The following is a 72089-nucleotide window of genomic DNA, read 5'->3' as shown; positions in this document are numbered from 1 at the left end:
TTTTAAGTGTAGAAAATGGCACAGGTGATAATGCCACTAATCTGTATAAGACTTAATCAGTGACCAGGCGATTTACACTGCAACAAAAAGTTCTTTACCTGCTTTTATACTGAATAGTGTGCTTCCAAGGGATATATTTCTGCAATGGTTCCTGTTAAGGCAGGTTACAAATGAACTAACTGTTTTTAAACTGTTCTTGCATAGGGAATGTAAACACTACAGAAAATGATGCTACATTCTAAATTGATTCACCCCCAGATTTACAGTAATTATCCTCCTCTTAAAGAAAATAAGGTGGTTGTGTATAGTGCCATTATTTTCCTATGGTGCTAATGCCTTCCCTCAACAACCCAATTTATGTCAATGGGGCCCATTTTAAGGGCTTCAGATTACACTTTATACATTGCAGTTTCCAAATGTTCTGTGGGGGTTTGGCGCAGCTTACTAATATGCACACTCTGCCCACAGAATACTGCAAAGGTCTCATGGCCTACATGAAGTTTGGAGTCCAATAAATGATCCAATATATCTTTTGCCTAGAAAATGTATAGGGCCGGTATTGCAAATTTACCGGCAATGTAGCTGCCGGTAAATTTGTAATACGATCAATCCTCGGCCTGCCCCCAATCCCCTGCAACTTACCTTTTTCTTTGCCTCTTCTAGCGTCCGCGGGTCTCAGTCGTGTGGCCCCGCCCCTTTTGACATCACACCCCGCCCCTTTTGACGTCACACCCGCCCCCAGCAGCTGGTAAAAAAAATTATAAAAGGTGGCAACCCTAAATATGTATTAGAGCTTACTCTATTAAAATCAACAGACATCATGTCTCTCTACATGCAGGATTTGTGCAAAAGGCAGTTATTTTGTTAGATTTTGTTTGTACTGGAATCAGTTATTTGAGTGAGCTCTAATACATCTGCTAGGAAAGGAAGCAATGATTATCTGACACCCAACTCCTGCATGAATGAGGAGAAACAGATGCTGAGAGAGGAATAGTGAAGATGAACTTGATTATTTCAGAAACAATGTAGAATTTTTAATTGATTGTATTGTGAAAGTTTCTTACTTCGATATGAGGAAGCTATTACATTTTCATTTTTGCGATAGTTCCCCTTTAAAAACCCGGCAGACAGTTTAATAGATGGGCTTATGCTCATAATGTATGTTCCACTGGCAAGAGTTATAGCAGCCCTATGCAATGAAGGAAAGTAATGTAGTAGTTGTAGTAGCGTTTGTATCTGCATCAGAAGGACTCTGGGTATAAAGTTTGTATTGCATTATCTTTGCCCCTTTTTTCCATGTACAGGTATGGGACCTGTTATCCAGAATGCTCGGGACCTGGGGTGTTCCGGATAACGGATCTTTCCATAATTTAGATCTTCATACTTTAACTCTACTAGAAAATCATGTAAACATTAAATAAACCCAATACGCTGGTTCTGCTTCCAATAGGGATTAATTGTATCTTAGTTTGGATCAAGTACAAGCTACTGTTTTATTATTATAGAGAAAAAGGGAATCCTTTTTAAAAATGTGGATTATTTGATTATAATGGAGTCTATGGGAGATGTTCATTCCGTAATTCGGAACTTTCTGGATGACGGGTTTCCAGATAACGGATCCCATACCTGTATTCTAAATATTTAAATGTAGGTGTTAACCTTATGGTATCATAGTTCAGAATTTATGCTTCAAAATGCAGTACATAAAGAATGAACCTCTGCTCCTGCAAAGCTCTGTGCTTTATGTTTCTGGTATTTTTCTCTAAGATAAAAGGCATGCACCAAATCTATAATTTTCTTGGATGTGGCTCAGCACCAGATCCAACAAAAAATATTTGAACAAATACCAAACCTAACCTGAACCGTAATAAGCAAAAACTCATTCTGTAAATGAAAAAATATATTCAGTTGTCCAGAGCTTTACAGTCATTTGACAAAGGGTTTTGGTTCAGTTCACCTCATTCGTATGAATCCAGCAAAAAGCACATACTTTGTGTTAGGCACGTTATACAGCTGGGAAAGCTCTAATACCTCAATACTGTGGGGCTTGTTACTCCAAAGTGCATCCTTTTATACTTGTTATTGGTAAAATATACCGGATACTGCATGTGTTTTATATTTTCCTTTCAGAGCTCCTATGAAATAATATAATGTACGGATCACAAAGCATTTACAGACTTGCGTGTGTGAGACATTTGCATTGCTTCCCAATGATTTCATTTTGTTTGGTTATCTAAGGATGTTTCCCCTCATGCAAAAAAATAATCATGAATAGCCAAGTTTGGTTAGTGCCTACGGTTTGCAGTTACCAGCAGCTGATTATGGGCAGTTAAAATGGTCAATAGATAAAAAGGCACACTATCACCAATATATTCCGCCAGTTACAATTTTCTTTCAAATACATTTTACACATTCTGGAAATCTATAATATTTATTAAGGGTTGAATTGAAAATTCTAATTTTTTTTTATGGTCAAATTTGACTAGGGAGTTATCCAAACTCGATTTGAGTTTTTTAAAAAAAAATTCAAACGTAACTTGAGATTTATCATACTCTGGCCCTTTAAGAATTCAATTTGACTATTCACCACCTCAAACCTGCTGAATTACTGTTTAAGTCAATGGGAGAGGTCCAGGGATCAATTTGGAGATGTTTGCAGCCTTTCTGACATTCGAGTTTTTTTCTGAGAGAAAAATTGAATTGAGTTTGATTGAATTTGATTTGATTTTTCGGGACGTTTCAATTCGTCAGAGTTGGAAAAATTCTATTTTATTAAAACATTTTAATTAGTCAAATTTCGAATTTATGGGAGTTTTAAAATAAACTTTGCATGAATTTGACATTCGACCCTTGATAAATGTGCCTCTAAAGGGCAGATTTATCAAGGGTTGAATTGAAAATTATAATTCTAATTTTTTTTTTTTATGGTCAAAACTGTCAAATTCGACTAGGGAGTTATTCAAACTTGATTTGAGGTTTTCAAAAAATTGTAATTATATTTTTGAGGTTTATCTTACACTGGCCCTTTTAAGAACTCAAATTTGTCTATTCGCCACCTAAAACCTGCCGAATTGCTGTTTAAGTCAATGGGAGAAGTCCAGGGATCAACTTGGAGTTGTTTGCAGCCTTCCTGACACTAGAGTTTTTCAGAGAAAACAACTCTAGAGTTTTAGAGTTTTCAAGTCGATCCTATTCAACCGAGTTTAAATAATTAAATTTTTATAATAAATTTCGATTGGTCGAATTTCGAGTTTATGGGAGTTTTAAAAAAACTGGCATGAATTTGAAATTCGACCCTTGATAAATATGCCTCTCAGGTGGTTATTTATCAAGCTCTGAATTTCCGAACCTCGAATAATTCATAGTTTTCGGAGCAAAAAAAAAATAAATAAAACTATGAATTTTATTAAAATCCGCAGGTCTAAAAAATCGGAATCTGAAACCCCGGCATCTAAAAGCTCTCGAGGTCCTGTATAAGTCAATAGGGAAGGTCCCAGTGTCTGCGTGTGGGGTTTCAGCGCAGAAAACTCCAAAAACAAAACAACATAGTTTTTGCATAAATAAGGTCCATTCGGGAATTTGGAGTTGCTTGAAGTTTGATATTCGAAATACTGAGATAAATTCGGACCTTGATAAATAACCCCCCTCAATGTCAACTGGTTCATCCATTCTCTCAGACTTGGTCTTCTGCTCAGCTGACTAAATATATGAAAGCCTATTGATAGATGTTAACTGTATATTATTATTTTAATATGTTTATAAAATAGAGTACAGAGGGGCATGTACGTAAGATATTAGATGATTTGGTGATGGTGTCTCTTAAGGCATAGTGACAGAGAAGCAAGTTATCCTGAGGCTGCACCCTGTAGTTTTGTGCTGAGTGAGACGCTCTGCAATAGACTTGACAATTTAAAGTTAATGTGCCCAAGTATGAATACATGAATGTTATCATTTGAGGGCATGCATTGAGTAATAAATAAAACTGAGTGCTGCATTCCCAAAATGAACAGGACTAGTTTGTTCAAATTTGCCCTTTGGCTTCTTGCAGCCATATTTGTGTGCCCACAGTGCATCCCCTTGACAACTTTGTTGTTGCTGTTGATAACTCTATGAAAAAGATTTTTGTTGCCATTCCTTTTTGCTTGAATATCCCTACCACATTGTTCATACACAGAATAAAGTGCACTTACAATACATTAGAATAGCATACCCATGATCAGTGCCAGGGCTTCTTAGCTGAAGCGGATAATAAGTCTAATGGCAAATAGTTTGGGTACAAGGGCCTAATCCACTGTGGATATAAATCTTTTAGTTACTGCTTCATGGCTGTGCTGCTGACAGTACTCATCACTTCAATGCACTGACTTTTATTGTAAGTGTGAACGTGTCTCCTTCCATTGTTTGAAGGTTGTTGTGGGTAGCACTGCAATTCTTCTCTAGCATAGTCTCATTTTATTTGTATACAAAACTAAGACATTGCTAAAATCTGCTTCCTATACTTTTTGGTGTTTACATTAACAAATTTAGGCAACTTGTAATTGCTAGTGAGCCTCTGTACTTCCAAAATTAGCATTTTTGTTTGGAATAACTGTTAACCACACAACACCCTACTCTGCACATGTTTAGATTGTTAAACAACGTAGTAGCGATGTTTGCATTATTATTTTTTTCAAATTATTTATTCCTTTGTTCCATCAGTAGTGTATGGTTTGTACAATGTACAAGGATTCCTTTTCAAAATAAAACAAAATCAACTATTGTCTGGTTTGCATTGTGGGTTCTTCCATTTTCCCCATAGGCTCTGTGATAACTAAAAACAGTTACTACATGTAATACCTGCATAATACATATTTCACTTCTCAATATTCAATTTAAATTGAGCAAAGTGGGGGAACACAGAGTAGCTAGAGGGTTATGGGTAATGGCGGTTACATATATATATATATATATATTACACAAAAGCTATGAATATCTTGTAATTTATATCCTTATAAACTTTGAGTTCTGATGTCATCAGTTATAAACGGTGAGTTCTGATTTAATTTCTGTCACATGACTCACTGAGATTTGTGTATTATAACAAATAAAGTACCCCCAGTTGCAAAATATGAGGATATTAGAAGTAACCTTGGAGTTCCATGACCTGTCATGAAACTCCTCAGTAACTCATAATATCCTTTATTTTACAATAGGGGGTACTTTATTCACTATATATTACTAACCCAGGACTCTGTCAGAAAGGAAGTCCCAGAAATAAGAGGCAATAAACTGATATCATTGGTCAGCACTGTGCTTTTCAGCATTTTTTGTGAATGCCTGCATTAATATTATTTGGATTAGATATTACAGGCTGCTCCAATGTTAACCTGCTTGTTGAAATTACAATTGGTGCTGTGGATATCCACAAATATTAGGTTGAAATTTTTTTTTGTCTGCACACAAAGAATTGCATTGAAATACTTATTATTCTATTGCTGTGCATGAGTGGCTCGGGGCTTGTACCAAGTCATTTTATGTGTGCAGTCTAAATGACTGGTATTGTACATTAAATGCGGCTATGAATGAGAACTTTAAGTGATACTCAGACTTTGAAACTAATTGTAGCATTAAATAGCTGCCATAAACAGACATGGTGTAACTCACCACAGATCTGATCATTCTTTATGCAGTGCTTTTTGCTGTGCAGTTGCCAGTGGCAGCTGAGAAATGACTGCCTCTTGAAGTCTTTAGCAGTTGGTTGACATGCAAATATCCCTCTCTAAAATGATTTGAGTGCATTAACAGTATAAATATGCATGATGAGAGTGTGGCACCGTAAATAAATGGAAATAGCTTGGTAACAGGGACAGTATAGAAAAGTTTACCTCAAGCAAGTTATCAGCGGCTGACACAGGGTGTGCTTCTCGAACAGTTAAGTGAATAGGGGTCTGATGGAATGCACTCGCTTGTAATGTACCCGGGATCTAAGCTACTATTGATTATTTTCTCTTAACTCCTTGGCATCTGTTATGGCACAAATAGATTGGAAAATATTCTAATATTACAGTTATAACCAGCCAATTCTAGGCCTATAGCACCGACATCTGTAGAGGGAAAGTATATAAGTAGTAAATAGCATGGTTTTATGCACCAAACAAATGTACTTATTGGATAGTGGTGTTGCAGTAGAGGTGGGCAACCTGTACAATGAAATAAAAGTTAATTCTTCCTCCTTACAGTGCTGCATAAATCTGTAAGAGCAAGGAGAGCTTAAGGGCAAGGTGATAAGCAATTTGCTGTAGGCCCTGCATTTTAGAAGGTCTAATCTGCCCAATCCTGAAACTTTTTGCAAACACAGCAAAACAAGTAGCCACTCTGGGACCAGGAAAAAAAACCAGCCCCATCTATCAAATATATCAATAACAGCTATACTTTAAAAGGAGAGAAGTAATGTAGCACTAAATGTTATATGAATGGGGACACAGGGAATGGTCTATATTGACATAAAATGAATGTCTGCTATGTACAAAAGTCATATGGTGAATAAGAAGCAGCCATAGGTGATCGCAGCTTCCAGTGCAGAATCAGGTGGATGTCACAACGTTTCTGTTATAGCATAAACATGTTTTGTGGAGTGGAAAAGAAACTGAAGATATTCTGTCAAAGAGTGAGCAGGAGTTGGTGCTTATATATAAAGTTGTCGGGTTCTGTGAGGGCACCAGTAATTTGTGCTGTTAGGGAACACATGGGGATGGAAAAGATATCAGCAGAGACAAGAAACAGGAGTGGAGGATTTTTCTTAAGAAAGGATCAGTGATTTCAGGAGAAAGGTTATAAAGAATAGATAAATGCTCCATATCGAAGTCAAGAGGAACAAGAAATAGGAAAATGAAAGGCTTCAAAGGTGAAACAAAGCAACGCAATGGATATGATTTCAAAGCAAAAACTACTTATATTAGGATATGCAATCACCACTAGGTGGAGCTACCAGCACTGCATTTTACCTACAGAACCCATGGGCATTCCTAGCACCAGTAAAACGGGTATTTAGCTAAAGTGCTATAGTTCTGATAGGGTTAAGAATGAACTAGAAAATAGCATTAGCTTAGTAAAGTCATAAGGTATTAAAAAAATCTATATTTGCTTGAAATGCTTGTTGTTTTGTGGCATTGCATACTGTTTCATTAGGTTACACCCATGCTTCTCAGCCTTTCTCCCTATGATCAGCTGTTTGCATTCCATCTTTTGGAAGAGGTCTGCTGTCCTATAGCAGCTCTGTGGGACTGGGAGTGGCAGTATGAATATGCATATTAATTTCATATCTGTTAAGATATATAATTACTCTGTTTTATAAATAGGGTGGATTCACCAATGACTTGTATGCAAATGGTGTAATACAGTCACTGAACTTAAAGACCTATTGTGTTTCAAAGTAAGCGAATGTTACTGTGTGAAAATAAGTCTGGAGCACATTTTAATCTTCTGTAATCTTAAAGAGAATATATACCCCCTTGTCCATCTGCAAAGTGGAAGTGATTCAGTGCTAATAAACATAAGGTTATGAATTTGTGTTGTGCAAATATGCTAGTTACTTATACCCTTCATGGTATTACGTTAGACTCATCCTTGATGGAGAAGGACTTTGTGGATAACAAACAAAGCTGTAGTAAGCAATGTAGCAGGAAAGGCCAGCAAGCTATTGTCCTGTATTAAAAGAGATAAATTCACAGGTGGAGTGGGTCATACTCCCATTTTACAAAGCACTAATAAGGTCCCACGCAGTTTTGGTCTCCAATCCTTAAAAAGGATATTATTGTATTAGAGAGAGTCCATTGAAGAGAAACTAGGTTGATTTAGGGAACTGATGGTCTCAGTTATGAGGTAGAGTTGGCCAAGTTTCTTTTAGCAGGGTGTAATCTGAGCCCAGAGCAGGGAGAGACTCAGGCAGGAAGTGATGTCACACCACGTTAATACTGCAGCTCCTATCCTAAACAGAGAGTTTCTAGAGCTTTTTACTCAGGTATGGTAAAACATTCTACAGAATAAATATAGCATTCTAGCTTGCACTATTGCAGCTAATCTATTGGCAATAAAATGCCTCCATAGCTTTCCTTCTCCTTTAAGATGCTTATAAGGGTTTTTTTACAGGGAGAACTGTGAAGCAGTGGAACTATCTCCCTGTGGTACTGACAGGTACACTAAATCATCATATCACTCAGAGACCCCTGTGCTTACCCATACTTCTGTAAATGGGAAAAGGGCTTAGGCCTTTCAATCTAATAACACAGATGCAACAAAATTAGGACTGCACCAAAAACAAGAAACACCCCCCCCCCCAAATTTTTTAGAAGCATCATGCAAAATTCTCATAAGGTGGCATTTGATATCCACCCCTTGCCCACAGAATAGCCTAATCCATGACCAAAGGTAGCTTTTTAAGGGTGATGTTATCGGGGCACATGAAAATGGGAAGGAATGGCATAATGATGGCTTGGGAGCAGGCACCCCTGGAATCACCAAAGTAGGCAACAAAAGAAGGCAGAGAAAACTTGAAAGGTAAGTTCCTCTGAACACCAATAGTCTTTTTTTAACCCCTGCCTTTTTTATGGGGGCCTGGCCACCCACGGGTAGCTGTGGGAGCAGCCGTTCAAAGCTGAAAAAGGAGAAAAGGCACAGGATGCACAGCAGATAACAGATAAGTTCTGTAGTATACAATGGAGTTCATCAGTGCTTATCTGTTATCTACAATGTGTCCTGTGCTTGAATTGCTGCCGCCATGCTTACACAGTAGCTTGTTTACATAAACTTTAGTTGTGTTTCTGAAGCAAATACACCTGCTTTACTATTGCAGGGCAACACTATATTATTTATTCATTACTTTAAGATACTTTAACGTTTTGAGGTTATTGCTCCTATAAAGAAAACCTTGTTTGCTGTCAAGCTTGAACAAGTCAAATAAAAGTTACATTAGAATAGATTTTATTAAATGAGAACCATCAGTAATGGAACTTGGAGGTGTGGTGCCCGGGTGCAGGCTACGCAGCCGTGCCCCCCACCCCCCTCCTGAAGGTGAAATTGGGGCGGATTCACAATAGAGAGAACCATAACTGGTATGAGTTATTAAAATAGATACTATTGCACTTGCCCATGGTAACCAATACTTTTGTTTTCTACCTTACTATAGACCGAACATGAAGCCACTGCTGACTGGTTGCTATTGTTAGGTCAGGCCTACTAGCTGCCTGAGGCTCAGGCTACAGCAGTGATCAGACCTGGACTGGCAATATGAAAATCCTGGCAACTAGGCCCATGGTGGCTGTTTGGGCCTCAGTGTATTTAAACGCCAAAACCTGTTTTGACTCTCAGTGCAGACCTGGGGGTAAACCAGGCTGCACCGCCTGTTCTATTTGATGTAACTGACTCCAGTAAGGAACTAGCCTAACCAGCACTCTGCCCCTAGGCTTGCAGTAGGCAGTGCAGGTGAAATCCAGTAATATCAGCAATGCTCATAGCAAGCAGCTCCACATTATCTGATTTATATACAGTGCTGACCATATACTGCCACTGTATGAAAAGTATTTCTGTTCAACTAGCAAAAGAGGGCGACCCAGGGGGTTTCACCTGCCCCAATGGAAGTTACTCTGGCAACCACATCATTATAGTTATTGTAACACGTTTTTGGACTATCCAGACAAACGGGATTAACAACCAGCTAGTGTTCTAGAACATGGGTTACACTGGACTCTATCACTTAAGGCAGGGCCTTTACAGGATGTATTGAAGGTGTGATGTAGTGCAACTACAACTCCCACAGGCTACTGTGCTTTAACCAATAAAGAAATGGGCGCCAGGAGGTTCTTGCAGTCAAACAGAACAAACGGTTTTATTTGTCAAAGACAAATGATCCACAGTTACTTACATCAGTAAAGAGGCATTTGCAGAATATATAGGCACACAGCTCAGACAGTATATCAGATACAGGTGCCTTCCCTGAGGATGTAGTGAAGGCAGTAATACCTCACACGTGGTCTGGATGTCACCCAGTGGAGTGGTCAGGGAGGAGAACCTAAAGCCTGACACCTTATTCACTGGGGTCCCTTCACTGTAGGCAAATCTTACAGCCTGTGAAGCTACTCCCTGCTGCACCTCCTTGATGGAGCACAAAGCTGCTCTTTCTTTCTTCCCTCACTGTCTTAGTCTCCTAGAGAGTCTATAACAATCATATTCCTAACACTCACTAGCCTCATTCACGGGGTCCCTGCTCTCCAACTTAAACACTAGAGGTTTAGGTCCCTCTATGGCAAACTGGCTTTACTGGGCCTTGGTGTACCCAAGCTCCCTGGAAACATCCAGCTGGGTCAGAAACCAGGAGCCAAAGAGGAGGTTCCACCCCTTCTCACTCACTATGCCAAAGTGTGACAGGATGTGGTCACAACACCTCTTGGCCAATTAACTGGGATATGTAAATTACAACTAACTACATGTACATCTGCCAAGCAACTAGGTAGATCAGGAAGTGTAGGGATTTAAAGCCATAGGGGCACATTAACCCTATGGCCCCTACATACACCAGGGGGAAAAATCCATTTAGTCACGGTACAAAACATCCCCCACACCATATATAAAAATAGTACAATAATACAGTACCATCGCATCCTCTTCTGTTACCCTCTCCTGAGACATACCATGAAACAATGGTCACTGTAAATAGAAAACAGCATACACAATACTGTATCATGGAAGTGTCAAGTGCAATAACAGTTGTAGTGTCTCTACTGGACCACTCCTTACTTCACTTACACTCCAACACTGGATTAGTAAATTACCTCCATTTACCAAACTGTATTCCAACTATCACATCCCCCCCCACCCAAGGGTCCACACTGGCCAATCCTTTGGATGGAAGAAGATGCTACTCCGCCGAGTAGATAGAGGTAGAAGAATTGTGGTGGGGTAGTCTTTTATTAGAACCCACTATTTTCAACAGTCCACAGTCTTTTAATCAACAAATAAAGTTGTTTTCTAGGCATCTCAAACTCTGGAGTTAGTCCGTAGAGAAGCTGTATAACATCTCAGAAGTAGGTCCCTGCAAATTACATCTAGCTACATGGGCATCTTCCCAGCAACTAGGGAGATCAGGAAGTGTAGGGATTTAAAGTCATAGGGGCACATTAACCCTGTGGGTCCCTACATTATCATTATAAGACTTGCAGACTATAGATGCCTTTAGGGTTGTGGGTGTCAGTTAACATTAGGGGCCGCCACTCCATCCTGTCATTATCCCCTCATGCCCCCCTGGCCAATGCTCCCTCTCATTTCTTTTCTCCACATCATTGTGTCCATTCTGTATAACCGAGAGGTTAACATGAACGCAAAATGCTGTGGTTTCCAACAAAATGCTGTGAACACTGCTGGCCACAAAATGTATATGTCAGTCAGCTGGCAATCAGCTTCCAGGGAGCATTAGCCCACCCGTACAGACTGATGCCTTTTCGCTTCCTTGTTGTGGCAAGTGAAAACACACTCAGTTAAACACGGTCAACTCAAACGCCCTATCTGTTGTATTAATAAAAATTACTTGGCCCCAAAATAACATCGCAGAGCCCCTTGCGATAAAAACAAGGCTTTTATACAGCTACACTGTAACTGCTTATTGGTTAATGAGCCTTAGGGTAGGACTTCACAACGCGAGAGGAGCCGACACGTCGCAATGCGACAAAACACATGCGCACTTTCATCCGACAGTCGGATAAATGTAGTTCTTACCTGCGATTTCTCCTTCACTTCCATTTTCTTTAGAACATCCAACACGTCGCATGCGTTTTGTTGCATTGCGACGTGTCGCCTCCTCTCGCGCCGTGAAGTCCTACCCTTTTACCCAGCGTCTGACTGGCCCACCAGGAAAATTACCAGTGGGCCCAAGTGAAAGTCGGTCCTCCTGCTTCTAAGCATTTGTAACAATTTCATGTTCATGTCCCTAATTCTTTATGGAAACAAAGGGACCAAATAGAAGCACAACAGAGTATATCGAGGGTTGCCACGTGGCCGGTACTTTACTGGCCTGGCCGGTAAAAATGATGGTTGATCCCAATGTTATTAATAGGGGGAAAAAAAGATAAATATAGAGGAAGGCCAGTATTTTTTTTCCAGAAAAGAAACAACCCTAAGTATATCATATAAAGAGAAGTACTAAGAAAATAAAAAGGTTGATTGAGAAGAAGTGGAAGAAAATTAGCTTGGAGAATGGGCCCATGGTCTAAAGTTTCCCCCTGGTATCCCACTGCAATACTGCATCTTACTGCCGGAAACCCAGCAGTCACAGCGTGTACTTCCGCTACAGTTACGCCCCGCCCCACATTTCAGTCTTTACGAAACAAGGGAATTACGTGAGGACACTAGAAAGTGGAAGCAGCTAACAACCCAGACACCTCTTCGGGCAACGTCATCAAGTGGGCGTCGTCGAAGGCCGGTCAACCTTTAAACCAATCACACTAAGCCCCGCCCAGTCGCAGAGCCTCCACTTTCTTCATTGGTTGTGCTTTTGTGTGACGTATCACTCCCCCCTTTGCCTCCCCGGCCTCGTTTGCCTGTCTGGGGTAAAAAATAACGCAGCGAGAAATCGACTCCGTGGACTGGAATGTCCCGGGGTTGGGATCGGGAGGGATGATGATGGCTGAAATGTTACCGGTGCGTCTGTCGCACCCCAGCATCATGGTCAAGCAAGAGCCCGACGATGACTCGGACACGGACGAGCCTAACTTACTGCTTAAGAAGTCGGACAGCTCCGAGGCGCAGATCATCCACAGCGGCCACTTCATGGTGTCCTCCCCGCACAGCGAGCACCCGCCCAAGAAAGGATACGATTTCGACACCGTCAACGAACAGGCCTGCCAGACGTACAGCTTCGGCAAGACCAGCTCTTGTCACTTGTCCATAGACGCGTCTCTCACCAAGCTGCTGGAATGCATGACCCTGGCATACAGGTACCCGTGTGTCTGCTGCTGCCGCCGCCGGGATCTTCTTTTCGGCATGGACTACAAATCCCAGGATCCCTGAGCCAAGCTAAGGATTCTGGGATTTGTAGCGCAGCTTGGAAAATCCCAGGAGTATTGTGACATAACACACTACAAACTTGTATGTTTTTATGCAGCTTTACAACAAAGCACACAGTAGACCAATGCTGGCCTTTCTTACTGCTAATGCGTCATCTATACACTTTCAATGACGTCATCCAGTGGGGCTCGAGTTTGTATTGATCATAGTCAGACCACAAATAATATTAGATGGGCCCTGTTACTGCAGCTATGTGCTGAGGCACTAATATTCCCATTCCCCCTTTACTCTAGCTACATTTCAGTGCTTCATGTTCTTTTACTATTGTTTTTTTACTTATATCATGTGACACAGGGCTATCCTGGCATTCCAGTGCCCAGTTAGCCCAAAAGCTTTATTAGCTTGATATCCGCCATTGAAAGCACCAGTATCACCAAAGAAATAGTTTTGTATAAATTTATATATTCTGCACTGTTATGGCAGCTGTTTTCTAGCCGTGGGTGCTGCTATTCAAGTTGAAACAGGCCTGTAGGACACCAGTTTGCCCATCTGATAATAGATAAGTAGTATTTAATTTATTTTAGTGTATGATTTAGTTATTACAGATTGTAAGGTGCTTCATAAGTTGCTGGCGCTATATTAATAGATGCGGAGAAGAAAACCCGTCATAAATGTCTTTCATAGCTCTCTACAGAACTATAGAATGACACAGCTCTCATATTAAATAGGACTTTTTTTCCAATAAACATTTATTTGAAGCTGCCGAATAAACAGAAATTTTAAATGTTTTTTCACTTTTCTTTGTGTGATATGGTTCTAGTATATGTAATATCCAGTGGTAAAACAAAGCTGTGTTTTCATTTACAAGCAGATTGGTGTTTTAGGCAAAGTTGACTTTTTGCAGCCTGAGTTTGTCTGCTCCCTGAGGTACAGTTGAGTGGACCGGCACCTGCAGATGATTAGGAGAGCATTGGTATGTAACCGTGCTCAAGTGAACCATAGACTTGGAGCCTAGAGGGCTAATGAAGTAATAGTAACTAAATGTGCAAGTCTAGCCACCCACAGCATGCAATCAGTAGGTTCCTTTTACTGGTTCCCTGTTCAGAAGCAAACATCTAGCTGGTATAAGTAACTACACATCAGATTGTTTCTGTAACACATAGTGCTTTATTCTAAAAACATTTGTTCTGTATCATAAGCAAAACATTCTGACCCTCCATTCAGCTGCAGGTGCCGCTCAGAGGTTACCTACGCCATCCTTGCACCAAATATTTGGCCAGCTTCCCCATATGAGTGCAGTGCAGTGGTTTATTGTAAGGGTAGAAGAATTCCTGAAAATGTGTACTTTGTTTTTTTTTTTTTAACATATTCAGGTGCTGTAGTCATTTTTATGTATGCAGGGTTCCTGCCTATTTTCTGTTAAGGATGTTTGACTCAGGGAAGCAGTTTAAGCCCAGATGTACAGCAGTAAACACAAGTCTGAAGGTTAAAAGGCTTTCTGTTCTGGACGTGTTTTTGGAATAAGACTTTTGTTTCATTTTCTTTGGCCTATCCATAGGTTATTCTAGTGTGCCTGTCTGTATTCAGATATGCAGTAGCTCTGTTTAAAAAAACAAAACGATTGAGACTAGTGACCAGCCACTGTACCTTCCTGAAGTTTTGGCAGTTTAGTGCATACTGGGTGTCCTTTCTGAGCCAGTGTAGTTTTCCAGGGGTACAAAGGCAGCTCAGTTGTGCACTCTAGGGTGTATTTATGAACATAAGTGCTAAACTGTACAATTGCCAATAGAAACCAATCTGCAATTTGTTTTTGAAAAGTCTACTACAAATTAGAAAGTTAGAGCAACAGTCATATTGTTTGTCTATGATTCCAGGAATGTATAAATGTTTTATTTTCCCTTAAGGATGGTTGCACACGCTGCTACTTGGGGAGATTATTTGCCCAGCGACAAATCACCTCTTCTTCAGGCGACTAATCTTCCCGAAATGCCTTCCCGTCGGCTAAAATGTGAATCACTGGCGGGATGGCACTCAGATCACTTCGGCAGTCCAAAGTTTCCTCGTGAGGCGACTTCGGAAAACGAAGCATTCCGAGTGCCACCCTGCCGGTGATTCACATTCTAACTGGCGGGAAGGCATTTCAGGGTAGACTGCTATAAGGGAAAGTTATGTTTTTTTTCTTGTCCTTTAAAATAAGGGAATGGCACGAGTTGATTTGAAGCACTGGCGTTTTGTAGCTCAGTGGCAGAGGCATTTCTCTAGATCACTACTCTATTAACTTTAAATTAAAAGTGCTGTGTTAAACTGGTTACAAATAGATTTTACTGTTTCCACTGAGAGTCTCATGGATTAACATGTTTTCTTCCCAGTAAATGTAATATGTCTTCATCTACCTACTATTAGCAGTGTTCTCCCCCTCCCCAAAAAAAGTTTACAAACATTTTCTATATTTTTATATGAATGTGACCTAAAACATCATCTGATTTTCAAAAAAGCCCTATAATAGATGGAAGAAAGCCTAGTTGGGGAATTTGAGCAGCATTCAGGTACTGAAGAGAAACTGTTACAAGTTTGTGGGAGGGAGGGGGAGTGTGGGCTTGCGCTGCAGAGACTTCAATTGTGCAGATGGGGGGGATCGAGGTGCTTGGGACCTGGAGTTTTACGGATAATGGATCTTTCCATAATTTGGCTCTTCATACCTTGTCTACTAAAAAAATCATGTAAACATTAAATAAACCCAATAGGCTGATTTTGCCTCCAATAAGGATTAATTATATCTTAGTTGGGATCAAGTACAAGCTACTGTTTTGTTATTTCGGAGAAAAAAGAAATCATTTTTAAAAATCTGAATTATTGGATTATAATGGATACTATGGGAGATGACACTTGTACTTTCCAGAAATATATTATTTTTGGGGGGGGGTCCATGTATTATTTTGTGTATTTACCTCATAAAAAAATCATTATTCAGCAGCTGACGTGACTTCCGGGACTATTTGTATGAGCTTGAGGCTTTCCAAATGAGTTGAATTTTTGTGCATAAAGTATAGATCCCTATATCATGAAAAATATAACTTTTTAATTTTTTGGTATTTAGAGCTCTAAATCTTGTTCCAGAAGTGGAACACTTAACACTTAAAAAAGGTATAATTTTCCTAGGTAAATTACCGCCCCCCTGGGAGAGAGCACAAAATGTTCAAAAAACCTACCTGCCCTCAACACTGCTCTGCCTGTCACTTAGGGCTGCCACCTCACTCTTTTAAAACCAAACACATATGAAATTCACAGCCTGCATGGCTAATTCGCAATTCATTTAGATGCATGATACATGGCTGCACAGAAATCAGTTCAGTCTGCAGCATCTAAATGAGTTGATAATTAGCCATGCAGGCTGTGGATTTCATATGTGTTTGGTTTTAAAAGGGTGAGGTGGCAACCCTACTGTCCCTGCTAGATGTGTAAGTTACATACGTTTCTAAGCAAGTCAGTGCTGGTTTTGTTGCAATTTTGTAAATAACTGACATTATGCTTAATGCCAAAGGTATTAAAAGATAAAAATATAGAAAAGCCAGTATTTATTCCCAGAAAAGGTTGCACCCCTTTGGCACTCCATTCAGTTTTAGTCTAGGCAGAAGGAGAGTGCCAGAATTGGGAGAACAATGTTGCTCCTTCCTTTTCTGCAGTATTTGTCTGCATGGCTGTGTGATTGTTTGTTGCAAGGCAGGTTTGTTTATATGCTGCGTCTGTTAACCTCTGCCATTACAATTGAGTAATCAACCAATGATCATTCAAATTATGTGACTGGTTACAGTTCACAAGCAACCAATAAATTACTAGGAGGAGGGCAGTATCAACATCCAATAGGAAACAAGTAAGGGCAAAGCCTGGGCATGATGATGTCATCATATAGGAAGTTCTTGGTGTGTCAGGTTCAAAATAGGCCACTCCCATCACTTCAGAAAACTGGTCAGAGAGACAGGAGAAGGACTGAGTTAATAGCTATAAAAATTAGCTTTTACAATGGCATTTTTACTTTTTATTATGGAAAATGGTTTTCCTAACACATTGAGAGGATTGTTAGTGGTTTCATAAGATTTGTACATTGAAGGTGAACAACCCCTTTAATGAGTCCACCATCAGAAGAGCACTGAACAGCAATGGTGTGTATGGCAGGGTAGTAAGGAGAAATGTACTGCTTTCCCCCACAAATATTGCTCACCTTCTACAGTTTGCTGAAGATCATGTGGGCAAACCAGAAGGATACTGGAAGAGTGTTTTGGGGACTGATTCACTTACTTTTCCTACAAGCAGGAATGTTACTGGATCATTTTTTATTTCAATAAATACATGACCAAATATAATATTATATTTTCATTTTTTTAACTAGGTTTTCTTCTTCTTTTATGACTTGTTCGAAAATCAGATGATGATTTAGGTCACATTCATATAAAAATATGGAAAAGTTTAAAGGGTTCACAATCTGTCAAGCACCACTGTATGTATTTATATATATAAATATGCAATCCCAAAGGTGCACACCGTTTACTATGTAGAATACATAAATAGAAATAATTGTAACGGTAAGAAAAGTGGCACTCACATGGTTTTCAGGCAAAAATAGAAAAGTATTTATTAGACTCAACGTTTCGATCCCCCACAGGGATCTTCGTCAGGAGTGAACATACAAACAACCAGATTACCCATCTACCCACAAAATATAAACCTCTGACCGTTAGTTTGGTGCCATGCCCATTGCTAGGCAACCCCTTTATATTTATATATACATATGTGCGGCATCCTACTTGCTTCTTTAAAATGTGTTCTATTTAGACAAACAAGGTTGACACTGAATGTAAAGTGGAGCTGTGCAGCTTACAAAACTTGTAATACTCTCAGCTACCTGGAACTTAGAAGAACACTGTAGCTGCACATCTCTGTGTGTGACAGCCAATTGTACTGCCAAAAAAGAGCCTCCTGTAGGCTGCCAGTTCATATAGGGTTTAAGCAATAGTCAATCACAGCCCATAATTGCCATGTAACTACAGGAGAGACTATGCAATCAGTACAATATTATCGTATGTCTCCTGCATAAAAGTATTTTTTTTTCTCCTCCTGCCTAATTGCAGTACTTTATACATAGAAACCAAAGAACTGGCTTTTTTGACCTGGTACAATGCCAGACTGTAGCGTTTCTTTCACCATCAGTGTGTATGGATGCATTGTATGTGTTAATATGGACTACTAGAAATGTTTCGTGCATTGCAAGCACATTTATCTTTACATTTTATCTTTTTTTTCAGATAAATATTTTTATATTCTAATCTATAAACCGCAAGATTCAGTGTAGCTTGGCCACTGGGTTTAAGATGTGGAGAAATCTGGTTTAATGTTTTTTTTTTTATGGACATGAATTAAGTGCGAGCAGGCAGCATGTGCCTGGCAGGGATTAAAGCTCAATAGTGTTGCTACCAGGCCCGGATTTGTGGAGAGGCCACCAAGGCCGGGCCTAGGGCAGCAGGATTTTAGGGAGCAGAATGCTGCCCAACCACACCCACATTGTTTCAGAAATAGTGGGGAGGCGCAGGAGATAGTTTTTAAAGTCTCCTGTACACCAATCCCCATTGCTCTGGTCCCGATGATGAAAATTTGATTTGATTTGAAAAAAAGGAGGGGACAGAGTAGCAACTTTAGTAGCAGTTCCTCACCAGTGACATTAGTCACATAACCATTTCTCTATCAGAGGGCATTCTGCACACAGTCCCACAATGCATTGCAATCTTTCTTTGGCAGAGACTGCACTAGATTGGCTGACCTTGAATCTGCATGCACACTGGATCTCTTCATCATGTTTCTTTTTAGTCTTATTATTTATTATACTTTTATTAGCTTTCTAGTATTCTTTATCCTTCTGCACACAAATCACTTGACCCAGTAGAGTTTTAATCTAAGTTCCCTACCACATGTGCAGTGCACACAAATGTATGGCTTCAATCAACAATCTGTTAACCTGCCAGTATATTTTGAAGTGTACAGGGTAACCATTGGGTATGTATAAGTTTACAGCTCAGGGGGTGGTTTTACTGTAAAAAATTACAATTTAGCATTAAATCTAGCAGAAGGTGCTCCATATATAATGTTTATGCTTGGGCTCAGAGTGAAAAGCTGGTTCCCTGTAGTGGTCCTGGGAGTATAAGTGAGAACCAGAGCACCAAAAGAAAACCCAGACATGGGGAGAACATAGAATGTGCATACAATATTATTCCTACAGCTGGAACCTACAATTTGAATGGAAAAGGAGTGAAGAGAACCTGTTGTGGTATTCCAAAGCTTTGTTCTAAACAGCAGAGGCCAAATAGAGTACACGTCACATTTGGAACTGTTTTACTGGACAAGAACATGACAGTGGGCAAGAAGTGCATGGTATAGGAAATACATAAATAAAGTTCTTGTTTCTGCGCTCCGCTAACATTTTTAATCAACTGTTATACTCCCGATGAGGGTGCGAAGCAATGTTCCCTTTAAGGTGTGCGCTCATGCACACAAATTTTGAGGCCAGTGCACAAAGAATTTTATGTGAAAACACAAAATTTTGTATTATTTCTGACCTGAGCACACAAGTTTGTGCACACAAAAGAATATTTTTTGCGCACATAGCCAAGAAGGAATTAGAGGGAACTTTAGGAAAATGTTATAGTCCAGGAAAAGAAAATCTCCGAAAGTATAACATAATTTCTCCTTTTCCTGTATCTTTCATATAGCAGTTGGCTATGGTGGGATGTACAAAAGTACTGACACAAATTTATGTTATGTATGTTATTCTTTGCTTTGGTGGAGTAAGCTTTGATCTTAGATGTAAAGTGCTGTAATGTGTAGAGCAGATTTCATGAATCGTCATACTCTGTCTAAATAGATTTGTAGACATCTCATGACATCCAGGATATGCCATTTGACTTCTTGATCCAAGTTTAGATTCCGGAAAAATGATGGAAGGATGATCTTTGGAATTTCGATACAACTTTGGGTAGGAAAACTTTGTGGAGGAATTTGTCTGCCGTTCTCAAGATGACTTTATCTTGAAACAAAGTGAATATCTTTCCTTGGATAGACACCACATGAAGTTCACTCACTCTACTGGCTGACTTAATGGCCAGAAGAAAATACAACTTTGAGGGGTGCTACATTCAGTGGTTCAAGTGGGCCCAAGGTTATGTACTTGAGAAACAACTCAAGTACTCTCAAGAGCTATGCTGTCAGAGCCATTTTCCCTGGACATGAGTGGACCAACCATACTTGAGTTAGAGGCTGAGTGGCTTGTCTTTGGTTATCAGGAGAGATAACTGTGACCTCTTTGGCCATTGGGGGTCACTTATACTGCTTCCACGTGGTTGTCCTTGATTTTCCTGAGGACTCGACAGATAAGAAGTATTGGTGGAAACACATAGGCTCTGTGGAAGTCATTTGGTGGAATAGGCATCTTGAGGATCTATGCATCAGATCTATGCAAAATGTCCCCATTTTCTTTGAATGGAGAGGAGGGCTGCTTAGTTTAGTTCCATTCCTCTGAGAGGAGAATAGACCTGCTTTATTTGTCCTTCACAACACTCTACCTCTGTGTACTCTGCCTTTAGGTCTAGAAAGTTTCTAGAAGGGTCAACTCTATAAAGCTCTGGATTTTGTGCATCCTGTGGTTCAAATGATAATAGTGATGTTGTCCAACTTGACCATCACTTTGTTGGTAAAACAGTGTTAAAAAGCTATAAGCCCTAGCTGGATTGTTTTTTTAGCTCATTCCAGTAGAGATATTTAAATTCTCCTTCGGCACTGGGTCCTGAGCCTTTATATATGGGCCCATTTGCTGACATCTGTAATGAGGATCAGCCAGGCTAGAGGGTATAGGGCTACAGAAGTAGTGGACTGCCTTGCAGGAAAAGTAGATTATGTGATCTGTGGAAGTCGTGGACTCATTTAGAAAGTCGAATTTGAGTGCTCCCTTACTGTCATGCTTTGCACTTCCACATTCTGAGGACCTATTTTTGACTGAAAGGACTGTTGTTGGTGGTGGTGTTTTTTTTTAAATTTTTTTATTTATTTATTTTTTTTAGGCTTCCACTGCCTGGAGAAAAATTCTGGGCTTGTAGTATCTAGCATCTTTAAATGAATTCCTGTTATCATTTAATATCTATCTATCTATCTATGACGCAAGCTTATAGTTTGTGTCATTAGCGCTTAGAAGTACATTTTTGTTGAAAAACAGAGTGATATCCATTTCAAGAACTCATTCACACACCAGATTTCCCTTTGCTTCTCTTTTGAGGGGGGGGGGGGTTCTGAATTAGGGCTCTTACACACGGCCGTTCCGACCTGCGCTCCCCTGCGTTCCGTTTGTTGGCGTTCAGCCGCAGGGGAGCGCAGGAATAGACGCAAGTAATGATTTGAAATGGGGCTGGACTCACTCAGGCGCGTGTAGGCGCCGAACGCAGGAAAAATGCAGCATGTTGCGTCTGAACCTGCGTTCGGCGCCTACACGCGCCTGAGTGAGTACAGCCCCATTTCAAATTATTACTTGCGTCTATTCCTGCGCTCCCCTGCGGCTGAACGCCAACAAACGGAACGCAGGGGAGCGCAGGTCGGAACGGCCGTGTGTAAGAGCCCTAAAGCTGTTTTTTTATTATTTATTTATTTTAAGCTTGCTAGATCTCATGGGCCTCCGTTAGTTACGTAGACATGTAATGCCAGCTGAGCTTTGGAATTAGTTGCATCATCTGCAACACCTGCTTGTTATACAGGTTAGATCCATGTTCCATCTGAGCGGAATTGAAAGTCTGTGATGTCCTATAGGCCATTATATATGTCATATGGTAGAGAAAAAACCAGACTGTGACAAAGTGCTGTCACAGTCTCGCTTATTGACCATTGTCTTTGCAAGTCATAAATATTCTGTATGGCTTTATATACATACTCTCATGTTTAATAAGGGCAACTGCTTTGTGCTAGGATGCTTTGTAACCTCCAAAACTTTGCTAACAGCCTGCCTGTAGTATCCGATTTACAGAACTATAACATTTTATAATATTGTAGGTAAAGTCTGTGGCTGCTTCATCCCCCCTGTGAAAGGGATTCAAGCATTAATATTTTGCAAAGTTCTTGTTGAAGGATTGTCATCCTATTAAAGAACAAATCAACCCCAAAATATAAATAAAAACTTAATTCTAAGCAACTTTCCAATATACATCTATTACAAAATGTTCTATGGTTTTTAAATTAATTGTTCAGTATTAAAATAAAAAATGGTAAATAAATTGTGCAAAATAAAAAATTAGTTAGCCAAAAATGTAATGTATAAAGGCTGGAGTGATTGGATGTCAGACATAAGAGAACACTACTTCCTGCTTTGCAGCTCTCTTGGTTTCCACTGATTGGTTACCAGGCCAGTAACAATCAGTGACTTGAGGGGGGGGGCTTGTGGATCATAACTGGTTTTTTTTAATCTGAGCTTAATGCTGAGGATCAATTGCAAATTCACTGAATAGTTATGACCCATGTGACCCCCCCCCCCCCTTAAAGTCACTGACTAATTCAGAGTTAGAGAGCTGAAAAGCAGTAAGTAGTGTTCTGTTATGTTAGAAATCCAGTCACTCCAGCCTTTATACATTACATGTTTTGGCTAACTAACCTTCTTTATTTTGCACAACCTATTTACCCAATTTTTATTTTTACACTGAACTGATGGCTCAGACTGTTGATACAATGTAAGACAAGGTTAACAGACCTGTCTTTTGCTGGGGAACTAAAACTTTTGCAACATTGCTTAAAAAGTAACAAACAAGAGTTGAGCAAATGCTGCTTTTAATAGCAACCGTTTTTACAAATAACTCTAAAAGCACGGACCTTTATTAATAAATGTGTATTGGAAAGTTGCTAAGATTTGTATTTTCTTTTATTAGGCAGTTTTTTTTTTTTTTTATTGTGGACTGGGTTAACAAGCCCTTTGAAGGATTCATTGCTCCTTTGTCTTACTCCAAAGGGTTAAAAGAGGGAAGAGTTCTTGGCACAGGTGCTTTGTGTTCATCACATGACATGGAGTGCGCTGTGCTTGGATTTACCATACAGTACATTCAGGTCCACTGAGTCACTTGTGAAACTGTTTTGTAACTGCCTTGTGTAAAGTTTTTACTGATCTGTGTTATAAAATTCGTTATACAAGGAAAATCTCCTGCAAATAATATTGTAGGTGCTTCATTAGCATCATTATACTATGAATGCTAACAGTCACTTAAATATGTTCTATTGGCCAGAGACCTTCTTCCTCCTGCGACTTTTAATGTGTGCTTAGGGTTTAGAATTGAGTAGCCATTGGAGCCAGTTTAAGGGCACGTAACAACTAAAAAAGGTTTCCCCTGCCCGAGGTGCAGGCTAGCCAGAACTCTGGTTGGGGGAAGCATGTGTTTTGTTTTTTTTGTTTTTTGTTTTGTAAAATAATGCCCCATGCATCACCTCTGGTGAGGGAAGCAATTTTTGGTTGGCAGGTACTCTTAAAGATGTCCATAAACCAGAAGTTGTTGCACTTTGTTTTTAACTGAACCTTTTCCATGCCGTAGATTGCAGAATCTAAAACACAGATAAGGGAGTAGCCGCTTATTTTTACTATTCCAGGTAATCGAATAACCTATGGGAGATTACCAGTTGCAATAGTTGAGGTCATGATTATTATTGTGTTTAGCAGAGCTGATGGCAAAGCAAAGCACCGCCTGTCTGTTGTGTTTAGCAGTGCCTTAGGTAATACCAGAAAAGGTGTAAAATTCCATGTATGGTCCACCTAAATATGGCTGGCATCCTACAGTCCAAAGTTCTTAGAGGTGCTTGCTCTTCTGCACTTCCTGGGCAAGCAGCCAGCAGGAAGTGAAACATATGGGGCAGAGCTAGTGTGTCTTTTGGGGAATATTGCACTGAAACAGCATAAAGAAAAACATTTCTGGACATATTCATTCCTTCTATATATAGTGGAGTATAATGAAATGGCACATTCTTGTGTTTTATTGTTGTTGTTTTTTTACACAATATGTCCCCTGTAAATATCGGTGACCGAATATACCACATGCCGTTACCCTCCGGTGAGAGTACTTGGAGAAAGATGCCACCTAAAGCAATGTATTTTTTTTATTGCCACACGACAAAAGAGATGGAATTCACTACTTGCACAAGAGCAATATATGCATTATGTTAGTATGATAAATTGCAAAATTTCACTTAAGATAACATTTGCAGAGGACAAACAGACATTTTTTTTTAAAAACTACATTTTTACATGAAAAAAAGTAAAATGCATCTTAAAGTGTCTCCAGGATAGGATTTCCATACAGCTGGTGTAAATTATCAGGTAGGACTAGGGTTGGGGCCAGTATTACAAATTTACCGGCAGTGTACTTTCTGTTAAGTTTACAATCCTACCTTTTTCTCTAAAACTAGCCATAGACACAAAGATCCGATCGTACGAATTCTCTTTCCTCCATCTAACACCAGTAACATCCCGGAAGTATCTATCATAGCTAACAATTCCACTATCACCCCAGGCCCGGTGCCTTGGGGTTATCCTAGATTCTGCCCTTTGTGGATTTGTCTCTTACTGTGTGCTTGACACTCAATACCAGTACAGATGGCGTGCAGGGCAGATTGAATAATCTTCAATCTTCAGTTACTAAGGAGGTTAATAAATATATTATTCTGGCTTGGAAATATATAGGGGCTGATTCACTAAAGGTCAATAATGTGAATGTTATTTATAGCATGGCGTAAATATTTTATCACTTCTTATATTGTTAGAATGAACGATAGATTCACTAAAAGTTTACTTGTCTAATTTAAGAAGTGATATTTTTACGTTCATTTTAGCTGAATTGTGTGCGGTATTTCATAGCATGCGTTATTTTGTACGATATTTTAGGGCATTTGATATAGTCACACGTTATTAGCGCAATCTATAGCACCTAAGACATTTTCGGGATATCACTGGCAAAGTAGAAGTCTCTTTTTACAGTATTCTAGTCATTCCTTTCCCTGGGAAACCTAATATAATTCCATGACACAGAACGCAGTGCATTCTGGACCTGCCCAAGGTATCGTGAAAATGTGTTAGTGGCAGTAGGTAAGGCTCCAGTTCCTCATAAAGGTCTTTAATTGCTGCCGTACAGCTCCTCACAACATCTTCCTCTATTAATTCATCTGATGTTGTTTAGTAATGCCTACTCCTAGGAGGTGTTAAATTTCCCAGTAATTTTTGCAATATTTTATGCTTTTATAAGATGTTACTGAATGATGCGTTAAGATTAATTCTATTCTATAAGTATTGCAATGCGATTAGAATACCGCTGTGCAGAAATGTAGAATTAACGCTTGCGATCAAATACTTTGATGAACCGTTCCTTAAATAACGTGTCTTAAATAACGCACAAAACCGTGCGTTAAGGAATAATGACCTTTAGTGAATCGGCAAACAAGGGAAAGTTGTGCAATGAGGCTGTGACCACAAAATACATATAGACAAATGCAAGAGTCCTCTGCACTCAACCCATTATCAATATATTTAAGACAGAGACATTTTGTGCATACTGCGACTGAAAAATGCCTTACCCTTTAAACAAAACAGGGTTTGTTTGTTCATATATTGCAATATATTTAAGCTGGCCACCTACGTCAAAGTCATCCGATATCTGGCTAGTCCTATGCTCAATTTTCATCTGATTCATTAAGAATTCTATTGCTTCATTATACATTTTACAAAGGGACTAAGTTTTACCTGCAACTTACTAGCTGCTTTAGTGAATCGGCCCCATAGTCTCTTACTAATGTTTAAACAATTCTACGTGGCCAAGTGGAAAATATGCCTCCTATATTAGTGCATAGAATAACTTGCTTGGCATTCTTTTCAGCTTTTATAATGTGTAAGAATGTAGGAAAAATCTTAGTAGTTTTATACAGTAGGAATGCCAATACTTTGTAAAGCTAATGCATACCTCCCAACATTTTGGAAATAAAGAGAGGGACAGAAAAGTTGCAGTGAAATCTTTTTGACCATGCCGATTTTGTGGCCACACCCCCTAAATACCATGTTCATTTTACAAAATTTGGCAGGTTATGAAAGTTTAAACATATTTCTGTGGGGTTTTTTTCAACAACTGCACCAAATGACAAGTGTTCAGATATTTGGGTTCTCAAGTTAAGCTTCTTTTCATCTGGGTGACATTTAAATATTAAATGATTATTATCATTTCATTATTAAAAACAAAATGATTTTATTATTATTGGTAAAGAGGAATACACTCTGCCAAATTCTTAGTGTGCGGCCATTATGAATCTGAACCTTTATGTTAATTTAAGGTTCAGGACAAGTGAAGGTGGCAATCTTATGTTAAAATTGGAGGAGTTTTGCTTTTGCATAGATGTAATATGTTTGGTATTCAGCGGAATCTTTTGTGGGGGATTTGGTAATGTAGTCTGTGTATTCCTATTTTTAATCAACCATTTATTTGAAATGACCATTTTGTAAGCTAGAAAGTTACATTCTGTATTAAGTGTTACCCATGTTAATACTTTGCAATGCACCTCATACAACTGCAGTATTATATAACAAATATTTACAGACATAAAAGTATTTAAAAAAAAATATTTACTTGAAACTTTTTTCAGTCCAAGTGAAAGTTATGAGTACTTGCGATATCTCATGTGTGATGTGTGGGCAGATGCTCTTTATTGAGGTAGGCCTGTTAGTTGTCTGTGTTACATCATAGAAGAGACGTGCGTGCTGGCAGGAGTAAGGGAAATTGTAAGCTTTATTTAAGCAGTTACATGGGAAATGGGGAAGGAGTTGCGGAAGACAAGAAATCTCTGCTAACTAAGGCAAGGACTGTTTCTGCTTTTCTTTGTTTTTCCACGGTTTCAATGTTTGATTGTCGCTTAAGGGTAAGGCCACACTAAGCGATAGCGCGGCGATTTGACTCGCCGCGACTATTCGCCGCGACTTTTAATCCTCAATCGCTGGCGAAACTTTGACGCTGGCGTCTATGGGGAATCGCTGCGTAAAAACACACGCGGCGATCTTTTTTCTATTGTCGCTCGAAATCGCCTCGCTAGGCGATTTCGAGCGACAATAGAAAAAAGATCGCCGCGTGTGTTTTTACGCTGGCGATTTTGCGCGATTTCCCATAGACGCCAGCGCCAAAGTTTCGCCAGCGATTGAGGATTAAAAGTCGCGGCGAATAGTCGCGGCGAGTCAAATCGCCGCGCTATCGCTTAGTGTGGCCTTACCCTAATGCAGGAGTGACCTCTTCACCTGACCTTTCCCTATCAGCTGTAAAATAAATAACTACACGAACACCTAAATAAACGCTGCTTTAGATTCATTGTAGTTATGTCTGTCCTGAACAATAACCTTTTTTTTCACTCCAGACATATGTTTGGCACGAGATCAAGTATTATTACAGTTCACTTTAATATATTGTTATGTCATTTTATTTAAGCTAAGATGTAAGTGAACAAATATTGCTCTGATTCAGAGAATAGGCTAGAATACTAATCTGGCTTTGTATATTACATTAGAAAGAAATATCTTAAGGCACTCATTGGTGAGATGGCTGTTAATGTAAGTGCTCAATAGCGCATGTAGTCTGAGATTGAAGAACCTTCAGATAGCGAATGCCCTACGGCAAAGATCCCCAAACATGGGTAAAAAAAATTGGGGACCCTGCCCTAAGGGCTAAGCATTGTACTCACATTATTAGTTCTTTCCATTTATACAGAAGATCATAAATGCAATACAGGTATGGGATCCTTTATCCAGAAACCTGTTATCTAGAATTACGGTCAGGCCGTCTCCCATAGACTCCATTTTATCCAAATAATCCACATTTTTAAAAATGATTTCCTTTTTTTAGATGCAAAACCAGCCTATTGGGTTTATTTCATGTTTACATGATTTTCTACTAGACTTAGGATATGAAGATCCAAATTCTGGAAAGATCCTTTATCTGAAAAACTTTAGGTCCCGACCTTTCTAGATGACAGGTCCCATACCTGTATAAATCATGCACGGGATCCCAGATTCGATTTGAACTAAAAGGAACAGTAACACCAAAACATTTAAGTGTTTTAAAGAAATGAAAATATCATGTAGTGTTGCCCTGCACTGATAAAAAAGATCTGTTTGCTTCAGAAACATTACTATGGTTCATATAAACAAGCTGCTGTGGAGCAATGGCGGAAATTGAAAAACGGCTATATGGCACAGGTTAACTAATGGATAACAGATAACACCATAAGACAGACAGAGCTTATCTGCTATCTGCTGTGTAACTTGAGCTTTTTCTCCTTTGAATGGCTGCCCCCATTGCTACACAGCAGCTTATTTATATAAACAATAATAGTGTTTGTTAAGCAAACACCGCAGTTTTACTAGTGCAGGGCAACACTGCATTATATTTTCATTACTTTAAAACCCTTTTATTTTTTGACGTTACTGTTCCTTTAATCTTGAAAATCCACTAACTCTAGGAGCAATGACCTGTTCACCTCATATAGATCAGATGTTTTCAGAAAATACATCAGAAAACAACAAATCAAATAAAGGGCAGAGCACACAAAATGCAGAACTACATAAATAATGAAAGACCTTTGCCAGCATAGTTTTTAATTTTGTGTGCTCGCTTTATTTGCTTTGCCTAAGTCTTGTGTGTTTATGGAGACACATTTAAATGGGTATTATAGCATTTATAAGTGGAGTGCAGGATGCTGGGGTTATTTTTTTTCTTTTTTGTGTCACAGACTTCAGGACAGCAGTTTTTCACCATGTATGAGTAATTAAGTGTATTGGATCCATGCAGATGACTGGTAGCACATAATGCTGGCAAGCAGTGGCATGTTAGCACAGTAAGTGCTTGGCTGCGTCATCTCTCTAGAGCCCTACACCGTAACATAATCCTACAGAGACCGAGCGCAACCTATGCATGGAGACCGCTGATTGGAAAGGCTTCTGTATAATAAAGTGACCCCTACGTCTACACTGTATAACTATGACACCGCAACACCTGCAATAAAACGTATAAAATGCTGCTAAAACTGTTAGATCATATTAATATCTTGTAGGCTCACCTCATTAAGCGTAATGCAGAAATGAATAAATTAGATAATATTGCAGTGCATGCACCATTACAGAATCAAATTTAGTTTAGTGGTGCAAAAGACGCAGCTAGTGTTTTAGGCTGAGGAAAAGTCGGGTGACAGTGCAGAGTGGCACGGTACAGCAGATCAGATATTTCAGAGATTAAAAAAAAAATTAACCTCACCTTTAAGGATGGTTTCCTAACCGCCTTTGAATTTTTAAAGCATATAATTAGCGTTGTGTTATATAAAAAAGGCTTCCAGTTGGAATTATAAGCCCCCGATTTGCAGTTGATGTTTCTTTGGGTTCCTAGAAATTGCAGGACTTGCCAGCAGTTTAAAGTGGTTGATGATAACAGTAATTGTTGGGCAGATTTTACACTGGCAGCTAAAGATGAACTCTAAATACTACTTAGTTGTTATCAGCAATAACTGCAAAGTCTCTAAGGGACAATCAGCACAGTTATGTCCATGGAAGAAATGAAACACTGCACTGGTGCTTTTGTACTCTCCAGCTGACTCTGTTCATTCCCTGTTTTTAAATCACAGCGGGAGTACTACTGTGTGACAAAACAAGTTGTATACTTGAAACTGGGAGACTGTATTTAAAAAAAAATTTGTTGGGGGTGTAAAGCGAAGCTCCCGTGCAAAAAACAGCACAATTCCAAATTTGTAATGATGATGCTTCCCCACATAAGCTGCTGCTTGTTAATTATTGTTATTTTGCACTTTGTTCCAGGTTCTTCTGTCCAAAACACACACACACACACACACACACACACACACACACACACACACACACACACACACACACACACACACACACACACACACACACACACACACACACACACACACACACACACACACACACACACCACACACACACACACACACACACACACACACACACACACTGAAACTATAGCGTGTTCTTTCACTTCCATTGAGTCCAGAAGGTGTTTGTTTGAAGTGTCCATCGCATCCTATTGAAACATTTAATGAAAAAAAGCTTAAAGGGGTTGTTCACCTTCCAAACACTTTTTTCAGTTTAGTTGTTTTCAGATTGTTCCCCAGAAATAAAGACTTTTTTCAATTTCCAAAATCGAAGTTTAAAGTTGAACGTTCGTGTCTCTGGTGTGTCAGTCTGTCAGCTCAGTAATTCAGGTGCAGACTCTAAACTTCAATTTTGCGACATTTAGTTGATACATTACTCTGGAGTATCAGCAACTATTGTATCAAGTCTAACAGCTGCCTGTAATGAAACTCAGGTATTCTGCTCAAAAGGGACGAAGATAACAAATGTATCAACTCAATGTATCAATTTAGAACACTTTACAGGGTTGGCGAACCCCCCTCCCAGAGCTGCTTTAGAAGGTGAAAAATGATACTTTACACATCAATATTAGAAAAACGATGACACAGAAAATAGAAAGTCATTGGAAAAAGTTTCTGGTGATCTATCTGAAATCAACTAGTTGCTTTAGGGTCAGTCCACACGAGCAGATTCGGTTTGATTTTCATTTTAGCCAGCGGAGGGCAGGGGGAAGGCAGTTCGGGGAGATTGTCCCCCAAAGAAGAGGCGATTTGTTGCTTCTGCGACTAATCTCCCCGAATCTACTCATGTGGACTCACTCTGAAGGTGAACAACCCCTTTAATGCTGTATTTACATTATTAGGCTAATTGTATTCAAGTCAAAATGACAGTGCTAAATAATTAACAGTGATTTAAATTGCTAATTGTTAATTAACCAAGTTTAACCCAGTTTCTTAATACTAAACTATGAAACATTACAAAACGTCACTGCTAGTAACAAAGTAGGTCAGTCTCACTGAGGCCGTTACATGATTGTACTGGGAAAGACTTTCCTTTTTGGATAACTGGGTTAAGTCAGAGTTCTCTGGCCGTCTATATTCTGTCCACTCTGACCATGTATATGACTGCAACATTTACAGTCTGTGAGTACCCCATATCTTACTATGTGTGTGTGCAGATATGGGTGTAACAACCACCCCACTGTGCTTCAGCGCTAGACAGGGTTTTAGCAACTTGGGCAGCCCTACACTCTACTACACAAAAAGTGCCAAACATATCATATTGCCTTATTGCAGAGCCCTGGCTCTAGGTTCTTTAAATGCTTGAATTGTATCATTTAACACAATTAACTGGATTAATTGCGTTAAAGGACTGATAAAATCCGTTCTGTATGATCCTCCTTTTACTGTTCTGTATCTGTTTAATAAGGTGCCGATTATTTGGTGCTATTGGGAGTGCTCACTGGTGAAAAGAAGCATTTTGACCTCTGCTGTTCTATTCCAGTGGGCAGTGGCTGCCAAAATCCCCATGTGCTATTAGCCCTAGAGTAGATCAGCAGCTGTTCTGGCTCTTTATTTAAACCCAGAGGGAGAAATTCAACCTATATGAAATTTCTGGAAAAAATAAATTAAGGGGTGAAACTACTGTTTAGTATACAGAAGTATAAATGCTTAATGTGCATGACCCACACACATACTGATCTGCAAACCATCCACCTCCCTTCCACTGATAAGCTCCAGTAAAAGTAAAACCACTCTGCAATTGAGATTCTATCATCAACCACCAGTTCTATGATTTATAATACCAGTGGATAAGTTACAGCCTAAGGGAAATTCCCCAAAATGGGAGTGAAAGTTGGTTTTCTTTTCTGTTGTCTTTAGCTGTTTATTTCTACCTTGCATCACTCCAGATCTTCATATCATTCTTATGTCTTCCCACTTGTAGCCCTGAAATAATCAGAGAATGCTTGGCCTGGTATCTGAGTACCCAAGGACAGAATTCATTCCAGTGTTTAACCATTTCACTGCTTGCTGTCTTGTAACATGGTATGATGTCCCCTTGTTGTTTCTTCTGTTGGAGATTCTGGTTTTTTATTTATTTTTAACTTAGTTGTAAATTGCTGTGAATCATGCCAGTCTGTGTGGTTTTGTGTTTTCTGTGACAAGATTTTATCTTCTAAAGGTTTATTTTGGGAGCAGCCTTGTGGGATATTTTCAGTACTAGACAGGAGGTTAGAAGAACCTGATCCTTGGGGGCCGTTGGCTGTATTATTATGTGTCTGGGAGGTGATCTATGCTGTATATGCTGCTATATTTAAGCTCCAACCTCTTTAAACGTGCAGAGGAGAGGGCCTGAATAGAAGGATCAGTAATAAAAAGTAACAATACATTTGTTTTTTAGAAGGGAGTCTGCAACGCCCATTTGAAAGCTGCAAAATGTCAGAAGAAAAAGGCAAATAACTATAAAACTATAAAAAAAGTCAATAATGAAAACCAATTGAAAAGTTACTTAGAATTGGCCGTTCTACAACCAGGCCCGGATTTGTGGCGAGGCCAAAAAGGCACCGGCCTAGGGCGGCATGCCGCCCAGCCGCATCCTGAGGAGCACTGGGATTCAAATCTCCCCAGTGCTCCGCCGATGAAGAGCGTGCTCGCGCACGGAGAGCTTCTCTTCCTTAAGGGTCCGGCACTAGGATAACGGGGGTGGGGGGCGTGTGCGTGGCATCCGGCGCTGTTACTTTGTGGCCTTTGTCCGTCGCTTCTTAAAATTTGGCCCTTAAAGGTGAACTACCCGTTTAATGGGACGACTTTGAAAATCAGGCTACTTGTTGTAGGTAGGTCCATTTTGTGTTCTGTAGGTTTAAAAGTGCCCCTGCACAGTCTGATCTTGTAGGTATCAGACATCCATTATATTTTGTTCACATTTAAAATACCCATGTAGACATTAATATTTAGAGACAATTTGCAGCTGGTCTTCATCTTTTATTTTTAGGGGTTTTCAATGATATAGCTTTTGTTTATCAGCTCTCCAGTTGGTATTTCTGCAGCTATTTGGTTGCTAAAGTCTTATTTACCATAGCAACCAGACATTGGTTTGAATGACAAATTGGAATATAAATAGGAGAGGGCCTGAACAGAAATATAAGTAAGAAAAAAGAAATTGTAGCCTATAGTTTTTGGCTGCTGGGGTCAGTGACCAGCATTTGAAAGGTAAAAAGAGACAGGCAAATAATAATTAAAAAAAAAATAAATAATGAAAACCAAGTTGCTTTGAATGGGACATTCAGTAACCACCCCTTTAAATGGAAGGAAGGAAGGCATTGTGGCCCCTTTCCCTTCCTCTTCTGCTGACACACCATTCACTAGCAGATATGTTGCAGTATCCGTATCCATAGTATGGTACATTGATATAGGTAGAGATTGTCAGCCTCAGAGAATGTTATGGTTTTCCCATCCACTGCTAATAGTGTTTCTGGAAGGAAGTGAAATTCACAGAAAAGAGAATGAAATTTAATTAAAGGAACAGTAACCCCAAAAAATGAGTGTTTTAAAGGAATGACTATATAATGTCCTATTACCCTGCACTAGAGTCCTGCAGCGGGTCGGGTACCCGCAAAAACCTGCGTTACCCTGCGGGTTGCGGGTAGAAGTTCCGGGTGCGGTTATATAGACAGTTCTGTGGATGTGCACGTCTTCTCAATAGCGACTTTTACTCATTTTTTTCGATCACGCCTACCTCCGATGATGTCACTTCCAGTTTACAATGACCGCACTTCCTGATTCTTGATGGTCAGCGGGTCCAGGTTGCAGATAAGGTACTTGCGGGTCCAAGAGGGTAAGAGTCCGGGTTGTGGATTGCAGTTTGCGAGTACGGGTCGGGTACGGGCTCCAAAAAATGGACCCACGCAGGACTCTTCCCTGGTAAAATGGGTGTGTTTTATTTCAGAAACAGGGCCGGAACTAGGCATAGGCAGAGTAGGCACGTGCCTAGGGTGCAAAGCTGGGGGGTTGCCAGGCACGTAACTTCTCTGGCTCTTACCCCTGATACGGTCATCTCTTTGGACTGTCTGTTTACTTGCACTTCCGCATCTATTCGCGATTGCTCTTCCATGGTTTTTTTGCGAATGCTAATTTGGTAACTGTCTCTTTGAATAGCAATAAATCCTTGGCAATCCAGGGTTCTGAGTCCCTTTTGTGTATGAAAAGTACTGGGAACTGGGATTTACAGTGCAGTGCCTCCACCTAGGGAACACTGAGGAGCACTCCTCAGTGTGATTTCCACTAGGAAAAATAAAACGCACAGTTTGCAATAAAACAAATATAAACTTTATGTAAAACTGTATTTAGTAACTGTAAATGCAAATCAGACAATATCATTTTACTCTGGGGAACCTGTGCGGATCATCAATGCCTGGCACAGTCTCTCAATTCCAAACTCCACACTGGGTGGATAACTGCAGAATAAATCCGGTCTGTTTAATGTCCTTTCCCCAAGAGCTCTTATGTCCCCAGGTAGCACTACATGTCCCAAGGTACCTTTCCCTTTGAAAGTAGTAGTCACTACCATGTGGCAGGTACACGAGCAAGACTGTCCTCACCATGGGGAAACACACAGTGGCCAAAGTATCCACAGGCAGGATATAGAAACTGGCTCTCCCTGATGCTCAAATACTTTCTCAAGCAGAGCAAAACGGCATTCTATGTAAATGAAATTTTAGGCGTGATATTTAGCTTTCTTCCCAGTTCATTGACTCATTTTGTAACTATATTCTAGTTCCTCACTTGAACAAGAACACATTAAAAACATGAGCAGTCCTCGAAGAAGTCTCTGAATTATGAGCTGCTTCTTATCTCACAGCCTAACGTGCTGGTGCTGAGGTAAATGTGGAGTTTGGAATAAAGTACAAGGCTCCGTTTGTCGTGTTTTCTGCCATTCGCCATATTCACTAATTGTTAACCCAACTGGTACATTTGCATTTAAAGGGATACTGTCATGGGAAAAAAAAAAATTCTCGAAATGAATCAGTTAATAGTGCTGCTCCAGCAGAATTCTGCACTGAAATCCATTTCTCAAAAGAGCAAACAGATTTTTTTTTATTGAATTTTGAAATCTGACATGGGGCTAGACATTTTGTCAATTTCCCAGCTGCCCCAAGTCATGTGACTTGTGCTCTGATAAACTTCAATAACTCTTTACTGCTGTACTGCAAGTTGGAGTGATATCACCCCCTCCCTTTTCCCCCCCAGCAGCCAAACAAAAGAACAATGGGAAGGTAACCAGATAACAGCTCCCTAACACAAGATAACAGCTGCCTGGTAGATCTAAGAACAGCACTCAATAGTAAAAACCCATGTCTCACTGAGACACATTCAGTTACATTGAGAAGGAAAAATAGCAGCCTGCCAGAAAGTATTTCTCTCCTAACGTGCAGGCACAAGTCACATGACTGGGGGCAGCTGGGAAATTGACAAAATGTCTAGCCCCATGTCAGATTTCAAAATTGAATATAAAAAAATCTGTTTGCTCTTTTGAGAAATGGATTTCAGTGCAGAATTCTGCTGGAGTAGCACTATTAACTGATGCGTTTTAAAAAAAACATGTTTTCTGATGACAGGATCCCTTTAAGGATACAGTTTTATATACAGCACCCTTAAATAAACTAAAGAATAACTAAAGAAGTAGGCTAGACATATTGTGCATTATGTTTTGTGCTTCTGTACCAGCCCAATGCATCCGCAGCCCTTTAGCAGGGAAGATCTCTGCCTGTGAAGATGTCCCAGTAGCTCCCCATCTTCTTTTCTGCTGCACCTGCTCTGTGCTGCTGTCACTAACTGAGCTTAGGGACCAACTCACAATATACTGTACACAAAGAATATAAATGTCACAATTTAAGGCTGCTTATAGCCCACTGAGCATGAGAGTGTTACAGACAAGATGGTGACCCCCTGTGACAAGTTTGAAGTCCTGGATCATTGCTGCTATCAAGAAGCTGAACCTTTAGGCTGGTGCAATAAGTTCAATATATAAAATATGGTATTTTTAGCCATATTCATTTTTTGGATTTAGTTCTCCTTTAAGCATTGCTGTACTTGTGCACATAGGGTCATAAATTCATTCTAAATCATTCAGACATTCTTTTAATTTATGGTATATTTGGTCCTATGAATCAGATATATTTTCTCTAATTCTATTTTTCTACTATTTTTCTGCTACGTCATGTGGCAGGACCTGCTTCGTAAAGCTTATGGCTTACAGGGCTATCAATGGGACCAAAACAGATCTGGTCTTTCCCCCCCTCCCATTTACATTTTAAATTGAAGCCATATTCTGTTATGGCACCTGTAATTTTATCTATGGTATTTCCCAGCATTGCAAGAGAGAATACACAGCATTAATGACTGGGTGTGTATCTGCATTCTTGGGCAATGCGCTGTCTGAACTTCTATTTATAGTGCAATTAAAGGCCCAAATGACTGTTACTGTCATCTGATTTGTAATAATTCAGTAAGACATAAAATATACTTTCCACTGTCTGTAACTTTATGCATCCTAAAGGTATGCTTTTCAGTGATCTTTCTTTATGCTAATTAAGTCGTAATGTATATATACACACACACACACACACACACACACACACACACGTGTGAAAAACTATTTGCCCCCCTCCTGATTTCTTATTCTTTTGCATGTTTGTCACACAAAATGTTTCTGATCATCAAACACATTTAACTATTAGTCAAAGATAACACAAGTAAGTAAACACAAAATGCAGTTTTTCAATGAGTGTTTTAAATGGGTTTTTATTATTTTGGGAGAAAAGAAATCCAAACCTGTGTGAAAAAGTAATTGCCCCCTGAACCTAATAACTGGTTGGGCCACCCTTAGCAGCAATAACTGCAATCAAGCGTTTGCGATAACTTGCAACGAGTCTTTTACAGCGCTCTGGAGGAATTTTGGCCCACTCATCTTTGCAGAATTGTTGTAATTCAGCTTTATTTGAGGGTTTTCTAGCATGAACCGCCTTTTTAAGGTCATGCCACAACATCTCAATAGGATTCAGGTCAGGACTTTGACTAGGCCACTCCAAAGTCTTCATTTTGTTTTTCTTCAGCCATTCAGAGGTGGATTTGCTGGTGTGTTTTGGGTCATTGTCCTGCTGCAGCACCCAAGATCGCTTCAGCTTGAGTTGACGAACAGATGGCCGGACATTCTCCTTCAGGATTTTTTGGTAGACAGTAGAATTCATGGTTCCATCTATCACAGCAAGTCCTCCAGGTCCTGAAGCAGCAAAACAACCCCAGACCATCACACTACCACCACCATATTTTACTGTTGGTATGATGTTCTTTTTCTGAAATGCTGTGTTACTTTTACGCCAGATGTAACGGGACGCGCACCTTCCAAAAAGTTCAACTTTTGTCTCGTCGGTCCACAAGGTATTTTCCCAAAAGTCTTGGCAATCATTGAGATGTTTTTTAGCAAAATTGAGACGAGCCTTAATGTTCTTTTTGCTTAAAAGTGGTTTGCGCCTTGGAAATCTGCCATGCAGGCCGTTTTTGCCCAGTCTCTTTCTTATGGTGGAGTCGTGAACACTGACCTTAATTGAGGCAAGTGAGGCCTGCAGTTCTTTAGATGTTGTCCTGAGGTCTTTTGTGGCCTCTCGGATGAGTTGTCTCTGCGCTCTTGGGGTAATTTTGGTCGGCCGGCCACTCCTGGGAAGGTTCACCACTGTTCCATGTTTTTGCCATTTGTGGATAATGGCTCTCACTGTGGTTTGCTGGAGTCCCAAAGCTTTAGAAATGGCTTTATAACCTTTGAAATTGAACTCAGGTGTGATAAACCACAGTTAAGTTATTTTTTAACAAGGGGGGCAATCACTTTTTCACACAGGCCCATGTAGATTTGGAGTTTTTTTTCTCCCTTAATAACGTAAACCTTCATTTAAAAACTGCATTTTGTGTTCAATTATGTTATCTTTGACTAATAGTTAACGGTTTTTGATGAGCAGAAACATTTAAGTGTGAAAAACATGCAAAAGAATAAGAAATCAGGAAGGGGGCAAATAGTTTTTCACGTGTGTGTGTGTGTGTGTGTGTGTGTGTGTGTGTGTGTGTGTGTGTGTGTGTGTGTGTGTGTGTGTATATACTTTGAGAAAGGCCTCGGAGAGGCCGAAACGTTAGTCGTTTAGTTAATAAAAACATTTTTTCAATTTAAGTCCTGAGAGTGCGGACCTTCTTTGTGGGATATATATATATATTAATTGTTATGTTAATCTATATATTTTAGCCTAACTGATATAATTAGTATGTATTCATGGAATACTATATATTGCCACTTTGTTTAGTGCAATAGAAAAACCACAGAGAGGTCTCTAGACATCCGCATTCTCTGCTGTGTCAGCTGATTGTCTCTATAGACCCGCTCTCTCATGGTACAAGGGATTCTGTCATAATTTTTATGATGTAGTTTTTATTTCTAAATCACACTGTTTACACTGCAAGTAATTCACTCTACCAGGCAGCTATTATCCTGTATTAGGCAGCTGTTATCTTGTATTAGGGAGCTGCTATCTGGTTACCTTCCCATTGTTCTGTTGTTAGGGTAAGGTCCAACTGGGAGATTCGGGGAGATTTAGTCGCCCAGCGACTAATCGCCTTTTCTTTTGGGCGACTAATCTCCCCGAACTGCTTCCCCCTGTCTTCCGCCTGCTAGAATGAGAAATCGCCTGCGGCATGGCACTCGCGACACTTCGTTTTCCGAAGTCATCCGAAGTTTACTTGTGAGGCAACTTCGGGTGACTTCAGAAAACAGAGGGAAGCAGTTCTGGGAGATTAGTCGATTAGTCGCCTGGCGACGAAATCTCTCCGAAGCTCTTCCTCACCCTTTGTACCGGTATTGATGGTGATGTATGTAACTGCATATGTTCTATGTATATAATTCATGTGATTTAGTTTACAGTGCTACACAATATGCTGGCGCTATATAAATACATGTTAATAATAATAATAATAATAATGTATACACCTATAATGCATCAGGATAAACTGTAAATAAAAGTAGATCCTGCACTGCTAAAGTCTATTGCAGCCGTCTCACATAGACTCCATAGATCCAGCCGGCGATTTACATTCTAGGGGAAGGCAGTTCGGGGAGATTAGTCTCTAATCTCCCGAATCTGAGCATGTGTCTCTGCCCTAAGGCTTAGTCAACACTAGGCAATTCGGCGCTAAATCTACCCGAATCGCCTGATGTGGACTAAGCCTAAATGTACTTTATGATTGAGCATAAATTAGTACAGGCTGCTGCAAGCTTTCTCTTCTCTATACCAGCTCCAGCATTGGTAGTCTTTATATAGTTTCAGAAGTTCGAGTTTTTAAAGTATGCTTAATAAGTCTGCTTGTTCATACAATCTAATAATACCGAACTGACTCCTGGATTGGGTGCATCCCTACCTAGAATGCACAGCTAGTGTAACTGGGAGATAGTGAATATAAAAAGATGACTGCTTTACATCACACTGCTATCTGATGTTTGCTGACAGGTTGGAAATGCATTACTTAGTTCTAGTTAATAAAAATATGTTCTGTCAAATTGCCAGAGGCATAGGAGCTGCTGGCAGTAGATAAATAACAGCCAGAAGGCAATACAGGTTCCATAGCCATTTAGCAAGTTTGAAATCCAGTCAGGGGCTCTGTCGAAACACATCAGTGCATTCTCCCTGCGCGATTCCGTAGTGCATATAGTATAGCATCACACCATTGGCCAACAGCACTCGCGCACCTCTGGAACACCCCAAGTATTGCAGACCAGACGATTGTTAATACTGCTTTAGCATCAACAATTTCTCTTATGAAAGGCACAGTCTAATAGGTTTTGTTTGTCCATGAAAACAGTTTGTACTTTTTTGTGAGGTGCTCTCTTATGCCAGGAAACATGCAACATGTCCTAAATGTGGCAAGTGGCCTATAAAGGCTGAGCTATTGAAGTGCATTATTTTTTCCCTTTAGTTAAGCTGCTACACTATCATAATAAGAGGGAAGAGATCCTAGCTCATTTCTTGTATTCTTGTTTTAAAATGAATCCAGAAAAATATTGTTATATCGCTTGCTTGTACTTTTATTAAACATTCATTGTTTTCTCTGCTACATTTATCATTCCTCGTATCTCTCCTCACTATTGGTTTTTCATATAGCTCATTCTTTAGATTTCAGATCACTTCTATTCAAAGAGCCTGGCCTATTTTTCCATGTCATGTAGTTACTATTTATGTCCCTTCACTCATATCTCACTGACCAGTTTTATCATTACTAAAAATTCCTCTTCCACCTTTTCCCTGGGTAATTCCCTGAGGTCAATCCACTATGACTGAATCCCTATACCCCCAATTTAAATAACAATATAGGGGATTGTCAGACCTCCATAGAATACAGTACTACCTTTATGAAATACATAAAAGATAAAATAATACCCTGCTGTACAGCTGACCACTTGCTGTCTGGTATATACATCTGGGACTGCCATGGCTAATGTTGCTACCTTTTCTTGAAAAACATACCTTCCTGAATTTTTATGCATTTCCCCTATTAATAACATTACTATCAAGCTTAATTTTTACCGGCTAGGCCGGTAAAACACCGGGCAGGTGGCAACCCTAGCCAGGGCAGTGCTAGTAACTTTTGTCTACCTACTAGTTAGCACTTTAGGATGGAACTGCTTTCTGACAGGCTGTTATTTCTCCTACTCAATGTAACTGAATGTGTTGCAGTGGGACCTGGATTTTACTATTGAGTGCTGTTCTTAGATCTACCAGGGAGCTGTTATCTTGTGTTAGGGAGCTGCTATCTAGTTACCTTCCCATTGTTCTTTTGTTAGGCTGCTGGGGGGGAGGGGCTGATATCACTGATATCATCAACTTGCAGTGCAGCAGTAAAGAGTGACTGAAGTTTATCAGAGCACAAGTCACATGACTGGGGGCAGCTGGAAAACTGACAATATGTCTAGCCCCATGTCAGAGTTCAAAATTAAATATAAATAAAAATCTGTTTGCTCTTTTGAGAAGTGGATTTCAGTGCAGAAGTCTGCTGGTTCAGCAATATGAACTGATACATTTTGAAAAAAAAAAAAACATTTCCCCATGATATTATCCCTTTAGGGTAAGGTCACACTGGGAGATTGGGAGATTTAGTCGTCCCGCGACTAATCGCCTCTTCTTTGGGGCGACTAATCTCCCCGAACTGCTTCACCCTGTTATCCACCTGCTAGAATGAAAAATCACCTGCGGCATGGCACTCGCAGAGCTTCGTTTTCTGAAGTCACTCGAAGTTTCCTTGTGAGGCAACGTTGGAAAACAAATTGCTGGGAGTGCCATGCCGCAGGGGGAAGACGGGGAAGCAGTTTGGGGAGATTAGTCGCCGCAAAGAAGAGGTGATTAGTCGCCAGGCGACCAAATCTCCCAGAATCTCCCAGTGTGACCTTATCCTTAAAGGGGAAGGAAACCTAGTTGGCGCAAAAACCCTCCCCCCCTCCCGTGTGTTGCCCACCCTCCCTCCTCCCCCCTGGCCTACCCGTCCCGCTGGGCAAATGCCCCTAACTTGTTACTTACCCTTCTGCGCAGGTCCAGTCCAGGGAGTTCACAGACGACATCTTCTTCCACGCGATCTTCTTCCTGCTTTGAACAGCATTTTGGCGCATGCGCAGTAGGAGCATTTCGCTGGTACGGATCTACTGCGCATGCGGCAAAAGTCACGAAGTACTTTTGGCGCGTGCGCAGTAGATCGTACCAGCGAAATGCTCCTACTGCGCATGCGCCGTTCAAAGCAGGAAGAAGATCGCGTGGAAGAAGATGTCGTCTGTGACCTCCGTAGACTGAACCTGCGCAGAAGGGTAAGTAACAAGTTAGGGGCATTTGCCCAGCGGGACGGGTAGGCCAGGGGGAGGAGGGAGGGTGGGCAACACACGGGAGGGGGGTAGGGTTTTTGCGCCAACTAGGTTTCCTTCCCCTTTAAACTTAACCTTCACCTTACTGTCTGCCTGGGCCCTGAAAACCAGGCTCTGAGCATCTTTACTAGATGTTACCCTTCTGGCAAAAGAGCAAGTTACTGGCATTCAGCTTTCTTATATTAACACCAGGGCTTACCTGTTCTAGAGAAAGCTACAGAGACTCACTGTACCACTTTTACCTGTATTTAACACACATTCATTATATTAAATATAATTATTTTCAGCCATCCATACATTGCATGGACACACACGATTGAGTGTAGAGTTGTAGTAATTTTACATTTTACATGTTTGCCTAGTTTCTATGAATGAGATTCTGGCTCTGCTTGGTGTTTGGCCTTGCCTTAGCTTACACTGCCTCTGATTGCCTTGATGCAGTGATCTTATTACCTCCCATATCCTTCCTATTGTATTATACTCCATTGGAAGAATCCAGCAGCAGGAAATGGCCTAGTTTCAATGAGCATGGCCAGGTCAAAATAGCCTGTATATAAACCTGTCACCATATGCCTGATAATTAGAGTTTTGCTGAAACAGTCAATTATACTTTTAAATATCATGTAATTAAATGCATTTGATACAGCTTCTAGAAATACTAATTATTTTCTTAAATAGGACTTGTGTCAAATGGTATTCCCATATTTCAGAGCACTCTGAATAATGAGTTTCTGGATCCTATCACGAAATATGAAATAAGTACAGGTATGAGATTCATTATTTGGAAACGCGTTATCCAGAAAGTTCCGAAATACAGACCATCTCCAATATATTCCAATTTAATCAAATAATCCAAATGTTTTAATATTTTCTTTTTCCTCTGTAATACTAAAACAGTACATTGTGTATTTAGGCAGTCTACAGGAGAAAGTCTAAGCTCTTCTGAGCCTGACATCCTGGAGGTTAAAGAAAGAACTGGACACAGAACTTCTAGGTCTATATTAGGAAATCTTTTTTTTTTTTTTTTCCTTAAATGATACAGGTGCTGCCAAACACAGTACATGTAAAGCAATACATTACAGTAGTCTTCTGTTCATTATTTAGTAGCTCATGATGTCCTAGTACTCCATGCTCTACAGATGGAGATCCGCTGTATTCTTAGCACAGAACAAACATTCTTTGCATATGAGAAATTGTGTGTGTGTTTGAGGGTTGACAATCTCTGTATACCTATAACAGAGGGTTTTACACTGATTAGTGATTATGCCTTACTTCTTGTGATGGTTCCCTGGATGCTCCGTCTCTGGCACCCTGTATATATCCAATGTATTGTGAAGTATGGGAATCATTCACGACAGCAGGTTAACTGCAATTAAGCTGTTTATTATGTCACCACACGACATGTTTCGGACCTGTTGGTCCTTTTTCAAGTGTGTCACACTTGAAAAAGGACCAACAGGTCCGAAACATGTCGTGTGGTGACATAATAAACAGCTTAATTGCAGTTAACCTGCTGTCGTGAATGATTCCCATACTTCACAATCTCTGTATACCACTGTGGAACAGTGACAGTGCTGCCTGTACATTATACATGTCTGTATATGATTGCCTGAAAGTGCCTGAGAGCTACCATTGTACAATCCGTACAAGTATGGAATCCAGAATTCTTGGAACCTGGGTTTTTTTGATAAGAGCTTTTCCATAATTTGGATCACCATACCTTAAGTCTACTTAATGACATCCAACACCAACAAATAACTTCACAATACCAGCTGCACCTATTAAAACAATGATGTGACAATTTTCTCAGGCCTTATGAACTGGCCACATATGGGCACATGATATATGTATTAACCTGAGAAGCCCCTCCAAATACTGTTTCTTGTTTTATGGGATAGGGCATGTGGTGTGTAAATATGCTAAGATTTCCAAGAGGGAAGTTGTAGTTCATTTTCAGTGTTGTTTTAGCTGTGATTGGGACTAGTATTTTTTAAACTGTTATTCTTATTAGATGGGAGCTGTAGTTCACTTTTTAGTGTTGTTACTGTATTATTTAACATAGTTGAGGAGTCTTGGCTGCATTCTAAGAAGGAGCGTCTAGGCTGAAAGCCAAGGCCAGCATTGCAGAAACTTTTGGCAAAAGCTGTCATGTTTCCAGCCAGGGTGTCTTAATAACTGATATTTTTGTACCATGTGTCACAGGAAAAGTGCTGCTAAAATACCCATTTCTTATGGGAAAGAGGACCTTGCACCTTTAGGGGGTCGTATTTACAAAAACTCTTTTTTCACTGTAATTAAAAAATGTTAAATTTTTCTAAGGATTCAAGTTTTTTCCCCTATAAAACGCAACCAGAAAAATGTCAGGTTTAATATATAGGTCCCTACATATATATTTCCATGTCTTAGTATGCTGTTTTGCATGCTGTATTCAACTGGTTGGATGGGAACAGGCTGGCACTGTACTTGTAATTATGATCAAGAAATAAGATGGGAGGAGTAGGAGAAAAAGGATTGTCTAAATGATCATGTACAGTCTGCTTTTATACATTGAAAGTCGAAGCCTATCATTCTGCCTCTTCATAACCTATTGTAAGTTGTAATTCGGAATCTGCAATGCATGACTGGGTGCAGAAAAGAAAATACATGAAATAATATTGATGGTTGACTGGTCAAGTTGGGTGTGCTTTCATTGCGTTACATAGAGTTTAGGGCGGCAAGTGACGCCAGGGGCGGGCCTGATGACGTGGTGATCATCTTCAATGTCCTGTCCAGATGTCCTAATTTTGAGATCCGGACTAGCACTTAACAGCCGGACAGCCCTTCCAAAAACTGGACTGTACAGGTGAAACCCGGGGCAGATGGCATCCCTAATACAGCTGCATGTCCTGATATGGAATTCTGCTAGTCTGATCCAATTCCAGTCCTATCAGCTAATACTGGAACAAACTGTCCCATATGTAAGAGGGCTTAAGCCATCCCTGGCTTAACTTTGTGTAATAGAAAAACCCAGCAATGTTATGGCTAAATTTGTTAATATTTCAGTGCAATGTCAAAGCATCTGATTTAATTTTGATACCAGTTTGCAGTAGAATACTTCCAAAGCCCTGCCTTTATAACAATATATTGTGTCTCCTGTAGCATTGTAATATAGCAGCACAATACAGTTATTGGGTACTCAAAATGCATTTACATTCTCTTTCTTAAGGGGCATCTCCGCCCATGTCTTTCTAATATACATTCATTTTTTTAAAATAAATATATTTGTTACTGAAAGCCTTGTTTTGGCTGTTTATATTCTCTGCACTATGGTTCTGACTTCTGTAAAAATGTAATAGCAGATTAAAAGACCTCGAAGAGAATGGACCAGAACAAAAGGGATAAAAAAGAAAAAACTACTGCTATTGCAATTGCATTTACATATAATTCTAAAACTATTTCATATTTAAATTACTGTATGCTGGAAATACAGTATTTGTTATTAATGATCCCTTTAAGGTGAAGCAACTCAGAATATATGACACATTGAGTGCTCTTCCTGTTGTCATTTTCTACTAAGGAAATGTTTAATCTTCTCTTGCAATTTGGCTTCGCCGTTATCTGTTTGGTGTAAAAATACCTCAACCAATGAACATTTTGTGTCAGCAATAGAACATGTCTTGTTGTTAAAATTGTACAACTTTTGGTGGTTGAAAGGTTACTTTTATTTCCTTCTGAAAGAAGGAAGGGTATGTCTTTGTGAATGACCTTGAGACAGATAAATCCATAATCTAATATTTTGTCTCTTAGTGGGAAGCTGGTGTCCCCCAAATGGAAAAACTTCAAGGGCCTGAAACTTCAGTGGAGGGATAAAATCCGTCTAAATAATGCTATTTGGCGTGCCTGGTATTTGCAATGTAAGTTATGTTTGGAATAGTGTTGCATTAAATCATATACATTAAATCACATTACATCACATAGGTTTCATTTTCGTATTTATCTCTAGTCTTTTATGCAGGAAGCCAGTGGCTTTATCTACCAGATGATTTGCTAGTTCATTTTTTTTTTTAAAGCTGTTAGTGAATGAAAGCTTATGTAAATAACAAACGCTAGTCTCTGACAGCTGGTATTTTGTGAAGCCACACTGTCACAATATTTCATTATAATGCTGACTTCAGAATTCCTGTATATCGAAATTAAAGGAACAGGGCTACAAAATAACCAAATACATGTTTATGCACAATGTACTTGTAGGCTTTTAAATATTTAACACTGTAGATTACTTTTTTGTTTGTTTTTTTAACTAAACATACTTTTGTACATTTTTTTGGGTGTTGGCTTTGATTTCTGTTAGCTAATGATGTGATAGTCAAAGTAGCCTTACAGCTGTCACCATCCAACACCAATAATAGGCAGTTTATATAGAGAAGAAGAGTTCTAGCGACCGGGGATAAGGAAGAAATACAGAAAAGTGATAAAGAAGTAAGATGTAATGAACAGGGGAGACAGAACATAGAGGTGGAAAACCTAGAACAGGGTATACAGAAAAGATGAGAAACAAGGAAGAAAAAAAGACTTGGTGCGCAGGGATGACAAAGGAGATGTAGAAGAGATTAGGGGAAGATGCAAAGATGTTGTTTACAGTGGAAACAGAGGAAAATTAAGAGGGGATAGGGGAAATAAGTAAAGACCTAGGCTGCCGAGATAAATGAGGTGGAGATCTAGGGAAGGGGGCAGAGAAAGTGAAATATTGGGAGAATTACTGGGCATGGTTATACATTGTTGTTTTTCTCTACTAATAAATGTTGTCACAAATAGAAATAAGTATTTCCTTGTAATTACCCAAAATGTAAACAGCATTCATGTCTTGCCTGCAGATATAATAAAACGAAAGAATCCTGTGTGCAACTTTGTAACCCCACTAGATGCATCTATATATTTTGAAGAGCACAGACGGCCTGAGGTATGTAATGATCTTTTGATTGCTATCTAGAACAATGTGCACCCTGTAATAGACAGGCGTACAAGCTGTTGCAAATGCTGATTGGTTGCTGGGGGTTACTAGACCAGTGAAAACATCTTTTAATTTTACTGCATTACCATATATAGGTATGGGTTTCCTTATACAGAAAATTGGTATCCAGAAAGCTCTGTATTGCCACAAGGCTATGTCCCATAGATTCCATTTTAAGAAAATAATTCTAATTTTAAAAAAAAATATTTATTTTTCCTCTGTAATAATAACTTGTACTCGATGATCTTTAAGCTTCATGAATCCATATTGGTGGCAAACAAACCAATTGGGTTTATTTAATGTGTAAATGATCTGTAGCAGACTTAAAGTATGGTGATCCAAATTACAGAACCCATATCCAGTCCCAAGCATTACGAATAATAGATCCCATACCTGGATTTCTAAATATTTATTATTCACCACATTTGCCTTGATGACAACACAGCAGTTTGTAATTCATCCCTTGTAAAGTACCGATGTCTTTGAAAGCTTCTTTAGTCTAAAACTGTTTATACTCTTCCCAGGCAATTGCCACCGATGGAAAGTATTGGAAAAGAAGAATTGAAATTGTGGTCAGAGAATATCATAAGTGGAGAACATATTTCAAGAAGAGGGTAACTGGATTCTCCATTGAATATTTCTTAACCAAAAACTTGGCATCCATCCTTTTATTTACTGAAACTTTTAATTTTAATCTTTTTTTGGTTTTTACATTTTTAGAGTGAAGTTTTAATAAAATACATTAAACTCCATTTCCAAAAAAGTTGGGACACTGTAAGATATAAACAAGAAGAGATGATTTGCAAATCTTCTAAACCCCATATTTAATTGCAAATAGTACAAAGACCACCTATGAAAGTGTTGACATTTAATAAGTTGTCTTTGTACTATTTGCAATTAAATATAAGGTTTAGATCATTTGCAAATCATCCCATCTTCATTTTTCACCATCCCAATCACTTTTATTGAAAGTGCGGTTCTAATTGGGTGGCAGCATCAAAAATTAATTGTCCTGGTATAAACCCCTACATCATAATTCCTGCCCTTGATATCATGCTCCTGCCCACAAATATCACTCGCCTCCTGACATCATGATACTTCTTTGTCTGACTTTTGCCTCTGGTAACCCTTAATTAATATTATTAAGTACTGTGGAGTTGGTTTCTTTTCTTATAAGGAATTTCTTTTATCATCAATTCAAAATTTATGAAGGCAATCCATGCTACTACTATATAAATGAGAGGTTTTCACACTTCTTGGGGTACAAGAACCCTAGAACTACCATTACCCTGGATCTGACTGAAGCCAGACTTGCTCCCAGTGAATCTTGTGCAAAAGCTGAAAATGCTATATGCAATTTGCACCCAGTTTGTGTCAAAACACAAGCACAATTGTGTCTTTTTATGATGCATATGGCCCAAATGTGTTTGGCCAGCATACATTGATTAGGCTTAATGGGAAAGTGGATGTGCACAATGTGATTTGCAGGAGGTACCTGTAAGTATACATAGGGGCATTTACTGACATTAGAGACAAACCTCACATGTGATGTGTCCCATAACTACCAATCAGATATCTGCTTTTATTTTCTAACTTGTAGGGGTCTGTTCAAATCTAATTGCTGATTGGTTGCTATGGACAACATCACCAGTGATGTTTGTCTCCACTGTTAATAAATTCACCCCATAGCATACCAGGGGAAAATACATATTTGTTAGAGACAATGATTGTTTTACAGTAAGCTGTAAATAACTGCAGAGTAGTGGGATTATGTTTTAGTGAAGTGAGAGAAATATAAGAAGGTCAACTGAAGAATAATAAAATTATCTTTTCAAATTGTTTAGCAATCGCTGAGCAAACATCTGCTTCAAGGGAAACTATAAAAATTCTCTTGTTATCTACAGCATACAAGTTGTATGGCCATGTGTTAAATTGCTCCACTGAGTTCACGTTCTGGCACTAAAGCTAATGTCAGACATTTCATTTTTTTCACTAGCGGTGGAATTTGTAATTTTGTTTGAGAGTGCACACTATTGTGTTTTTCAGGGTGTATCGACATAGGGTGTTTTATATTTGCTCAATAACAGGACATTTCTTTGTTACTTGGGATATGAGCACCCATAAGCACCCATAAGTGTGATCTACTTAGAGGTGACCATAAAACTGGCTTCAGGGGCCACATCCAGAAGGTCTTAAGATGATCAGCCGTGAATAAAGGTCCCCATACACGAGCCGATAAAAGCTGCCGACAGACCGAGTCGGCAGCTTATTGGCCCATGCGTGGAGCCATCTGACGTGCGTCCCCGATCGATATCTGGCCAACAGTCGGGCAGATGCTGATCTGGCAGGGTAAAAAATCCTCGATTCAACCACCCGTACCGCCTCAATTCTGATCCAATCATTGGGCTCTAGGGCCCATGATTGGATCACCCTATCGCCCATCTCAATGTTGGCATATCGGGTTGAGAGATTTGCTCACTTGGTGAGATCGCCAAACTAGCAGATCTCCCTGTGTATGGCCACCTTTAGATGACCTGCATGTTGCACATTTCATACCAATATGATGAAATGATTGGTAAATATTGTTATTGGCCAAATGAGTTTAACAGTATTTAACCCCCCCCGTCTCAATATTTCATAAATTAATTAACATGAAAGGAACAGTTTCTAATATATTTATTTAGCCAAGAATGTTATCTATAAAGTCTGGAGTGGATGGTTGTGCAACGCAACCTCTTTCTTTTGCAGCTCTCTAACCTGTCAGTAACCAAGTCCGGCAGATAATCTGCCAACTCGTCCCTTGGTTAAATGTTGCACAACCCTGCCTCAATATAATTTCCGAATAATGTGTGTGATGTTTTTCTACAGTTACAGAAGCACAAAGATGAGGATCTCTCCAGCTTGGGTAAAGTAAGTAGCCTTATCCCTATAAACTCACTGCTAAGTGGCAAAATGTCAGTAACAAGTTGGATAAATAAAATTAATTTCATGTAGAAGCACTTAATCTAATTTTTTTGTGAACCCTCTTTGTGATTAAATATGACATTTTAATTGAATAATGTCCATGCTTATTTGTAACAGATGAAAAGGTGATCTTTCCCCAGCAAAAGATCTTCCTTATCACTTAGGTAACTAAGCTGAGATGTTTCCCAGGGCAGCAGAGGTCCATTTCTAGGGTGCCACTGTACCCTATACACATGTCTCTGCTGCTTTTTATAACTGGCCAGTGGCCCTGCCATCTTCTCAGTTTAATCTAAGACTAGTGGCAAATAATTGATAAGAGTAAGAATTCATCACTGCAGTCAGTAGCCTTGCATTTGACTGGATGACACTTGAACACAGGACAGTGTTACAGGAAGCTTTATTATTGTAGCATATGACTGTTTTAACGGGGGAATGTAATAAAAGCCGGTAACAGAAAAACTATTTGCAATTCGAAAAGTTATGCCTTTGTGCCAACAAATTCTTGCTTTGTGAGAATTTAATAGCTTTTGTGAACCCGGAAACTGTTTAGCGACCACTTCCGACAGTGGAAGGCCGTTTGCGAATTTTCTAGTTTGCGCCAATGCTCAGTAAATGTAATAGAAATTCTTACTGAAAAAGTCGTTATGCTTGCTCCAAAAGATTACGACACCTTCAAGCACTTCTTAAGATTGTGCAATTAAAATTGGCAATGCGCATTTAAAATTTGCAATGCAATAACAGTTTGAGGAACAATATTACATTGTGAGATGTGGATTTTTATTCTTATTGGTGCAATTTTCTTTTCTCTTTGCGACTTTAATTACATTCCCCCCATAGGGTCTAATTAGTTTTCAGTACTATCCTATGAAACCTTAGCCATAAACCCATACCCACTGTTAATACCAATCCCAATTCTGTGTGTGCAATTTTGTGATGATGTATCTGGGAACTCTGCTGCTCAGCAATTCCATATAAATCATGATGATATAACCGCAATCAGGTGGCACTCGCACAACAAAATGTGCTTACTGCTTTTGGTTTATTGAGATCTCCACACAATTCACACAACTTTTTTTTGGGGGGGGGTTCTACCCCCTTTCTCAACCCATACCCAAGCCAAGACCGACACAACTTTCAGTGGCGCAATGAGTTGTGTGCCCGTGCCTGACCTCCCTGGGTGAAGCAAGTATGCATATATTGAATCATTGTGGCACACAGTTTTTGCTGGCCACAGTTGTGGGTTGGTACAGGATGGAAAAGGTTGCAGGAGCTGTGCTAGCAGCAGTTGGTCCTGCCACCCACCACATCTTCAAAAGCAGACGATTGTCCTGAACCTGCATTATTTGCATTTCAGTCCAGCCCTTCCATCACTGGCAGAACCTTTGCCTCAAGTGATTCACCATATTTCTCAGACATGACGTGCTAGGGTACACTGTGTGACATTGCAAAGTTTGCGCCTTCTTTATAGATAGATTTTTTGATTCATTATTTCATTGTGCTAAGCTTAATAGTCTTTTGTGTCTGCAATACTGCACTTTTACTCTGCCAGATGCTCTTTATAAAACTTCCAGCGCTAATTCGTGTAGCTAAATTTAGGGAATAGAACGAATATATCTAATAATTATTCTGCAGGATGATGATATTGTTCCATGGAAGAGCATTGTGGATGGCAGGGATACCCCGGTACCGATGGAGGAGGAGCCGCTTCTTGATATGGAGATGCTTATGGCAGAAATCAGTGACACTTTATTTTCTACTATTTATTCACATCAGCACAACCCAAAAGAGACTGGTATGTGTTATACACAAATGCACACACTAGGAGCATAATCTCGTCTTTAGTTGTCTTCATACCCTAAGCATTGCAGGCTTTATTTCTTAAAGTGATACTGACACTAAAAATTTTCTTTTCAAAATATTAATCTACATTAAAAGTTGCCTGTGGGTCATGTTGATCGTTTTTCGCTTAGTTCTGATTTTGTAAGTAATTGCTACTTAAAGTTCCTAAACCTGACTGTTTCGCCAACCTGACTGTCCCTTCTCAGCCTGTCAGAGTTTCTAATGCTAACGGACTCCTGCTGCACAAATATGGCAGCCCCCTCGTAGAAGAAAATGGGGGTAAGAAAGGTAATTTAAAAGCATAAGGCAAATACTTTTATGACAAAATTATAAATAGCATTCAAAGACAATGTTATGATAAAGAAAGGTTATTTTCTGGTGTCAGTATATCTTTAAGTACAGGAGAATTCATGCAAGGGGACACTGTTCTAAACTGTGTTTGAAGAAAATTGCAAATTGTAGTTATTTTGGACAATAACCCTTTAATTGTCAGGTTTTGTTTTTTTCGATACAGCTTATGCTGGCAATGCAGATATGATCCAACCAGAGCTTTTTCCATTGCAACCCAACTTAGATCTGATGGATACATTTGAATCCTTTCAAGGTGGGTAGGTTCACAGTTGAAATTTATTTTAAAAGGGGACACATGCCCCACAAATAATATGCTCTAGCTGTTAAGCTACTGCCTCCTACTTCCAGAGGTACAATAGCCTTTCTTGTGCACTGGTTCTTTGGTTTGATTTGCCACTCTTGGTGTGATCATCAGGCATACCCATAAAGCATTACTTACATGTGTAGCATGTATGAACAGGAGAGGGGAAAGGTGCTATGCTTTCAACTCTTTAGGTGGTCTTGGTCAGGCCTTTTAAGTTCCTGTCTATATGAAGAGGAGGAAGCAACAGAGAACTGCTACAGTTTTTTTTATATCCACATCGACAGACTCATTCAATACAAAATACTACACCAGATACACTGTATATTGCTCCCATTAGACTTTGTAAAATGTGAAGAGCAATGGATGATTCCTGCTCCCAATGTGGACAAACAAATGCAGCCTTCTTCCATCTGGTCCTGTCCACCTATACAAGAAAACACTGGCACTCAAAGGCAAGCAAAGGCAGGGTTATACCCTTGCATATTTATTCTGCAAACGTGCAGACATGCTTGACAAAGGGGTCTGACCCCAAAACGTTGCACGTCTGCAGAATAAATACGCAAGGGTATAACCTTGCCTTTGAGTGCCAGTGTTTTCTTGCATAGTTTGCTTAAGAGGGTGCCGATCCCTCCAACACCGTGCACCAGGCGCTGAACTGCCGAAGGCAGGGTGTGCGAGCGGGCTACAACACCTGTCCACCTATAGCCAATTTCTGTCTTAATATATCACCTAAATTTGTCTTCTGAGTATCTTGAACGGTATTAACCCCGCTAATTACGCCCACAACTGATACTGGACCCTGCTTCTCAATGGCAGGAAACACATTGCGATGCACTGGATGGGTGCAGCCCTGCCTAGTATTCCCTTATGGCAACAATTTGTTAATAATGATCATAGGCCATAAAAACTGCCGACTCTGTCCTCGTATACTAATTAAAATATTAGTCTTTTATACAAGCAAGACCATATTAATCTATACTGCATGGAGCAAAAGAGACCCTCAGTTAAAAAAGTGGCTAGTAAATACAGTGTTATCCTATTATAAATATAAGCATAGGGGCTGCTCAGGAACATTTCAGAAAGTGTGGGAACCATGGCTTCACAAGAGGTAATAGATCTTGCTCTAGATTAATGCAAACAATATTTCTGTTGACAAGATATCAACCGACACAATCAACCATTTGTTTTCTAGATATTTTCTCTTCTACTCGTCTTCCTTCTGGAGGCTTTTTTAATTCCACCTCTAATGTTTCTGCCGTCCCACTGTCAGATGCAGCATTACGTCCTTGTAGCCCTGTATCGCAGGTAAGCAGCATGTTCAGAAAATATCTTTGTCTGTTCCAAGTATACTTTCCGTTATGGGAATCTGAGTTGAGCAAATATTGGGGTGTGGAGGAGAGGAAATATAGATTTTTAATAGTGAACTGAACCCATGGTCATTTAGATCTCTTCTGTCAATTAATGTACTGTCAGTGTTGCTTAAAGCAATGGTTACAGCCGAATATTCTGCATTATCTGTCTTCTAGATTAATAACATGCAAATTAATGGTTACTTGTATATTAAAAATGCGTAGTGCAAAATTTACGAGGTAAATTTAAAGGTTTAATGCAAAGGTTTAATTCACAATCTTAATGTTTTCAGATAGTATTCCACAAATAATTATTTTTTATAGCTTTGTACTTTGTCACCCCCTTGAATTTATATGCAAACTTATTTTTTTAATAAATTAAACTTTCACTCGACAGTTTGCTCCATGTTTCTGCCAGGAGGTATATATACACCATTTTAAATGTAGTGATTCTGCTGCTTTACTGGTAGCAGTTCCCATACTTTACTACAACATAAGTTAGCAGCTTATATAATATATTATAAACACTGAGTAGGAATGTTCTGTACACACACGGAGCTATGTCGTTATAGTTTATAGCCTATTTAAGGCATAGTAAACCAGCATAAACTCCTTATACGTAGGGAGTCTTTCTCAGTTCCTTGGACAGCTGCCATTACCAATAGGATTGGATGCATGTGAAGTCATGCTTTGTTGCATTTCTGTTATTAGGCAACACTGCTCATTTTTCAGCTGTAGGCAGCTATTCTGCTTTATATTGTTCTTATAAGTAGGCTATGGTGACAAGATTCAGACACAAAAGCATTGTATGTTTTCCAGACTTCTGCCCTCCCAAGCAGCACTCTTGCACCTGTAAATTTAGATGAGGAGTTAATCCCATCCCCTGGTCCTCCGGCGATCGTCCCAGTGCGAGAAGTAAGAAGAGAGAGAGCAGCCAGCGTGGGTAGCCTTTCAACCTCTCAGGGGCCAGTCAAGTTTAATTCAGAGACATCTATAAGCAGCCAGCATGGGTTTGTCCCAGTGTTTCCGCTCTTCCCGACTTCTGCTGCTTCACCAAATGTGCCTCCAGCACCCTCTCTGGATTCTTTACCTGCATTTATTACCAAGGATGGAAATAAATTTCCACTCTGCAACACCTCCGTTATTACACGTACTGCCTCACCAACGCTTACCCATAATCCTTCTGCAACAACCTTTAGCCAGAGCCAGAACCTAATTCTTACGACACAGCAACAAGTGCCTTGTAACATTTCAGTAAAACGTGCAGGGATTCCTCAACAAACTGCCACCCAGCCCCACACATATATTGCTATCTCCAAACCTGGAGCCAAGCACAAAGCTAAGCCTCAAAAAATTGTGCCTGTTATTCAGCCAGACACTGTATCTTTAGTTTTTGCTCCTGGTAAGTGTTAAGGCACCAGTAGTATATTGTTAAGGAATGTTTTGTTGTTAAAAAGTCAGTAAATGCTTTTGCATGTATACAGAAGAAGTCTTCTTTATGCAGATTGGGAGAAAAGTCTTCCTAACCATACTTTTGCATTCACAGATGGTAATATATTCAATTTAGAAATCACGATTAGGAAGAACAAGGAATGTCAAACTTGACAAAGAGCCAATAGGCTCAAAACATTTTGTGCTTCCAATAAACCACGTTGAGCAGTTTACCTGCCTCCTGGCCATTCCTTTCTGATCGTGATTTCTAATTGAATACTGTACCCGTGGCGGAGGTATACACAAGGGATTGGCTAAATAACCTACCAGCTTTGCGTTCCAAAGTACCAGTCCAACCTATTTTATATACAGATGGTAATATAGTCATTATCTTGCTCAAAGCATCATTTAAGCAGTTTTTAAGATCTTAAGTCTTGTGATATCTGATAGGCTTGTTTGTTTTAATTGGCACCCCCTCCCCTCTTATAATTTATTACATAATATATACTTTCAGTTAGAAACAAGCTTTTGTCTTTATTTGCCCTGACTGTCAGTGCTCTCCTTTCAGTATAATCCCAGGCTGAGGTTAGTGGATTAGGGCTCTGATTACTTTAGAGCTTTAGCCTATCAAGAGCCTGCCATGCTTACTCCTAGCCTAAGGATATGGAAGAGGTTATTGGGAGGCAGCCCAGTCTCTGCCATCCAGAGAAGGTAGAACGTTATGAAGGAGATAAATACAAACCTAGCTCTTATATTAGTGAATTCTGAATTTCCTTCATTTATAATACTACTTATATCATGATTTGCAACAGACAGAGCTGGAACTTGGTGTAGGCAGAAGAGACGTGCTTAGGCTGCAGTGGTTTGGGTAGTGCTAGTCATGTGACTTGTCTATCTGCCTTAAATCATGTGACTTTAGACAATGTGGCTGTGAAAAATGTTGACTTTTTTTTCTGCACATTGTGGGTTATTTACTAAAACTAGACTTTTTCTGATAATTTCAAGAACCTCGACCTAACTCCCATCCACAAATTTGGCTAATATAATCAGATTGTAAAAAAAGAGCATCAAATTGAATTGCGCGACATTTTCACATTGTCGCACCACAAACTCGAATTCTGTTCAGTATTCGCCTTATCTGTTGCAAAAGATTTGGTATTTGTCTGCATCCAAAAATATATGATTCGGTGCATCCCTAAAGGTGTGAATAACTCTTTTTTTTTATATCCCAATGATTCAGAATGCAAACATAAAATTTTAGGTAACTGAAACAGTCTAGGACAGTACATTGAGTCCTTCATAAATATACATGTGATGGACTTTCTTTTTTAGAGTGCAAGCTTTTTTGGGCAGGGCCCTCTTTAATTTTACTTATTGCTTGTTTTTTTTTTTTTAATGTAATCATGTATATTCAATGTATACACCAATTTACAGCATATGTTGGCTATTTATAAATAAGTATTCAATAATAATAATAACAATGGTGTAAATGCTAACTACGGCATATTTAAAGCAGACCTGTCACACATAAAAAGCTGTATAATGAAAATCTTTAGCAAATCAAACATTGAACCTAATACATCCATACCTGTTATAAAGGTGTTTCAATATCTGAACTGTCAATAAAATATCTGCCCAGTCTCTATGCCTGAGGCATAGAGCCAGGGCAGTCAATTACTTTTGCTTTCCATTCAGCAGTTCTAAGATGTCACTGCTCTCCCCACATCCCCCCTTTCCTCCTCACACTCTATAATCGTGTAGGACACTGTGCAATTGTGATTGTGTTATTCCAAGACTAAAGGAAACAAAATGTAAATAATAAATACAGTGCAAGTAAAGTTTATTTTGCTCAACTAATATGATAGAAAAGAAATTGGAAATCGTGCCTTTGTGTGACAGGTCCCCTTTAAAGCAACGGTAGTCTGATCATGATGGATAGGGGCAATTGCCATTAAAATGAATAAGGGGCAAGCCCAGATTTTTCCCCTGCTGGCTAATTTGGAAAATTCTCAGCCATTTTTTAAAATCATCATCATGTATTATATGTAGGAAGCATTGTATTTATAATGCAAAATATACTCTAAAAATGCATCTTTTTAGGGAATGATTGTTTGTACAGATATCTTGTGCCTTCCCTGTGATGTCAGTGGCAATAAGGGATGCACTAAATCCATGATTTTTCGGGATTCCGCTAAACCTCAGCATTTTTATGCTGTTTTTAGCCAAATCAAGGGTTCTGCTAAACCAAATGTGAGTAATTAAAGTTGAGAGAGCTGAAATAGCTTTTTTTTTTTTTTTTTAAATATACTTGCTGAAATTTGAATGTGTATGGATTTGTGGCAGTGTCCTGCCAAAAATTATGACTTTGGTGCATCTCTAATAGGAAGCAATCCCCTGAAAGTAACTGGGCTACAATGATTGCCATAGTTATTATGGCAATAGTTATTACTCCATAGTTATTTACTCTGATGTACATTCCTTAAATGTAAGTATTATGCTTCACCGTAAGTTTTTTCATACTGACAACTTGCCAAAACAACCCTTCCTGTCAAACCACAGCAATATTGGAGTATGCCCTCTGCCGCAGCAGGTACATTAAGCTCTTTTAAAGTCAATAATAACATTGGAACCACCTGCTGTTTATGGATTGACATATAGGGGAAAAGAAACATAACAACGTGACTAATGTCCTTTAGGTATCTATTGTATGTTTTCCTTACATCTAGGTCATGCAGAAAGGTGTGCTGTATGGGAGCCAATGCTTGTGCATGGGAATTCTATTACATATTGGAAGCATAGTATGTGTTTCTATTCAAATTGAACTGAATGTCTCCTTTAGCTTCCTTCCCAGGACAAGCTCAAGCTGTGATAATGTCACCTGCACCCCTTAAGACCAACACTGTGCTGTCTCCAAGAATTCCTCAACCCAACGTCGTTATTGCTCCTGCTGGAATTGCTCGAGTAAGATACTTTCCTGTTCTATGTGCCTGGCAATCTCTAGATAGCATGAAGATGTAATTCATTTACTGCTGCCAATGTGTGTAGAGTCTTGTGTTAATCATATTGGAGAACAAGCAGAATCTGATAGGTAGACTCCGTTTTTAGAGAGTAATGGAAGAGTAAGGGAGAGCTGATAATAGAATTAAAATTGAAGTTAGACCTGGGTTACTCGAGAATACAATTTAAAGTTGTTTTGTTTGTTTTTTTTTTATAGTAAAAAAATCTTATACTATGTGTGAAACATGATGGTGCCAGTATCATGGTTTGACCATGTTTTGCTGCTTCTTTGCTTTCCTTTTTGATGGAACTATGAATTCTGAATTGTACCAGCAAATTCTGCAACAAAATGTCCTCCCATGAACTAAATCTCAAAAGAGAAAGTACGTTATGCATTAATACAGCGACAATAAAGCTAGGTCCACATGGCGCAGATCTCACCTGTGAAACACAGGTCATGAATTCGCTGCTTCTCTTCTGCTACGCTGCCTGCACCCTGAATGATTACCTCTGCTTGGATGCAGGCAGACGCGGCAGATTTCAGCACTGAAACGTGAGATTTTGCACCAAAATTCACCTTGTCTGCAGCTCAGCAGAAGAGGAGCAGTGGGCAGATTCTCAGCATGTGGAGAATCTGTGTCTTGTGGCCTTAGCATTAGCACATAAGTCAATCTACCAACTTTCATCTGGTTAAAGCAGATAATAAATAAATTAGCTCCAAGGTTACTTCTAATATCCTCATTTTACAACAAGGGGTACTTTATTTATTATAAAACACAAGTTTTAGTGAGTTGTGACAAAACTGACATCACAAAGCTCCGTTTATAACTGATGACATCACTAAGAGCTGTTTATAAGGATATAATTTACAGGATATTTATGGCTTTTGTGTATTATATGTTGATTACATTAAAACACTTTCTGTTTTTGCTATTCCTTTAATATACTAATGTATTTTCCATGTTGATTGAAAGAAGTTAAGTACACAACATACAAAGCATTTTATCACTGCCAAAGCTCAAAAATATAAACCACATCCTTTTTAATTCTAAACCAAAATCAAAGTTAAATTACATAAACTAAAAACAATGGGAAAACCTAAAACAACTTATACAGGTATGGAGGTTCCATACCTGTATATAGCCGTTATCCAGAATGCCCAGGACCTGGGGCGTTGTGAACAAGGGGTATTTCTGTAATTTGCATCTCCATACCTTAAGTCTGCTTAAAAAAAAAGTAAACATTAAATAAACCCAATAGCATTGCTTTGCCTCCAATAGCTGTTGTAAACTCGTTTAAAAATCTCAGCTGTCAATCAAATATTGCCTGCCCCTCCTCTATGCCTAGGCCTCGGCATAGAGGCGGGGCAAGCAATAACTTTAACTTTCTGTTCGGCACTTCCTAGATGTAACTGCCCTCCTCACATTCCCCCAGTTCTCGTAACCATTTAATTGTGTAACCAGTGCATGGGGATGGACATCAGGTCCCCATTCTGGTGCACAAACAAAGCAAAAACAAATACTTTGGGATGATGGAAGGCTTGCCTTAATAACAGTGTCCACAAAATGGCTCCTGCCTGCTTGTTATAATTATGAGTTCCCTGACTAACAAGATTCAAGACGCCACGTCTCTGGTTCCACAGCTCTGAAATATTGAATAGGGATTTTTTTTATTTATTTTTTTAGAAATACTGAAAGTTCAAAGGAGTTTACAAATCTTTACAGACCACTGTATATATTCTTGAACACCGGCAATAGCAGCACATGTATTTTTTTTAAACACATTTTAATATATATTATATGTGTATATATTATATTATATGTATAACATTACCAAGATCGACAAAAAGGGAGCAAAACCTAGCAAAAAGTCTGTGTATACAGACACAAACCATATTGCACATCCCATCAAGACACTAAGCTGCATATATTCTGAAGAGAGAAAGTTAGAATTGGAGGATTTTCACTAAAAATGAAAATTTGCCTTGAGATTGGCAATTTACTAAAAGGTGAGCCTAACAAGTTTTGGTGAATTGACTATATATTGGAGAACATTCACATCTTTTTTTGCCTGCTGAGATTTCTCCAATGTAAAATATCAATCATTCCCCAATTTATAAAGAGTGCAAGAACAAATGTTTGCATCTCATTATCTATGTCATATCCTCTGCACCAATATCCCACATACATAATTTCTTTATGATGTAAATTCTTTAGCGGTTTTCTCCACTTCAACTGAGTGGGGAAAATGCACTGATGGATTTATCTGAAGAATTTACATCCACAAACATTACATTTGCAGTGGCATACAGACAAGTTTATGAAGTGAATATGTGACGTCCCCATGAAAAATATACCTGATGTTGATAGAAACTGTGGTGGAGTTAGACAAGGTGACAATTTACACTTTAGGAAATATGTTCCATTGTGTTAATTAGGGGACACAGCTTTTTAAGCCTGGACTGCAGAAGTTATACTTGGGAGGTATACGTACAACAAAACATTTCTGTGTTAGAAAATGCTACCTTAGCAATGGAATCGACTACATCCATATATTATTTGAGGTTTATCAAGCTGTAGGAAGGGTATTCCGTAATGTTGCTTGCATTGCATGATAATTGCACAACAATCTCTTCATACCAGCCTTTTTCCCATACCTATAGAGTCCAGCGGTGCCAGAGTTCCATGGCAGTATCCTTGTTGGTCCAGCTCAGCATACTCAGGGCAGCCAGATATCCCAGCCTATGGTGCCTCGCATTTTCCCCAGCCCGACTTCAGAGTCTTTGGTTAAGAGAGAAAAGACTCCAGCACAGAGCTGCAGCACAGCCCCTTCTCCTTCATCCTGTAAGTAACACTGCATTTGACAGCATATTGTCTTGAAAGAATACTTTTCAGAATTATTTATTATTCTATATCCAAATTTAGGTTTGGATTGCCTTGGCATCTGGCCAAATCCAAAAATACAGAAACTATTCCCCCAAACATTGCATAATATATCACATAAAACAGACCATGTGTAAAACCCTTTCATCTAAATAACCCCTTTTCATAACAATATACGTTTCTAGTCCCATGTCCCACTGTATAATGCCAAATAGAAAATTACCATTGTATGTCATTTAACTACTAAAGGCTGCCCCTGGGCTTGAATGATTAACTTTGCTCACACACAAAACAAGGGCACGCATACATGCTAGGTTACATCCATTAATGAATGGACGAAGCTCACTTCTTCCTCTTATAGTTAGAATCTGCACCCATTGGGGCAAGTTCACTAAGATTCGAAGTTGCGCCAGGCGCAACTTCGCCGCACTTCGCCAGGCGTAGTTTCGCCAGCGCTCCGCAAATTCACTAAAATCCGAAGTTGCGCTCAGGGGTAGCGTAAGGTTGCGAAGTTGCGCTAGCGTTGATTCGCTATGTAAAGCGAAGTTACGCTAGCGAAGGCTAATTTGCATACGGCGCGAAATTCAAATTTCAATGGAGGAATATGTATCAGCACTACAAATGCCTAGAAAACCTTCAAATCAGCAAATAAAAATTTTATTTTGCCCTACACATGTGCCCACTGTCTAGGTAAGTTGCCATGAGTCAGGAAATGTAGGGGGAAGGAGGGGAGCCCCAAAAATTTTTTCGATCTTTTTCAGCCTATCACCCATCATGTAGAAAACACGCCAGCGTTTTTTGGGACATAGAAAAAATTTTGACTTTTTTTCAAACAATCCCTATCTACTCTATTGCGCTTCGCCAGGTCTGAGGTGGCGAAGGAAGTCTAGCGTAAAAGGTAGCGTTCAGTACACTGCGCAAGTTAGTGAATTTTCGTAGTTACGTCGCTAGCGAAAATTCGCCAGGCGTAAGGGTGCGAAGTAACACTAGCGAAACTACGCCAGCGTTCGTTAGTGAATTTGCGCAGTAACGAAAATGCCAAACGCTAGCGAATTAACGCTAGCGTTCGGCACTTCGGCGCTTAGTGAATTTGCCCCATTCTATCACATAATGGTGTCAAAAGGTTAAAGATCGAAAAGGACAATATTTATCGATCTGTTTATATGCCAATTTGTGATTAATAAATACCACCAGTGATGTTGCCCATAACCATAGATATTTGTTTTCTAACTTGTAGGTAGGTGACTATTCAAATCTAATTGCCGATTAGTTACTACGGGCAAGTGCCTGATTACTGCTTGTATTGAGTCAAATGACCCTTTGACAATGACTACTAGTGAGTTATGGAGTATGTACAAGTTCTTTGATATGAAAATAATTATATTTATTCTGCCCCATAGGGTAAGTGGCAGCAGTGTCGGACTGGGACACCAAGGGCCCACCCAAAAACCTTTGACTAGGGGCCCACCAATTAATCTTAGACCAGGTGCCCACTCTTAGTAGTATTATTATTCCTCTCCTCACATAACCTCTATTCTCCTAGTTTCTTTTCTTTACATACTATAATCTATTATTCCATCTATTTAGCCACTTTGTTCTAATAGAAATAAAAAAGAAATAAATAAGGGCCCACTGACACCTTGGCCCACCGGGACTTCCAGGTATCCCGGTGGGCCAGTCCGACACTGAGTGGCAGAGAGCTCCAGGCTACCATTGCATTAGTAAGCTGCGTGGTTATAGGGGTGGTAATGTGGGCTATAAATTGATTTGGGTCCCCGTGGATGTTTATCCCTAAATACTTAAAGCCTGTGACCCATTGCAATCTCAAGTCAGCTGCTAGATTGGGGTCCAAATCGGGGTCCAGCGGGAATATGATTTAAACCAATTCAAACCATATTCATTGAAGGCAAAGAACATACCGCTGCCAATAAAGGTCATAGATCAGCCAGATGGAGCAGCACGTAATCTGCATATAGTGATATTCTTTCTTCAATGGTCCCATATAAGACAAGTAGGGGAGAGTGCCTGACCTGTGTGGCTAACGGCTCGATGGCCAGTGCAAAGACTAGGAGTGGTGACAAATGGCATCCCTGGTGGGTCCCCCTTCCCAATGGGAAATATGAAGTGATAAAGTCATTGACCTGGACCTGAGCTGTGAGGTTCTTATAAGGGAGTTTGAGTCATTCAATGTCGTGATCCCCAAAGCCATAACATTCAAGAACCCCCCACATTCAATAGAGTCGAAGGTTCGCTCAGAATCCAGTGAAACAACTATTCTGAATCCCGAATTGTCACGGGGGACTTGCATATTAGAGTTCAGCCTCCTTAGGTTTACATCAGTGGAACGATTGGGCATAAAGCTTTTTTCAGAAGTTTTGACCCTATGTATAACTGTCTTAGGTGCAGATACTTTAGCTAAATACGTAAGTAGCTTGCCCGGTTTCTCTCCCTGCTCAAATCCCAGCTGGGAAGAGCTTCTTTTGGGTCATCTCTGTGAGTTTACAATTCATTGTTGTCTGGGCTTGAACTATATGGTTTTGAGTCTCCTCGGAGGCAGAGCCGTCTCCACTATTTCTACTTGCTGAACCTGCAGTTTAGAGTTGGACCTGACTGCAACAACACCGGTTTTTAGTGGCATTTCTGCAATTATGCAGATTTTTTTTCGTTTTTAAAAAACCGTTTTTATAAAACCAGTTGAGAATTTTTACATATAGTAGGCTCATAATATGAAGGTAAGAGAAATAATGTCCTGGTCCCACCAATTTATAGAATTTGTCATATCACAAAGATTGAGGAAACCTTGTTGTTCTCTAATGATGTGACTCCTCATGCTTTTAGCAAATTTTACTTTGTCATGCACATGCTTTCTTTAGGTGAATTTAGTAGACGTTTAAAGATCATCAAAAACACTAGAAGTAATATTACATTGTCATGGAAACTGATGCTACAAAGCAAATTATTGACTTTTTTTTATGGTGCCATGTAAGGTAATCTGAATTAACTACTGAAAAGACTTGTATAGTGCATGTTATAAAATATACAGGGAGTCCCAGAGTTACAAACATCCGACTGATATACAACTTAAGTTACATTTAATAGGTAAATGTACCTGTTCCAACTTAAGGTGGCCATAAACGCACAGATAATATCGTACAAAACTAATTTTCGTATGATATTCGGTGCGTGTATGGTGGGAAAAGAGGCGAGCGATATCTGCAGAATACTTGAATAACGGTCGGCTCGTTGATCGGGCTGGATGGAAAATTTTGATTGGGTGCTTTTTGATAGTGCTGAATTGTCAGATACAGTTAGAATTCTATTGTTTCTACCTGTATATCTGACGATTCAGCTCTACACGTGTGTATTGAAACGAAAAATCTTTCTTGGAAAAAATCTTTTCCGAGAAAGATCATAATTGTTACGTCTATGGCCACCTTAACATACAAATTCAAGTGAACAACAAAACTACAGAACCTATCTCGTAAGTAACCTGGGGACTGCCTGTAAAATGTAGAACATTGTCATGTACTAGGCTGCGGTGTTTTAGTGCACATTACAAGCATGAGCCTTTAAAGAACCTTTGTGTCATCAACTTTGATTTACTTTATTCCATAGCAATTGTGTTTCATACACAGGGCCCTGTTCATTGTTCTATCTTTCTTTTTTTCTTTCTTTCTTTTTTTTTTTAAGGCCGAGACTGTCAGAAATCAAGGCAGGGATCCCCATGCGCATCTGAACATAGTCTCAGTCCCCCGCACAGCTCAGGAAAAGCCTCAAGCGACTCTCAAATTGTAACATTAAAGGTATGATATGGGCTGTAAAGTAAGTAAAACAGTGGTGGGCCACAGGGTAAATGAGCATTAGGCACACCTGATTGTTCATCCCAGAGTGCACCACTCTCCAAATCCCTAATCTTCCTCTCAATGCATAAAAGCCCCTGCACTGTGCAAATGTCCACAGCAGCAAAAGAGATAGAAATTGGGGTAGTCAAGCAGAAGAAGTATTTGATAGAGACACACACATACACACCCATTGTGTCTATTCTATCAATCATAGTTTTAAGGGTAAGGCCACACTGGGCTTTTGGGGAGATTTGGTCGCCTGGCGACTAATCGCCTCGTCTTTGCGCGACCAATCTCCCCAAACGCCTTCCCTCACTCTGCGCCGGCTAAAATGAAAAAACGCAGGCGCTAATCACACGCATCGCTTCGTTTTCCAAAGTTTCCTCACAAGGAAACTTTAGGCGACTTCGGAAACGAATCGCTGCGTGTAATTAGCACTGGCGTTTTTTCATTTTAGCCGGCGCAGAGTGAGGGAAGGCGTTTAGGGAGATTGGTCACCGCAAAGACAATGCGATTAGTTGCCAGGCGACAAAATCTCCCCAAAATGCCCAGTGTGGCCTTACCCTAAAGTGGATACCTGACATTTTCTAATGTTAATTTCATTTGTGTCTGAAAAATAACTTAGGACAGAAAAAAAACACACATATTGCTTTGCCAAGATAAACGTAAAAGTAAAAAACATAGGCTCTTGTACAATAGTGCAGGGAAATTAGATTTAACTTTCATTTCTGTAAAAGGGGAAGAAAACCTTTTCCAATACTAGTCAGAGTGACCGGATAGAAGTTCTGAAACTTCTGAAAGATCTGAAATGAAACATAAGTGATATTAATAACAATAAATATTCAGTCTCAGGACAAATCTGGTTTCTGGAGTAAGTTACCTCAGCAGCCAAAAGTTTAAATTTCATGCTGGCAAACATAATAAAATTGTTCATACTGCCAAAACCAGTGAAAACAAACAAAATATTCTGGCTAGAGGGAGGAATGATTGCAAATTGTCTCTACTTACATCGGAGTGATTATTAATTTCAAGGGTAGCTGCTTCTACACAATTCAACTCCAAGCGGAGGGAAAAACATTGATGATGTAATTATGCGCGAGATTTATCGTGGTGTAAACAAAGGACTTATTACATCTGTGTGTATTGTACTAGTACAGTATGGCTGTAATAATGATTTATTTTGCATTTGTTTCATTTACAGAATCAAAGATTAAAACATATTTCAGCAGAACAGAAGCGGAGGTTTAATATAAAGACTGCATTCAGCACATTGAACAATATTGTATCATCCAGCACAAAATCGGTAATTAGTAAAATCTGACATTTTTTATTCTGTTTGTGCAAGAAGCTGCCTGAATGCCTACATGCTGAGACCAACTGTACATCTGCTTTCTGTTCCAAATCCAGTAACCCTTCATACTTCCTTCTCTAAAAGATTTCTACATTGTGTGGCACAGTGAGAGAATCTGACCAACACCGGTACCCCACTACATTTAGTATGATGTCTCATTGGGAAGCTCCAGGCATGAGCTTTGGGATTTATTTGTAAACATGAAGAGAGAACCCTTTAATGGGGTAACCACAAGCTAAAATGGTTTCCCTTAATAAAGATAAAGCAGATTGTTTTTAAATAAAATAAATCACCACCCTTTATATACTGTGTGTTAAGTCCTTGCTAATTTTCTTATTGCCTTTGTTTTCTATATTCAGATCAGTCATGCAATCACACTACAGAAAACAGTAGACTATATTGCCAAACTGCAGCAAGAAAGGGCCCAGATTCTGGAAGAAACAAGACGACTCAGGGAAGAGGTGGAAGAGCTGAATCTTGCTATCAGGTGATTGCTTACATAGCCAGTCCTTATTACTGAATGAAAGCAAATGACAGGAACAGTGTTTTAGCATTTAGTTGCCAATAGAGTAGAGGCTGTTCTAGCAGCAAAGGGAGGACCAGCTTCATATTACCTCCTTTGGTTCCAGAACAAAGTTTTCTGTTAATTATAGTACTTTTGATAACATAGAGTGTATATTTAGCATCGTATTAGTAAGTCAAAACATAGGTTCCAGAATGATTTTTAGTGCCACGTAGGTCATTTTACTTCTCTGATTTCTGTGTGCTTTTTCCTGACCCATCTCCATGCCCTACCCCAAACTATCTCCATGCATCCTCATCTCCTACTCTCACAATCTCTGGGATACTCAATCTTTCACCAATCTCTGTGCCCTCTCCCTGCTCCTGGTCAATATCTGTGAACTCTTTCTGTTGCTGCCCCATCTCTGAACCTGAAGACATAATAAATATATATATATATATACATATATATATGTACGTGTGTATATATATATATATATATATATATATATATATATATATATATATATATATATATATATATATATATATATATATATATATATATATATATATATGTACGTATATATACAATATATAGCACTTTTGCAGTTTACATTAATATTCTATATTTCTGAGATATTTGCATTATTAGACTGCTACTGCTAAAGCCGGTCAGCAATGCTAGGGTTAACTGATGTCAGGAATCGGGTCACTTGCACTTTGAGCCTTCAAAAAATGTTGTTTAGCTGAAGCCTGCCTAGAAGTACAAACCTATCTTAAAGGGCAACTGTTGGGTAAAAAAGTGCATGTTAATAGAGCCTGCATTCCGGTTCGGGAAAACAGTATTATTTTAAAAATGCCCCCTGCCAGCGCTACGCTACCCTCACCGGGAGGGAGCTCCCGGTGCGAGCAACCATGTCCGGTCACTCGCATGCACATAACACGCATGTGACATCACGCCCATGCGCATAATGAGCAGTTAAAAACAGCCTTTCATTATGTGCATGCGAGTGAATGGACATGGCTGCTTGCACCGGGAGCTCCTCCCGGTGAGGGTAGCATAGCACTGGCTGGGGGCTGTTATCCCCAACCGGAATGTGGGCTCTATAAGCCAGCACCTTTAGTTGGGGATAACATTTTTACACAACAGGTGCAATTTAAACTGAAAACTTATAAAAATATGAATGTAAATTGCACAAGTGCTCAGAGAAACACTCTAGGTTTACATGAATTACATTTTTCAATTTTAAGGGTGTAACTTTATGTATGTTATAGAATATCCTATTTTAGCACTTTTTTCAATTGGTCTTGATTTTTTATTTTGTATAGTGTTTGCATTTTTTGCCTTTCTCTTCTAGCTTCTGCCTCTTTCCAGCTTTCCGATAAGGGTCATTGACCCTGCCAGTCAAAAAACACTGTTCTGTGAGGATATAATGTTAATGTTACCTTTTATTACACATCTTTCTACTCCTGCCCTCTTCTATTCAGGCTCTCATTTATTCAGGCTCTCATTTAAACCATTGCCAGGATGCTTGGGTTAACTGGTCCCCAGCAACCAGATATCTGCTGAAATTCATAACTGGAGAGCTGCTGAACATAAACAAAATAATTCAAAAAATACAAAAGATACAAAGATTAGTTGCAGATCTTCCCAGAATTCCACTCATTACATCATACTACTTAAAAAGTTAAACAATTCCTTAAAAAAAAATTTTTTCCCTCGGGACCTTGGGTTTACAGAAATGCATTTGTTTTTAGTGAGAAACATGATTTTTTAAATTATTTTTGTTGATTATGTATCCCTTGCTTCCATCTCTAGCAGGTATCTATCATTGTATACATACATTGCAATGAACTAGTCAGTAAACTGTACACTAACTGCAATGTATCATGGAGTTTCTTTTTCCTTTCCAGCTCTTGTCAGCAGCTGCTCCCAGCAACCGGGGTGCCAATAACACCACAGAGCTCATTGCACATGAGAGATTTTTTTGACAAATATGTAAAGAGCAGAACCCTTCAGAACTGGAAGTTTTGGATTGTATCCTTTGGCTGGTGATGTGTGTTTTGGCAGCTTCAGGTTGCCATGATCCTATATAATAAAGTTGAAGTGTCTCTGCGTCCAGTCCCTGTGTCCGTGGGATTGCGCTACTGCACATGTGTCCCACGGACCGTCTCTGGCGAATTTTCTACATATGTTCTAGCGCCCGTTAATTTAACGGGCTTAATGTCTAGTATAATATAATATATATACAATTTTAAGTCTCTTGGGGTCATGGCTGAACCAAAACTGCTGACTTTGCCATACAAAGCAAGACATGCCACATACAATAGTAATTATTGCTGGATATAATCACAGAAACACTGTATTCTAGACATTTATGTGTGTATAGGTCAGATTATTGTATCATCAAAAATGATTTAATTGCCGTATATGTTTAGTAAATGTGAACTATCTTGTTGGTCATGACTTGGAGTAACTGACAGTTTGAAAAAGCGTGTGTGCGCCATAGGCCAAATTATTTATATTGTCTCCTTATATGAGCACTTTTTGTTAAAATATTTCTAAGTATTTACCTAAGTTGGCCTTTAAATTCGTCTTTTATCATAGTTTTCACAAGGGAATAGACATACAATGTGGTTTCATATGAAGGTGCATGCATAATACCAAATGAATACATTTCATGTTGATGAACTTTGTGACTTTCCCTTGACTTCATTTGGTAATACAGTTCAGCATAATCATTAAACCATTGTTTGAGTCCTTCAACGACATGGTGTCCACAGCAAGCTTAGAGGAGATGTGCAGCTCTACCAGGGAGTGGCTGGATATGCACTGCTCTCTCCGTGCTTTGAGGCCCAGTAAGTGCCTGTACTTTCTCTTGATCCACCCATCATCCCTATGTAACCTCATATAGGAGTACTTATTCTTCTTCACCTGTAGTATTTCAGGAGCCTTTGGAAGAGTACAAGTTAAAAATGATTATATTGTGCAATGATTGTTAGATATTTGCACTTGCTTTAGGGGTGCCCTATATCCAGCCCCTCTATCTGCTGTTGAATTATACATCTCTGCCTCTGCTGATAGAGGTGCTTGAAGTTTTAATTCAAAAACAGCTGAAAGTCTGCGGGTCTGACAACTCTTATTTACATACTTGTCTTTTCCAAATAGGCTCCCTAGACTCCAATCATTGCATTGGGACTCCTCTTTCAGAATCCTAGCTTTTCATATCTGCTTATTGCTTTTTGCCAACATACTGTATGGTGCCATATATTCTGTGCAAAAAACATAACGACAAACTGCATTTTCTCTTCCTTCTCTAGTGGTGCTGCAAACACTTCGTCAGCTGAGTACAACTACATCAATCCTGACAGATCCAATGAGACTGCCTGAGCAAGCCAAGCAGGCAGTTAGCAGCAACAGTAGAAGTGGAGGAGGGACATAAGTGCTGAACATGCTACAGAGGAGTTCTCATGTGTGGCAGAGAAGGGCTTGTGTTGTTCCACTTCTCCAGGAATGTCAGCTTGAACACTCCACCCTTGTCGGATACAAGTGGCATGTCCAGCCTTCAGACAAGTTTATGACTTTCAGGGAATTCTAATTTCTGTGGAGCTTCAAAGCATCACCTTTGTGAAAGGCAGAAAGAAAACCCCCAGAGATTTTCAGCACAAATAACCTCGATATATATAAGCTTGATTTAATTTCTAAATGACAGAAATGAAATAAAGGGAATTACATTTCTATGGCAAAGTCAGGATTTTCTTCTTCTCTGTAACCCTTTTATTTGTCACTTTGATTTTTATTTTTTTTGTTTTTGTACAGTGGGTTGCAGGCCTCTCAGCCAGTGAAGGAGTTAAGATATCTGGGCAAGTGTTCCACTGAAAGAGAACAATGTCCCAGCTCAACCTTCCACCTGCTGATAAAAGCTGTGTTATTTACTCAGGTCTCTGCAGTTTTGTTTAACCGCTCTCATGTCAGGGGAGGTGAACAGACTCGTGCTATTAAAATAATGTAATTTATAGTGCTGGGTTAAGGATGAGGTAGAGAGGCAGTTAGAGGGAATGTTCTATAGAACTCCAAATATTTATTCTTTTCAGCTGTGCTACATTTAAGAAGCTTTGAACGTTGCAGTTTCTGATAAATAAAGTCTGAAGTGAGCAGAAGTACACTTGGTTTTGTGGAAAGATTTATTATGTCAACTAATCTCATGTTATTGGGTCATAATGATCCAATCCAGGGTTTAAGACCTTATTTCATGTCACCATTTGTAGTGTATAGGAACTAGGTTCTACAAAATTTCTGGATTGGATCATAATCACCCCAATGACATCAGGTTAGTTGACATTTGTTGTGCTGTGTTGCAAAGGATAAGTAAAGTCCTTTGAGTCTCTCAAGTCAGCACATTCAGACATTTGGAGCAAGACTATCCTAAGATCTCTTTCTGGACCCATAATTCTTTTTTCTTAAGATTGGATCCACAGATGTTGCAATAACAATGAGCTTTCTTTTGTTACATTTAGTCATTTATGACCCTATTCATCCCTGCATGTCTGTACCCATGTCAATAGAGATAATATCTGCAGGAACAATCAGATAAAAATACGTTTTTTCCCCCCCAGTGTTTAAGGCCATGGGCACACGGAGCTGAAGTCTCTGCTGCTCTCAGACTATGTATTTTTGCAGGCTAAAGGTGGCCATAGACACACAGATAATATTGTACGAAACGAATTTTCGTCCGATATTCGTTGCGTGTATGGTGGAAAAAGAGCCGACCGATATCGGCAGAAGACTTGGATATCGGTCGGCTCGTCGATCGGGCTGGACGGAAAATTTTGATCGGGTGCCTTTGAAGGGACCCAAACATCGCCCATTATTAGTGCTGAATCGTCAGATACAGGTAGAATTCTATTGTTTCTTCCCGTATATCTACCTGTATATCTGACGATTCAGCTCTACACGTGTGTTTTGAAACGAACGATCTTTCTTAGAAAGATCTTTTCCAAGAAAGATTGTAATTGTTACGTCTATGGCCACCTTAAGAGAAACTGATCCACTTTGTACCCCTGCTCCATTCACCTGAGCCGCTTCTGCTTGTATTTAGTGTAGCAGCACAGTAGAGGTAGGTCAGGCCAAAGATGGTTCTTTTCACATATTTGTACTGACCTCTGCATGTGAGCGTATGCAGGCGGATCTAATTCAAATCAATTGAAATGGGGCATGGAATGGATATGCTTCTCTCAACCTGCAAAAATATGCAGACTGAGAGCAGCGTGGCCTACAGCTCTGTGTGTCCATCACCTGAAACTCGGGGGGGGGGGGGGGAACCTTTTTTTTTTTTTTTTTTAAATCGGA

The 72089-nt window shown here is 39.4% G+C and overlaps 1 protein-coding gene across 1 annotated transcript; it reads left to right on the top strand.

Moving 5' to 3' along the window:
- Positions 1–12390: 12390 nt before the first annotated feature.
- Positions 12391–70487, top strand: mlxip.S (MLX interacting protein S homeolog). The gene is made up of 17 exons (XM_041580368.1): positions 12391–12962; positions 45722–45828; positions 46789–46874; positions 47450–47539; positions 49794–49835; positions 51522–51681; positions 52243–52332; positions 53576–53688; positions 54552–55134; positions 58003–58124; positions 60823–61003; positions 64733–64845; positions 66086–66187; positions 66595–66722; positions 68654–68777; positions 69469–69598; positions 70061–70487. The coding sequence occupies exons 1-17, from the start codon at positions 12643–12645 to the stop codon at positions 70180–70182; spliced, it is 2613 nt and encodes an 870-aa protein (XP_041436302.1). The 5' UTR covers positions 12391–12642; the 3' UTR covers positions 70183–70487.
- Positions 70488–72089: the final 1602 nt, after the last annotated feature.

This window comes from Xenopus laevis, chromosome 1S (genome assembly GCF_017654675.1).
Source record: "Xenopus laevis strain J_2021 chromosome 1S, Xenopus_laevis_v10.1, whole genome shotgun sequence".
Taxonomy (NCBI): Eukaryota; Metazoa; Chordata; class Amphibia; order Anura; family Pipidae; genus Xenopus; species Xenopus laevis.
This window is presented reverse-complemented; position numbering and strand designations above follow the sequence as displayed.

Coding starts and splice junctions, on each gene's coding strand:
- mlxip.S (XM_041580368.1), top strand. CDS start 12,643: ATGATGATGGCTGAAATGTTACCGGTGCGTCTGTCGCACCCCAGCATC. Junction 12,963..45,721: donor TGCATGACCCTGGCATACAG/GTACCCGTGTGT, acceptor TTTGTCTCTTAG/TGGGAAGCTGGTGTCCCCCA. Junction 45,829..46,788: donor GCGTGCCTGGTATTTGCAAT/GTAAGTTATGTT, acceptor TCTTGCCTGCAG/ATATAATAAAACGAAAGAAT.